This window comes from Miscanthus floridulus, chromosome 2 (assembly GCF_019320115.1).
Source record: "Miscanthus floridulus cultivar M001 chromosome 2, ASM1932011v1, whole genome shotgun sequence".
In the NCBI taxonomy this organism is placed as follows: Eukaryota; Viridiplantae; Streptophyta; class Magnoliopsida; order Poales; family Poaceae; genus Miscanthus; species Miscanthus floridulus.
This window is the reverse complement of record NC_089581.1, coordinates 34,255,096-34,327,184: the sequence shown is the minus strand read 5'-3', so window position 1 is coordinate 34,327,184 and position 72,089 is coordinate 34,255,096. Positions and strand designations below refer to the sequence as shown.

General features: G+C 46.3%; 3 protein-coding genes across 3 annotated transcripts; 1 reads left to right on the top strand and 2 right to left on the bottom strand.

Annotated features, from left to right (window-relative positions):
* The first annotated feature begins 21,460 nt into the window (after window positions 1-21,460).
* Window positions 21,461-28,531, top strand: LOC136521597 (protein FLOURY ENDOSPERM 6, chloroplastic-like). Its single transcript, XM_066515349.1, is given in 10 exon segments — window positions 21,461-22,537; window positions 22,539-22,738; window positions 22,826-22,909; window positions 22,990-23,111; window positions 23,596-23,787; window positions 23,871-24,103; window positions 24,594-24,739; window positions 24,825-24,972; window positions 27,836-27,904; window positions 27,977-28,531. Coding segments are annotated over 10 exon segments (2,046 nt in total). The 5' UTR covers window positions 21,461-21,781; the 3' UTR covers window positions 28,073-28,531.
* Window positions 28,532-28,856: 325 nt separating this feature from the next.
* LOC136521609 (protein NRT1/ PTR FAMILY 2.11-like) lies at window positions 28,857-37,386 on the bottom strand. Its single transcript, XM_066515360.1, is given in 4 exon segments — window positions 28,857-30,132; window positions 30,134-30,633; window positions 36,836-37,053; window positions 37,171-37,386. Coding segments are annotated over 4 exon segments (1,776 nt in total). The 5' UTR covers window positions 37,328-37,386; the 3' UTR covers window positions 28,857-29,231.
* Window positions 37,387-68,108: 30,722 nt separating this feature from the next.
* LOC136538416 (uncharacterized) lies at window positions 68,109-70,758 on the bottom strand. The gene is made up of 3 exons (XM_066530386.1): window positions 70,104-70,758; window positions 69,474-69,526; window positions 68,109-68,659 (listed from the first exon to the last, which is right to left on the bottom strand). The coding sequence occupies exons 1-3, from the start codon at window positions 70,675-70,677 to the stop codon at window positions 68,414-68,416; spliced, it is 873 nt and encodes a 290-aa protein (XP_066386483.1). The 5' UTR covers window positions 70,678-70,758; the 3' UTR covers window positions 68,109-68,413.
* Window positions 70,759-72,089: the final 1,331 nt, after the last annotated feature.

Genomic DNA, 72,089 nt, shown 5'->3' with positions numbered 1-72,089 from the left:
ACACAGAGATAGAGTTCAAGATAGAATTGCTATCGGGTACTGCACCTATTTCCTAAAGACCGTATAGAATGCCACCCAATGAGTTAGCAAAATTGAAGATTCAATTGTATGAAATTTAGAAAAGGGTCTCATTCGCCCTAGTTTGTCACCATGGGGTTGTCCAGCCATATTCATGAAAAAGAAGGACAAGTCTTTGCGGATGTGTGTGGACTATCGACCACTCAATGCTATTACTATCAAGAACAAGTATCATTTGCCTCGCATTGATATCTTGTTTGATCAATTGGCAAAAGCAAAAGTGTTCTCTAAGATTGATTTGAGTTTAGGTTATCACCAAATCAAGATTAGGCCAGAAGACGTACCTAAGATGGCTTTTTTCCACTAGGTATGGTCTTTATGAGTATTTAGTCATGTCCTTTGGATTGACCAATGCTCCTGCCTATTTCATGCATTTGATGAACTCGGTGTTCATGCCTGAACTTGACAAGTTCGTGGTTGTGCATCAATGATATATTGATTTATTCTGAGACGACAGAAGAACATGAAGAGCACTTGAGAGTGGTATTAGCGAGACTAAGAGAGCATAAGTTGTATGCAAAGTTTAGTAAATGTGAGTTTTGGTTGAAGAAGGTACCGTTCCTAGGTCACGTATTATCAGAGGATGGAATTTTGATAGACCCATCCAAAGTGTAAGAAGTGATGGATTGGAAAGCCCCAACCTCAGTTCATGAAGTTCGAAGTTTTCTTGGTCTAGCTGGATACTATAGTCGGTTTATCATAGATTTCTCCAAGATATCCAAGCCTATGACGAGGTTACTTCCGAAGGATGAAAAGTTTATATGGACACCAGAGTGTGAAGCAGTTTTTCACACTCTACGGACTTTATTAACTACTGCTTATGTGTTAGCACAGCCTGATATTGAGAAACCGTTTGATGTATTTTGTGATACCTTAGGTACCAGTTTAGGATGTGTTTTAATGCAGGAAGGCCGAGTCATTGCCTATGCCTCACACCAATTGAGAAAGCATGAAGTCAACTATCCAAAGCATGATTTAGAGCTTGTAGCAGTTGTCCATGCTCTGAAAATTTGGAGGCATTACATGCTTGGTAATGTTTGCCATATCTACACTGATCACAAGAGCCTTAAGTACATTTTCACTCAACCTGAGTTGAACATGAGGTAGCACAGATGGTTAGAATTGATAAAGTATTATAACCTAGAAGTGCATTATCATCCGGGAAAGGCCAATGTGGTTGCCGATGCCTTAAGTCAGAAGTATCATGGTAATTCGTTGTTGGAAGATGGTTTCAACTTATTGCATCCGACAGTCCTACATGATATCACTATTAGTTGTTCTCTAGAGTCAAAGATCATTGAGCTCCAAAAGACTGATGTTGGTATATTCCATATCAAGAGAAAGATGAAAGAAGAAGAAAGTAAGCATTTTCGATTGGATGAGAATGGTGTTCTGTGGTTTAAAGATCGCCTTGTAGTGCCGAAGGATAGGGAGTTGAGAAACCAAATCCTAGAGGAAGCTCATTCTTCCAAGCTATCCATTCACCCGGGTAGCAGCAAGATGTACCAAGATTTGAAGACTAGATTTTGGTGGACAAAAATGAAGAAAGAAATTGCGGTATACGTTGCAAGATATGATAATTGTTGCTGAGTTAAGGCCATTCATATGAAACTATTAGGGTTACTTCAGCCACTGTCCATTCCAAGTTGGAAATGGGAAGGCATTAGTATGGATTTTATTGTCGAACTTCCGAACACCCAAAAGGGGCATGATTCTATATGGGTAATTGTTAACCGTCTTACCAAGTCTGCACATTTTATTACTGTTAATGCCACGTATCGATCTCATCAATATGCAAAGCTATACATTGAGCAAATTGTTAGGTTGCATAGAGTACCTAAGAGTATTGTATTAGATCGAGGACCCTAATTTGTTAATCATTTTTGGGAACACCTGCACAAGTACTTAGGTACCACATTGATTCGTAGCTCTGCTTATCACCCCCAGACCGTAGGTCAAACTGAACGTGTGAATCAGATCTTAGAAGATATGTTGAGAGCACGCGTGATTTCTTCCAAGGGTTCATGGGAGGATTGGTTACCTTTGGTTGAATTCTCCTACAATAATAGTTATCAAGAGAGTATCAAGATGGCTCTGTTTGAAGTCCTATATGGTCACAAGTGTAGGACCCCTCTAAATTGGATTGAACCTGGTGAAAGAAGGTATTATGGAATTGACTTTGTCAAAGAAGCTGAAGAAGGAGTTCAAATCATTCGACAACATATAGAAGCCGCTCAATCAAGGCAAAAGAGTTATGCAGATAAGAGGAGAAGTCCTATTACGTTCCAAGTTGGGGATTATGTGTATATGAAGGTATCCCCAATGAGGAAAGTACAAAGGTTTGGAGTTAAGCGAAAACTTGCTCCTAGGTATATTAGACCATACCAGATCATTACACGAAAAGGACCAGTAGCCTATGAACTCCAGTTACCTCCAGAAATAAAAGCTATATTCAATGTTTTTCATGTCTCCCAACTCAAGCAATGTCTTTGTGTGCCCGAAGAAGCTATTGAACCCACTAGTATCAAGATTCAGTCGGATTTGACCTATGAAGAAAGACCAATTCGAGTGCTTGAAGAAATGGAAAGAGCGACTCGTAGCAAAGCCATCAAGTTCTACAAGGTGATTTGGAATAATCATAGTGAGCAAGACGCTACGTGGCAACATGAGGACTATCTTCGTGAGGTTTATCCCGGTTTCTACGAGGAATGGTAGGTCGTGCAATCTCGGGACGAGATTTCTTTTAGGGGGGAAGGGCTGTAACACCCTAGGTGTTAAGCATGCATTTAGCCTTGACATTGCATGAGCACAAGCATCATTGAGCATTCATGAGCATAAGCATATCATGTATTCTATCTATGTTGTCTTATATTGCATGTATTGTTACTTAATTGCCTTACTTATGCTAGGGTTTCCTTGTAACCAATGTATGAAATGCTTGTGTGACCTTAGGAGTACCTTAAACATGTTTAGAATATCATATGGAACAACTTTGGTATTCATGACTAAGGTTAGTTTGGTCTCTAAGTCCTAGTTATAGTGTAAGTCATCATTTTAAAGTGGTATGTTTGACCTAGGTTGAACTATGTCATAGAGTCTTTGCATGGCAAAGAACCCTTAAGCAAAGTTGAAGTATTTGAGTAGAGCAACAACTTTTATTTTTGGGTCATGAGCTAATTCAATGCATAGCTTGGTCATTTTGAGCTCACAAGAATCAACATTTCACTGTTTTTAGAACTTAGAATTTTGTCTAAGTCATATTTGGTTTTTCAGTTTGATGAGGTTGACTTTGTGATGTTGTATCTTCCTAACCGTTGAGAATTAGACCTGGATCTTTTAAGAGAAATTGGAGTTGGTATGTAGATTTTCAACTTTTGTTAAGATAGTTTTCGCTAATGATCCGTGGATTAGGAGATTGAACATCATCAAATGGCGCTGTGAGGCTTGGGCGCGGGCACTGATGGCCTACTCAGCCTGGCCATCAATGGCCGACCGACGCAGGACCTGGCTGCATCATGGCGGTCGTACAACACCAACATCCCGGCCGGTCAGGCCACGTCGGGCCATGACGTGCACTCACTCACCCCGCGCTCGCTCGTTCACTCCCATGTGCTCTCATTTCCTCTCCTTGCCTCCTCCTTCGCTTGCGCCTCCCCCCGCAACAGCGCATCGCTCGCCGCCAACGCTGTTGCCGGCCACCCAGCTCGCACCGCTCGCTCGCCGCACTCATTGCTCCACCGTGCTCCCACCACCTCACCGAACCTGTCTTGTTGCTGGCCAAGCATGATAAGGCCTCCTTGTAGTGTGACGGCCATCGTCGTCATCTCGCCGCCATGCCACGCCGCACATGGCCGGACCGCCATTTGCCATGATTGTGGGTGCGCTAGAATCGCAGTAGAGTGTCAAAGCTTGGCGAAACCCTAATTTGGGCTGTCTCGGTCAGCTCCGGTGGTCGCCATCGACCTACGTCTGCCATGCCGCCATGAGCGTGCCGTAACCCTTCGCGTTAGGAATCGACCTAGATAGCTAGCCCGGTGTGTGCCCAAGGTCATGGGGATCACTGTGGTGCCGGTGCCATCGTCAGAGAGTTCACCGTCGGCGAACTCCGGCCGTTCAACGCCGGTACTCTGTTTTTGAGCCTATGACACGCAGGCCCAGCTGACTCGGGGACCCAACTGTCAGCGGCTATAGAGTTGAAGGCTAGTTCTTTTATTTCAGAAATGTATGCCAACTTTGAAAAATCATAAGTGGAGTTGTAGGTGTCCAATTTTTGTGAACCAAACTTTGTTGTGTTCCTCATGAACTGTAGTATGTTATAAAAATATGAAATGTACAGTTTGTGGTATGTTTCATGGTGATTAAAATGTATCTAGATAAGTACTTTTAAATGTTTACAATCTTGTAAAATAGATATCTTGAGCTAGAAAAGTCATAAAATTATGATTCCAATTTTGTTGGTCTTGTATTGACATGCTTTAGCTAAGAAAAATAATAAACTTGCTGTAAACTTGATTGAAGTAGGATCTTTCTATTTATATATTAATAAATGGTATTTTCTGAGGAAAATTGTAGGGATAAAAATATGTAACATACTGCTATGCAAATTTTTGTAAAGTAGTATGGCACTAATATGAAGTTAGTAAAAATATATAATCTATTGTTTGATACTTTTCTATAGAGTTAACTATTTTCACTAAAATAGGCCTTGCTAGCTTATCATTTTTGTAGAGGATGTTATACATGGTCAAATGGCATGAAATTTTTACAGTAGTCTATTGGGTGCACTTGGAAGCCACTGTAATTTTCTGAGAATTTATTGTATACATTTGGTATATGTTTGTTATTTTCCCTAATTATCTAATTAAATTAATAAAGGCATTTAAATGAATAGATTGGGCTTGACCATTATGTTTTCTTGAGTGAATTTGATGTTCTGGAACTGTTGGTATAGTTGGCAATGTCAAATTTTGAATGCTTATATGTAGTAAAAATATTGTTGCTCTATTATTTGATTTAGAAGTATTTTTGGACATATTCTGTTGTTGATATGTTGCATAGTCAAAATAATGTTTACTGTAGAAATGTTTAATAACAAAGTTGTAGGGAACTTCTTCATCTATCTTGTGTTAAAATTTTAGGGCAATAGGCCAAAGGGTTTAGTAGTTATAGCTGTTTTAAGTGAGTCTCCCGAAATGCTTGTTCTCTGGAATTTCTGGACAGCACTGTATAGATTGCTTGTTTTGGTTAGGATAGATTGTGAACTAGCTTTTGGTGATTAAATAAGAGTTGTAGGCAATTTTATAAACTTTCTAGAAAGTCCAAGATCATAGTAGTTGGATAAGTAGACCTTCAGTTATGATGTAAACTTGTAACTGCTATGTGTAGCTCTGAAATTGTCTTGTGTAGAATATCGGTAATGAATAGAGAAGAGATATGCACATACTCCGTAAACAAGGAGTTAGCATTGCTATCATTGTGTTACTTATCCGCATTGTCGCAGCATGTACATTCCCCTATCATATCATCCATGATCCTTCTTATGCATTCATGAGACTTACTTATGCATATGCATGCAATAGGTGCAACCGAGGAGATCACGTTGGTGGAGCTCAACGTCGATCCACAGGAGGAGAACTAAGAGGTGCAGCGCCAGGAGGTTCCTGGTGAAGGCGAGCCTGAGGTTGATCATCTCCTAGAGTGCCCTGATCATCAGCCATCAACGTTCGTGAAAGGCAAGCCCCGGAGCATTATAAGTCCCCTACTTTATTAATGTCAACTAATGTTATTCGTATTGATGCATTACAAGACAGGAGTTGTTTGAAAATACTTGCTGCATATTACCTTTCCTTGACCAAAAAAAATCTACCATGAATCCTAATTAAGTCTAGAAACGCTTATCATGCTTAGACTGGTAGAAGTCAGGTGATTTCCTATCACCTACGAGCTATAGGTGATAACTTGATCACGGTTGGCTATATTGTGCTATCGTGGAACATAACCGGGTATTGTTGAATAAATGGAGACTAGGCGGAGTCTTATGTTGTGGTATCGTAGTGATTCCGTCTGTGTCATTTAAGGACCGGCCGTTGGAGGTCATCTTGTTATGTTGAATGCATCGACCCCGACGGGGGAAGTATGTGTGTGTGTTAGGAATAATTCTCCAGCTGGGTATAAATCGATTCGAATCGCCGTCTCTTCCGGATAGTGAGAACTTGACAGGATCACACTTTATCGTAGTAATTGATGCAAGTGTGGTTATGAGATTATTCAAGAACTCAACTGGATATGGTTATTATTATAATGACTTAATGGTACCAACATGTTTGGCATATGATATTTGCTAATCTAGTATGAGATAAGATTAATAATTGGTGATTCACAATTAAAGAGATGTTGGATAACTTATTCTTTTTATGCAAATAATGTCTACCAGCTCTACTTATAAAGCCTTGCATACTCCTTGGTGTGTTAGTATATTAGTTGGACAAGTAAGTCTAGCTGAGTACCTTCTCGTACTCAGGGTTTCATTCCTATTGTTGCAGATAATGTTATGTATCACGGCTACTACAAGAACTGCTTTACTCCTACAGTGGATGAGGACTAGGACCATGGGCAATGGTCATTCTGTTTATCATCTCACCCTTGTGCTTTTGGTTGGAGATGACTATGACACTGGCTTTGTATTAAACTATGTGTGATGTCGATGTTAAACTATTTTGCTTCTGCTACTTTCAAACTTGGTTTGTAATAATTATTCGAACTCTGATGTATGAGAAATATTTGTGAACTGTGATGTAACATGTGACTGGTTATGTTGAATCTCTACAATCTTGGTTTGTATGTTGGTTGTTTGAGATCCTTCGCGATTTTATCGGACTACCGGGTTTATATGGGCTCAAGTATGACGGTTGATCGCTTCAGTAATTGCTATTGTACTTGTGCTCTTATAAATTGGACGGTTCTGTGACAGCGCGCGCGAGCTGGGCCATGGCGCGGGCCGCTGTGGCTGTTGGGCTGCTTTACTCTTTTCCTTTTTATCCTTATTTCTAATTCCTTTTCCTTTTTCTATTTCCTATTTCTACATACACCTTGTGCACCTATGCATGTATACATGTGTTGCCATCATATATACACCCTAGTGGGGTTCAGTAGAGGGCATCCAGGGTTCTAGGGTCCAAGCCAAGGGTTTGCAGCACACACACAACAAGTTATTTAAAAGGTGTTCTTGATTTTATTTCATCACATAAAATCATGAAGAAGCAACTCACAAGTTGTGTTAATATGCAAATGCTCAAACATGCTAGCTTGGGATATACTTGTGCAGCTATAAGGGTGGTTTCCTAGTGTGCACACTCACCATGCATGGGTTTTGTTAGAAAAAATTTTAAGTTGGGATTTTTGGTTATTGGAAAACCTAGGTTGTTACATAGGACTGTGTGTATCAGTACCATGGTATGGTATCAGTGTATCACTTACTACTAGTAGTTTCTAATCTAATTGACTGCATTTGCATTGTCCTGTAGTATTCCAATTATTTCCACCAAACCACCCCACTCTCATCAGCAGTTTGGCGTATGATCGTGGCAGTGCTACTCCAGAGGTTGTTCTGTGCCCGGTCTGCTGTCTGTATTATGAAATGCTTCAGTGACCTTTACTGAGTAGTACTACCCATTTGCCCTGGCTATTTTGGAAACCAGCCCCATGATTGCAGATTTCAGTTGGACCTTGGGGTTCTTGCCAAGGCCAATGATCAGGCGACTCCTAAAGTCCTGAGGCAGCTGAGTCATGGGTCGTTCAGCTGGTGGTCCAGGTTTCTGCATGACTTGTGTCTCAGAAATCATCGGAGCACTGGACAGTTCCGTTTCGACTTTCACTTTTTGGCTTTTGGCAGCAGTGCATCTCGGCTTCCAGCGTCTCACACCACAGTGATCGTTCTGGCCACGGGAATTCAGGACAAACCTGCGTATCATTATCACTGTATGTATCACTCTTCCATGTTACTGTCGGATCCAATCACCCAATGGAAAAGGTCGAGTGCCATTTGGAAGAGCTGGGTACATGGATTCCCCTGTGAGACCAGTAAGAGCCAAGAGAGGTAGCTCGTATTCGCAACTCTTCAATAGGAGCGCGGCGGCGCGCATTGTTGACCCCGATCTCCATGAGAGCCAGTAGCCCTGCCACGAGTGTGTTTCTCGGTTTGAAGCACACCACTTTCACCGGCCGAGTGGCCGTTGGGCATCAACCACGGTGATTTTTTTTAATTTTAACACTTTTTCAAAACTAATTTTAAATCTAACACCGTCGGTTTTTTTAAAACTAATACTTTTGGCCGCACCTATTGTCCTGACGCGGCTAAATGCCTGTGCCACGCCATGCATGGTGGCGCGGCAAAGGGCTGACGTGGTAGCGACCGGAATCGCTGACCGCTGACGGGGCAGGGCCTGTCACGCCACCGATCTTGACGCGACACTGCCGCGCCCTGATCCGTGGCGCGGCAGCACCGGGTACCCCTGCCGCATGCATGCCTGCACGCACCTGCACACACGTCAATGCAACGTCAAGTCAAGTCCAATCCAAACCCAGGCTACCATGCTATCATGCTATACACACGACAGTGCATAGCTGTGCTTCCTACTCGCGCCACTATCATGCTATACTATGCCTCTACTAGTATGCCTGCCCCATGCTACTGGCCTATGTACTATATGTAGACGGCGGAACCTCCCTTCCCTTCTGCGGTCGATCTATCCACCTCAATCCGTGTTTTGTACTACTACTAGTAAATTGAGCTATCAAATGTTTATTTTTATATTCTATTCTAATCAACTTCAAAACTACACCCGGTCAGTGTAGCCAAACGGATAGACTTGTTGGTTGGACATTGATTTCTTTTTTGCCACATATAAGTCTGGATTCGAATATTGGAATACGAATGCAAAACAAATAAAAGTTGGATACATATGGTAGCATCCGGATATCTAATAAAAAAATAAAAGAATATAAATAAATAACTATTTCAATCAAATATAAAACATTCATAAGGAAACTAATACAAAAGTATGGATGCAAAAATATTAGTCAACAGCAAAAAAAAACAATAATGAATCAATATATGTAAAATTTAAGAAAAAAATAATAAAATAAGGAATCGATATACGTAAACTTTATAACAACAAATATAAACTAAATCAAGTCAACATTGAAATAAACTTAGTATCTATATCTCAATATTCGTCCAATTGGAAGACGACGGTTTCCATGCAATAGGCAGTTTCCATGCAAGAGGCAACCGGAAATAGCTTGATATCCGTTTCCATGCAATAGGCAGCAGGTTTCCGGTTGGACGTAGTAGTACATGGCACACGCACATGCGCGCTGGTCACAGATTGAATAAGCGTAGGAGAAAATTCATTCACACCCAGAAGCAACGGGAGTACGAGTAGGCCAGTACCATGGGGTCCTTAAGAGTACAGGGTGGAAACGGATATCGAGCTGTTTACCCGTCTTGTATAAATTTATATTCGACAAATCTTAAATTTGGATATATGTATATTTCGCATATGTTTTTGGTATAGAATATAGATGCTGAAATGGATATGTCCCCATTTATTCCACATAACTTTTCTCTCTCTCTATCCAATTTTAGTTTCATATTAAAGAAACCCAAAATATCCAACGATAATGAATATGATGAAACTATTTAGAAAGTATGATGACATATGATTAATGACTAGTGCTATAAAATTTAATATTGAGATATAGATACTAAGTTTATTTCAATGTTGACTTGATTTAGTTTATATTTGTTGTTATAAAGTTTACGTATATCGATTCCTTATTTTATTATTTTTTTTTCTTAAATTTTACATATATTGATTCATTATTGTTTTTTTGCTGTTGACTAATATTTTTGCATCCATACTTTTGTATTAGTTTCCTTATGAATGTTTTATATTTGATTGAAATAGTTATTTATTTATATTCTTTTAATTTTTTATTAGATATCCGGATGCTACCATATGTATCCAACTTTTATTTGTTTTGCATTCGTATTCCAATATTCGAATCCAGACTTATATGTGGCAAAAAAAGAAATCAATGTCCAACCAACAAGTCTATCGGTTTGGCTACACTATTTCTGTCTGACCGTGTGTAGTTTTGAAGTTGATTAGAATAGAATATAAAAATAAATAATTGATAGCTCAATCTACTAGTAGTAGTACAAAACACGGATTGAGGTGGATAGATCGGGCGCGAAAGGGAAGGGAGGTCCCACCGTTACATACAGTACGTAGGCCAGTAGCATGGGGCAGGTATACTAGTAGAGGCGTAGTATAGCATGATAGTGGCACGAGTAGGAAGCACAGCTATGCACTGTGTATAGCATGATAGCATGGTTGCCTGGGTTTGGATTGGACTTGACTTGACGTTGCATTGCCGTGTGAAGGGTCGAGATGGCGGACTAGAGGGGGGGTGAATAGTCTTTTCTAAAACTTAATCGCGTCGGCTAACCGATACAAATGCGGAATTAAAACTATCGGTCTAGCCAAGACTATACCCCACTATATATGTTCACTAGCACCTTGCAAAGATAACAATTATGCAACAAAGGTGTCGGGCTAGCTAGAGCTCTCCTAACCAATTCTAGGAGCAAGGTCACACAAACCTATGCCACTAGTACTTTAAGCAACAAGGGAGCTCCTACACTTGCTAGTAAGCTAAAGCACAAAGCCAACTAAGCTCACTAGCAAAGCTCAATAACAAGGCAACCAATGCCTAATTAGAGAGCGTAAATACTTAGCTACACAAACTAAGCAATGTGACTAACAAGGTTACTAAAACCAAATTAGCCACGCAAGGGAGCTACTTCTATGCTATCTAATTAGCAAGCTACACAAGCTATCTAATTACAAGAGCAACTACACAAGCTTAATATGTATAAAAGTAATTGCAAGCTTGTGTAATGGGGATGCAAACCAACGGGAAGAACAAGGTTGACACGATGATTTTTCTCCCGAGGTTCACGTGTTTGCCAACACGCTAGTCCCCATTGTGTCGACCGCTCACTTGGTGGTTCGGCGGCTAATTAGCATCACCCGCTAAGCCCGCACGTCGGGCGCCGCAAGAACCTACCCCTTGAGTGAGGGTAGCTCAATGACACGCTTTACTAATGTTGCTCTTCGCGACTCCCGCGGGGCGAGCACAAGTGCCCCTCACAAGCACTTCTCCGGAGCGCCGCACAAGCTTCTTGCGCGCTTCGACGGAGACCACCACCAAGCCGTCTAGGAGGTGGCAACCTCCAAGAGTAACAAGCACCACCGGCTCGCAACTCGATCACCTAGTGCCACTCGATGCAACCTCACGATGCAATCGCACTAGAATCGCTCACTCACATAATCGGATGATCGCTATCAAGTATGTGTGTGATGGAGGGCTCCCAAGCACTCACAAGCATGGACACTAAGTCCCTTGAGGTGCTCAGCATCAGCCATGGCCGAAAGCCACTTCTATTTATAGCCCCAAGGGCTAAACTAGCCGTTACCCCTTCACTGGGCAACGGTCGGGACGACCGGACGCTCCGGTCGTGTTGACCGGACGCTGGACCTCAGCGTCCGGTCGCTCGCAGACGACCACGTGTCCCGATTCCAACGGTCACTTGACCTGACCGGACGCAGCAGCTTCAACGGACGCTGGACCTCAGCGTCCAGTCGTTTCCAGTAAGCTCCCGAGCATGACCGGACGCGTCCGGTCACACTTGATCGGACGCAGCCAGCGTCCGGTCACACTCCAGCTACTGCGTCACCGTACGTCAGCCTGACCGGACGCAGCCAGCCAGCGTCCGGTGCTTTCAGACCCAGCGTCCGGTCAGTTGACCGACGCCAGCGTCACTCCACGTCAGCGCGACCGGACGCAGGCAGGTAGCGTCCGGTGCTTTTGGATCCAGCGTCCGGTCACTTGACCGACGCTGGCATCTCCTCGACCAACTCGTTCTTACTTCTAACTTCTTCACCCTTGCTCCAAAGTGCTAACCACCAAGAGTTTGCATCCGGCGCAATAGAAAGTAGGCATTCCATTTTCCCGAATGCGCCGAATCCCGCCTCGCAAGCTCGGCGGGAGGGAGAGAGGGACCCAAACCCATCTCACCCCTGCAAACACCACCTCCTTTGTAAATGTGCCAACACCACCAAGTGTACACCATCATGTGTATGTGTGTTAGCATTTTCACAATCATTTCCCAAAGGATGTTAGCCACTCAACTTGCCACGCCACTCGATCCTAGCGACAATGCAAAGTTAGATCACTCGAGTGGCACTAGATGACCGATATGCAAACAAGTTTGCCCCTCTTGATAGTACGGCCATCTATCCTAAACCCGGTCATAAACTTCTCTACACACCTATGACCGGTGAAATGAAATGCCCTAGGTTATACCTTTGCCTTGCGCATTCCATTCCATCTCCTTCAATGTCGATGCAACACATGCACCAACACGATCAACAATGATATGATCCACTTCATATCATCACATGATCATATTGGTTCATCGATCTTGACTCTACTTGCTCTTCACCGTTGCCATCGTCCATCGGCGCCAAGTCTTGCTCAAGCTTCACCGCCACGCGGTCCATCACTCCAAAGCCTTCGACTTGCCCTTCACGCTTGCAACCGGTCCATCAAGCCAAGTCTTGTCTTGATCTTCTCCACCTTGATCACATGACTCAATGTCATGTTTCATGTGCAATAAGCTCCTTCATCATCACATGTGTGAGCTTTGCAACATCTCCAAGCCATTTTCACCTTCATGGCATATGTTGCTCACACACATGTACCTGTGGACTAATCACCTGTGTATCTCATATAAACACAATTAGTCCACCTAGGTTGTCACTCAATTACCAAAACCAACAAGGACCTTTCACCGTGTGTGCAGGTGCGTGCATGCATGCATGCGGCAGGGGTACCCGGCGCTGCCGCGTCACGGATCAGGGCGCGGCAGTGCCGCGCCAAGATCGGTGGCGCGACAGGCCCTGCCCCGTCAGCGGTCAGCGATTCCGTTTGCCGTCACGTCAGCCTTCTGCCGCGCCACCATGCATGGCGCGGCACAGGTATTTGGCCGCGCCAGGACAATAGGCGCGGCTAAAAGTGTTAGTTAAAAAAACCCGACGGTGTTAGATTTAAAATTAGTTTCGAAAAAATGTTAAAATTAAAAAAAAAATCACCAGTATGTACAGAGGTTCTCCCTCGTTGGCCCATTGGCTGCCTACAGAAGTCTCCACTCCCCGTTTTTTTTGGGGGGGGGGGGGCTCTACTCCATGTTTGTTTAGTTAAATAGGTTCAGCTTCATGTAATTCAAAAAAAAAGTTAGAGTTACGAGATCACCTAAAGTGATGCTCATAAACTTTAGGGTATTTTTAAATTATAAAAAAGTTTGTAGAGCAGAGTTCGTAGAGCCGTCTCAAAAGCCGTCTTAATGTCATGGACATCTTGGCCGGCACAAGTGGCCAAAAGTATGCTTGTATCTGAGCGAAGTCTCACTCTCGAGTCTTCACCGCCAATAGCTTCGCACAAGTTATTATTATCCTATGACCTGTGCGCTGGCATTTGGATATACATGGCACTAAATTTTTTACAGTGTATTTATATAATTTTTTACTATCGAACCTCTTCAGAAACATTTCTTGATTCTGTTGTAACAACTATCTTTGGGCGTGAATTTCCCGTTTGTACTATGTAACAACCTGTATTGCCTCCACAAGCTCCAAGCAGAACTACAAAAAGACAAGCTATGAACGCTGTGATAATAATAAAGAAAAATAAGTGAATATAATCGGAAGCAAACTTGTTAGCTTTAACCCTTTTATACCACAGGTGTGTTTTTGAGTGTTTTTTGTGTGAAAAGTTTACACCACATGTGTTTGCATTATGGTCATGACTCATGTGTAAGAAGCTGAGGCGAATCAGAGTGAAATTGCAAATGATATTGACGAGGGAAGGGGGATTAAATCGTCCGATAATGATATGACACAGGTATCTGTCCGTGACTTCCGTCCGGATGCGGCTCCCATACCTATGCAGGACCAACGCTCATCTCTCAAAAAAAATCCCCACTTCGCTCATCCGCCCGCCCCCTTCCCCCACTGCGCGACCGCCTCGCATCGACGTTCTCCACCACTCCCACCCGACAGACGGCCTCCATCCTCCATCTTCACCGCATCTGAGTGCCGGCGGCCGCCTTCCTCCCTCTCCATCCTCCATCTCCACTTGTAGGCGGCGTCCGCCGTGTGTGGCCAAGTGGCGAGGAGATGGGGCCATTGTTGTCTAGGCCTAGGCCAGGCGTAGGCGTAGCTGATTGCTGCCACGTCGTGCCACCATCCTCGGCCGCCGGTTGTCCGGAACCGGCCGTTCCTTGCTCTGCTTTGTGTCGTCCGGAAGAACAGGTGAAAAATGCATGTTGCAGGCATATGTTTCAAGCGTTTGAAACGTTTCATATGTATGTTGCAAGTGTTTGATATAAATATTGCATATGTTGCAATGGTTGTACACGGATGTTGCAAACTTCTGTTTCTAATGTTTAATCTATTTTTTTCGAACGCATGTTTGTGTGTTTATCTAGATGTTGCATATATTTCACACATATATGCTGCAAATGTTTTATTTGGATGTTTCGTATGTGCAAAATTTTCAAGTGTTTTCAGGTGTTTAAAATGTGTGTTTCAAGTGATTCATCTGTCTTCAAAAGTATGTTGCAAGTATTACGTCTGAATGTTTTAAAAGTAGATCGAGTGTTTCACATTTTGGCGCATGAGAAACGAAGGGGGCGCGAGCAGTCCCTGAACGTGGTCTGGCAGCACGTTTGTCGTTCGGGCGATGCGGGCCCGTGTGGGCACACGAAATGCAGGCGTAGGCAGGGGTGTGCGAGCGTGAGCACAAGCCTAGAGTGCAGCGTGGACGCTAGCACTTGCGTAAATCATCACCTTGTTTCCCCCCTCTATGCCTTACCGTGTATCATTAAATCAGGCGTGCCAAATCGAAGGTTGTGGCACCTGACCTTGCGGGCAGATCGCCGACAAGCCACAAGTCCACGTCCAGCGACGAGAAACGAAACCAAAAGCATCACGAGATTTGCTCTCTATCACAGGTGTCGTCGTTGCCGTCGCCACGATGGGTGTGCCAAAACCGATCACATCATCATTTCCGAATCGAGGGCCCGGGTGATCCATCCCTGGTACTGTACTCTGGTGGGCTGGTAGCTAGGAAATGATATGACACATGTATCTGTCCATGACTTCTGTCCGGACACGGCTCCCATACCTGTGCAGGACCAACACTCATCTCTCAAAAAAATCCCCACTTCGCTCATCCACCCACCCCCTTCCCCCGCCGCGCGACCACCTCGCATCAACGTTCTCCACCACTCCCACCCGACAGACAGCCTCCATCCTCCATCTTCACCACATCTGAGTGTCGGCGGCCGCCTTCCTCCCTCTCCATCCTCCATCTCCACTTGTAGGCGACGTCCGCCGTGTGTGGCCAAGCGGCGAGGAGATGGGGCCGTTGTTGTCTGAGCCTAGGCCAGGCGCAGGCGTAGTTGGCCGCTGCCACATCGTGCCACCATCCTCGGGCGTCGGTTGTCCAGAACCGGCCGTTCCTTGCTCTGCTTTGTGTCGTCCAGAAGAACGGGTGAAAATGCATGTTGCAGGCATATGTTTCATGTGTTTGAAACGTTTCATAGGTATATTGCAAGTGTTTGATATAAATATTGCATATGTTGCAATGGTTGTACACGGATGTTGCAAACTTCTGTTTCTAATGTTTAATCTATTTTTTGGACGCATGTTTGTGTGTTTATCTAAATGTTGCATATATTTCACACATATATGCTGCAAATGTTTTATTTGGATGTTTCGTATGTGCAATTTTTTCAAGTGTTTTTCAGGTGTTTAAAATGTGTGTTTCAAGTGATTCATCTGTCTTCAAAAGTATGTTGCAAGTATTACGTCTGAATGTTTTAAAAGTAGATCGAGTGCTTCACATGTTGGCGCATGAGAAACGAAGGGGGCGCGAGCAGTCCCTGAACGCGGTCTGGCAGCACGTTTGTCGTCCGGGCGACGCGGGCCCGTGTGGGCACACGAAATGTAGGCGTAGGCAGGGGTGTGCGAGCGTGAGCACAAGCTGTGGGGGATATACCCCCGGGTACCACAAGATGGTACATGGGCCACACCATCCGAGGTGGCCTGGCCCGTAAGATCAAGGCGTACACATCAAGATTACAAGTTGTACTAGATATTGTAATAGTACCAAATTGGATACTTTACTTGTAACCCTCCTCCTCCAGACTATATAAGGAGAGGCAGGGGTCTCCCTTAGGGGGGACAACAGATCTCACCCTAGATCAATACAAATAACAGAGCACGGGACGTAGGGTTTTACGCCACACTAGCGGCCTGAACCTGTATAAATCTTGTGTCTTATGCCTCTGTAACCATCTGGTTCCTGATTACACGCACCGTCTACCGATAATCTACCACCACAGGCACCCCCCTCGGTGGACTGCCGACCATATTTTGTCGACAGTGGCGCGCCAGGTAGGGGTCCCCTTTTAGGGGTTGTGTGTGCTGATCTTCCAACGAATCGGATGGCGATTTTCTTCATCAACATCATCCATGGAACCTGGCTTCCGATGACATCGACGCTCATGCCGGCCCTCATCATTGACCATCAATATCATCCGCGGTGTCACGCCCCAACATGACATCGGGTGCAGGCGAGGCGTCGATTCCCAGTTGCTGCCTCATCTGCTACGAAGCCGATCACACCGGCCTACGTGGCGTGATCTGCTCCAACCGACCTCTGGCCCGCTGGATCCTACTTTGACTTAGACCAGCAAAGGCCAAGACGATCATACCTATCTCCCATGGAGATGATAACAAGGCATCCAATACTAGGCCACGTCCAATCTACAAGACCACACAAGTTCGCTAAGGACGGTAACGATCCTTCGGCTTGCATGCAAGTATGCACATGCATGGGTCACGTATATCAATATGGAACAAGCTAAGTCGTGTTTCCTATTTCAATGAACTATTCTATGAAATATATATTGGATGTGTCTACATCTACATAACTATTTTTGGCAGGAGCTAGAACTCCGACTGGGCGTATCTAGCAACAAGCAGCCGAACGACGGCAAGCTCGCAAGGAGGTCGTGCAAAGCAAGCTTGTCAGCCGTACGGATCAGTTTGCACGGATGCATGATTGTTTGGAAATTAATACGTACATGGTTATGTACCGTTGTATCAACCAACATCAAACAAGCTGCGACAAGATCCAAGCCTTCAAGCAAGCCGGCCGACTTGATTAGCGAGCCACGTCAGGCCATCAAGCGAGCCGCATCGAGCCATACAAGCTAACGTCACGAACAAGCATGCATACGGGAATATTCCTTGCTGTTGACGCACGGCTTTCATCACCATGAGATCAACAATGACTACGAGAACTCAGACCCTCGTCTAGATCCTTCGGTGGACTTCTGACTCTGCCTCGACCACGTCCTGAGCGGCTCCGCCGAGCTCCGACCACCAGACCACGTCGACCACGTCCAGAGCGGCGCCGCCGAGCTCTGACCACCAGACCATGTCCAGAGCGGCACCGCCGAGCTCCGACCACCGGACCACTAGACCACGCCCGAGCGGCTCCGCCGAGCTCCGACCACCAGACCACGTCCAGAGCGGCTCCGCCGAGCTCCAACCACCGGACCACCAGACCACGTCCCGAGCGACTCCGCCGAGCTCCGACCACCAGACCACGTCCAGAGCGGCTCCGCTGAGCTCCGACCACCAGACCACGTCGACCACGTCCAGAGCGGCTCCGCCGAGCTCCGACCACCAGACCACGTCCAGAGCGGCTCCGCCGAGCTCCGACCATCGGACCACCAGACCACGTCCCGAGCGGCTCCGCCGAGCTCCGACCACCAGACCACGTCCCGAGCGGCTCTACCGAGCTCCGACCACCAGACCACCAGACCATGTCGCAATGATGATCGCCACAAAGAAACGGCGCTATGACAACCGCGACCACCGTCACGACAGGTCGGAAAGCTCGAGGACCGGACAACTTCATCACCGCCGACCAGATTTCTATTCAAAGATAAGTACACTTTTAATATTTATATTTAATATAATTTTCATTACGACGTTTCTCCACAACGTCCTGGTCATGATTATTCTTCAAATAGCGTTTGTCCATGTATACCATCTTAAATATAACATACAGCTATACTTAATGCAAATCCTCGACCAGTCATGTTGACGCTCGATGCCTACAGAGACGGCCCTGTCTCTGGCTCCTCCCTACACGTGCATGAGCGTCTACCCTCTTCGTTATGAGTGGTCGGCAGCGGCTCCTTAGCGACGCTTTGTTCTTCCTACACGTGCACGGGCTTCGCGCCCCGCGTTATGGTTCACGAGCTAGCTAGGGCTGGAGACTCAGCTACATACTAACTGGTCGGGCGGTTTATATTAAGTATAAACACAAACTTCACATTAACACTGATGTTTACAAAGCACCAACTGCTTTATCACATCATGCTCATTTGCAAATGACTGCTGAGCGTTGTTTCTTCACCGCTGATTTTTCTCCATAATTTATTATTTTGTACGTCATGTACTACCATTCTACATATTTATATTGCAGGAATTTCGAGCTATGCTCGGGGACTTCGTCGCTCGCTTCTTGACCTACGCTCGGGGACTGCCTCGATCACTCTCCGACCACGGCTCGGAGACTTCGTCGCTCGCTCCTCGACCTATGCTCGGGGACTGCCTCGATCACTCTCCGACCACAGCTCGGGGACTTCGTCGCTCGCTTCTCGACCTGTGCTCGGGGACTGCCTTGATCACTCTTCGACCACAGCTCGGGGACTTCGTCGCTCGCTCCTCGACCTGTGCTCGGGGACTGCCTCGACCACTCTCCGACCACAGCTCGGGAACTTTGCGTCTCAACTACATGCGACTGGCGACTCGCATACAGTTGGGATATTCTTCGACGTTTAGACCTTGCTACAAGGCTCATACCTCGCCTTCCAGCAAGCTCGGGGACTACATCGGTACGATGCACCTGCCGGTGCATCTCGTATCGCCTGTACGACGATTAGATTCTTAACTTAACTGGGAATTCTTTTTAGACCCTGGCACCACGTGCCTACATCACCTACTACCAGGCTTAGGGACTAAGTGGGCACACTTCACCTTGCGGTGAATGTGCTTGTTTTTCGACACTACGCCTCTGATGATCAAAGATGCTATGCTTCAAGACACACTTGCATTTCTTTTCAGAAATACAAGTGGGCACACTTTCCCGGGATGGAAATCTTTTTCTTTCTTCTTAAGAGCACCATACATTCTTCGGACAACCTACTTCTCCGGCAACAACGGTGGTCGGAGATGTCAAGAACTCAAGCCTCACTGTTCGGAGAAGGTTAAAATGGCGTGTCGCATCAGAATACATGGCGCTCGGGGACTAGCTGTGGGGGATATACCCCCGGGTACCACAAGATGGTACATGGGCCGCACCATCCGAGGTGGCCCGACCCGTAAGATCAAGGCATACACATCAAGATTACAAGTTGTACTAGATATTGTAATAGTACCAAATTGGATACTTTACTTGTAACCTTGTCTCTTCGGAGTATATAAGGAGAGACAAGGGTCCCCTAGAGGACAGGTTAATATGTATACATCTCAATACAATACACTAAAGACACAGGACGTAGGGTATTACGTCGACCAGACGGCCCGAACCTGTCTAAATCGATGTCTCTGCGTCTTGTGTCACCATCTGGTTCCTGATTACACGCACCTTCTACCGACAATCTACCACCACGGGCACCCCCTCGGTGGACTGCCGACCATATTTCGTCGACACAAGCCTAGAGTGCAGCGCGGACGCTAGCACTTTCATAAATCATCACCTTATTTCCCCCCTCTATGCCTTACCGTGTATCATTAAATCAGGTGTGCCAAATCGAAGGTTGTGGCGCCTGACCTTGCGGGTCGGATCGCCGACAAGTCACAAGTCCACGTCCGGCGACGAGAAACCAAACCAAAAGCATCATGAGATTTGCTCTCTGTCACAGGTGTCGTCGTCGCCGTCGTCGCGGCGGGTGTGCCAAAACCGATCACATCATTGTTTCCGGATCGAGGGCCCGGGTGATCCATCCCTAGTACTGTACTCTGGTGGGCTGGTAGCCGGGAAATGATACGACATAGGTATCTGTCCGTGACTTCCGTCCGGACGTAGCTCCCATACCTATGCAGGACCAACGCTCATCTCTAAAAAAAATCCCCACTTCGCTCATCTGCCCGCCCCCTTCCCCCACCGCGCGACCGCCTCGCATCGACGTTCTCCACCACTCCCACCCGACAGACGGCCTCCATCCTCCATCTTCACCACATCTGAGTGCCGGCGGCTGCCTTCCTCCCTCTCCATCCTCCATCTCCACTTGTAGGCGGCGTCCACCGTGTGTGGCCAAGCGGCGAGGAGATGGGGCCGTTGTTGTCCGGGCCTAGGCCAGGCGCAGGCGTAGCTGGCCGCTGCCACGTCGTGCCACCATCCTTGGCCACCGGTTGTCCGGAACCGGTCGTTCCTTGCTCTGCTTTGTGTCGTCCGGAAGAACGGGTGGAAAATGCATGTTGCAGGCATATGTTTCAAGTGACGTTTCATAGGTATGTTGCAAGTGTTTGATATAAATATTGCATATGTTGCAATGGTTGTACACGGATGTTGCAAGCTTCTGTTTCTAATGCTTAATCTGTTTTTTCAGACGCATGTTTGTGTGTTTATCTAGATGTTGCATATATTTCACACATATATGCTGCAAATATTTTATTTGGATGTTTCGTATGTGCAATTCTTCAAGTATTTTTTCTGGTGTTTTAAATGCGTGTTTTATGTGATTCATCTGTCTTCAAAAGTATGTTGCAAGTATTATGTCTGAATGTTTTAAAAGTAGATCGAGTGTTTCACATGTTGTAAGGCGCGTGAGAAATGAAGGGGGCGCGAGCAACTGAACGCTGTCTGGCAGCATGTTTGTCGTCCGGGCGATGCGGCCCCGTGTGGGCACACGCCTTATTTCACCCCCTCTATGCCTTACCGTGTATCATTAAGGGCCTGTTTAGTTCCCAAAATTTTTCACCCCAAAGTATCACATCGAATCTTGTGGCGCGTGTATAGAGTATTAAATGTAGACGAAAAAAAACTAATTGCACAGTTGGGTGAGAAATCGCGAGACGAAACTTTCGAACCTAATTAGTCCATAATTAGACACTAATTATCAAATACAAACAAATGTGCTACGGTAGTCAAAGCCAAAAAATTTTCGTCGTCTAAACGCGGCCTAAATCAGGCGTGCCAAATCGAAGGTTGTGGCGCCTGACCTTGCGGGCCGGATCGCCGACAAGCCACAAGTCCACGTCCGGCGACGAGAAACCAAACCAAAAGCATCACGAGATTTGCTCTCTGTCACAGGTGTCGTCGTCGCCGTCGCCGCGGCGGGTGTGCCAAAACCGATCACATCATCGTTTCCGGATCGAGGGCCCGGGTGATCCATCCCTGGTACTGTACTCTGGTGGGCTGGTAGCCAGGAAAACTGATCGAACTCACGCAGGGCGCACCAGGGCAAACCGCTCTCCCCCCACGTGCCCATATGCGATGCGACGCGCGGGTGCGCCGTGCGCGAGACGGCGACAGCCACTCGACCGTTCGGCGTGGGGGGCTCTGGGCCGCGGGAGGCTGCAGCCTGCAGGCTGTAGTGGTGGTAGCCAGCGCAGGCAGGCACGGTCGGTACGGGGCGAGGCGGCACAGCGCGCCTGACGGTTGGGCCTGCTTGGGCGAGTGCGCGTTGGCGTTGCGGCGTCGCCATTCGATTCGCACGAGGCGCAGAGCGCGCGGGGGGATTGGCATTGGCTCGCCACCGGCTGCACGCCCCTCTCCTCCTCATCTTCCTCTCCCTCCCGTCGCGCTCTCGCCTCCCTCCTCTGCCTGCCTCTGCGCTTCACTTCAATTCTCCTCCTCGCCGAGCGGGAGCACCGAGAGAGATGCGACCGCGATGCCCGCACTCGTCCCCTCGCTGCTCCTCCCAATCCCAGCCCTGATCCTACCCGCGCCACCTCGCTGCCACCCCCGCCGCCGCCGCTGCCTCCTGCCCGCCGCGTCGTCCACCTCCTCGTCCCCGCACTCTTCCAGGCAGCCATACTACCGCCGCCGCCGCCACGACGCCCCGAGCCAGACACCGACGCCTGCGCCACGCCCGTCCTCCCAGCCGCAGCCGCCGCCGCGCGACGCAAATGCCGCCGCGCCCCGCGGTCGGGGCCAGGAGGAGCTGGAGGCGGCGATCTACGACTTCATGTGCCGCTCCGCCAAGCCGGGAGCCTTCCCCACCCACGAGGAGCTCGTCGCGGCGGGGCCGCTCCGACCTCGCGGCCGCCGTCGCGTCCAGCGGGGGCTGGCTCTCCCTCGGCTGGTCGTCCTCCACCGCCGCGGAGGGCCCCGCCACCACGGCCGCGCCGCGCTCATCGGGCGAGGGCCACCCTGACTACCCACCCGAGACGGGCGCGTATTACCGTGGTGACCTAGTGCCGGGCTCGGTGGAGGACTCCGAGTGGTGGGTGAATGGGTTTGCTCTGTGCTCCGCTGTGCCCTTCTATGTCCTCGCGCGATGCCTCGCTGAATTTCGCTGTCTGCGTTGCAGGGAGGAGGAGGAGGAGGAGGACGACGACGACGACGAAGAGGAGGCGTCATCATCTGGGCGGGAGAAGGAAACAGAGGAGACCAGGTGGGTGCCTGCTGAGGCTCAAAGCTGATTCAATCCCGTGGTGTTCTGCTGGTTAATCATGTTATTCACGGTTGTTGCAGCGAGGTCAAGTTCAAAGCAGGAATCGAGGGGATGCTCACCAGGCTGCAGAAGGATAGGGAGCGAGCGCGGCCACCTCCACGGAGTAGTACCCACGACACACAGGGCCAAAGAGACGATGATGGTATGTGGGTTTAAATTCTCAGAGAGTATGAGTTCTTCAGGTTCAGGAACATAACTTGTTTCCAATTGTGCAGTTTTAGTAGTACTTCCTTGCCAAACTCTAATATGTCGTGATGATTTGTGGGTTGCCCATTTAAGGCTACACAGCAAACATAACCTTTTTGTCAGCCAAGTGAAAATTGAATAGTGACAGCAATTTATGGTTATTCTGTGATCCATCGTATCACTGATGTTCATGTTGATGTTCACAGTTCGCACCGTTCACGTTATGATTGAAATTTTGACTAATTTCAAAAGCACCACTGAGTTATTTTGTTTTCTTCTTTTTTTCCTTGCGTCAACAGAAGGTTCACAGCAGTTAGTTTCAGCCTGCCCTCAAGTGGGCTATGAACTACAAACAACTGATTTAGCTTAGCTAGTACTGCATTTCATTTTTGTATATTTAACTAAAGTGACACAACTATGTTGCATATGTACAACTTTAGCTGGCAACAGTGGCGCCCCTAGTCATACAGCGGCTGGTGGCAGGCATATTCCAAGGGTACCTGAGAATGGAAGTGTCCATGGATCTCATTCTCAAAATGGAACAATAGAGGGCAACAGCACCTTACAGAGTTCAAGCAATGATGCATGGAAAACATGGACCCTTGGCAAGGGTGGTTTATCTCATTTTGAAGGTTATATGTCTGCTTCTCATCTTTATTCTATAGTGCATCATATTTGTTACATAATTGTTTGTTGACATATTTAATTTCTGCAGCTGCTGAGGTCCTACCTACTGAAAGAAGAAAATTATCCCAACATGATGACATTGCATCTGTGCAAAATGACGTTCAAATGTCATCGAATGGTGTGGCTGTAAGTGATTATCCTAGTGATGGTGTTGGCACTGAAAGAGATGAGATACATTCACGTCTTCAAACTCTGGAATTGGACCTTTCTGCTGCTCTCAAGACATTAAGATCAAGATTTGATAAAGTTTTATCAGAGATGGTGTGTATCTCTTCAAATTATCAAATTCCTGTTTAAATTTTTTTATTGCATTCACTTTTCTTTACCTGTTCTACAGTTGCTGGCCTTTATTTGACTATTTTCTGTACACCAACAAACCTGCCTGACACCCCCCCCCCCAAACCCACAGATAGAGTGACAGTAGAGGATGCTCCCTTGCAGTGTTGAATGTTTTCTGTCTGTAGTTAGCTGCAAATCAGTTGATGTTTCATAGTTTTCGGAAGTGCAATATGGCACAATAAGCAAACAGCCTGTCAGTAATGACCTCGGGAAATTGTTAATGTTTCTAGTGGCATTGTACTTGCCAGCTGTATTCTAAATATCTTGTTTCTTTTTCCACTCAAATGGTGATAAATCAGGTGTCTAAGTTAATCTCTGAGATGTTTCTCATCTTGATCTTATTCTTATTAATGGAATTATATTGGTCTCTCTAAGCAAGCAGGCTTTCTTAATTTGTTGTTTACTTTTTCAGTCAAATAGTAATGGAACAACTGTGCTGGATGACATCTCTGATGATTGGGAATTTGAGGAGACAAAGGTAATGCAGGCTCAGGAGGAGCTAAGATCAATCCGGGCTAAAATAGCTGTGTTAGAAGGGAAGATGGCACTTGAGATATTGTATGCCCTCACATTAATCATCTATGCTTCATATTTTATCTCATTCTCTCCTACTTACCCTATTATAAATCTATCACATCATCAGTGAAAGGAACAAAATAATTGAAGATAAACAAAGGAGGCTTGATGAAGTTGAGAAGGCACTGAGTGAGCTCCGTACTGTTTGTATTATGTGGGCCAACCCTGCTTCAGATGTTTTAGTGGTTGGGTCCTTTGATGGCTGGACGAGTCAAGTAAGTGCCTACTCCAATCTATGTCGTAAAAACTGAAAAGTTACTAAGGAATTACAAGATATGTGCCCATTCATAGATACTCTTTTTTTTTGTTGTTGTCATCCTTAGTATAATATTAAGTTTATTCTAATGAATATAGGTGCTGTTAAAGAGATGATGCTTATAGCTTCTGGTATTTTTTTTCCCGCAAACGTGCCTTGCATGTGTTTCATTAAAAGGAAAGGATGGTGTTTGTTACAAAAGCGCCTTGCTGCCGTTGTGGATGGCGAGAGGCAATCCTAGACAGCGCTAGAACGCACAACCATCTACGTGATATTACATAGAAAATGCGAGAACCATGACATCGAAGGTCTCTCAAGCATTGAACAGAATGAGCAGGGCAGCCAAGTCGCCGTTACCCGCGGCAATCCAACAGTTACCTTCTTCAACCACCATACCGGCCAATGCTTGTGGCAAAGAATGGCAGGCGTCAACAGGACAGATAAGACCAGTTGTTGTAAAAGACTGCTAAATGGAAACTTGTATGGCTGGTGTGTCCACACATCTTAATCACATTATACCATAAAGGCAGTAACAGCGACTTGGATGTGGATAACTGGATACCGGAAACCTCGTTTCAGGTACACTTATGTTGCATAGATGCACTTGTACCCTATGCAACATGGCCTTCTAATCCCAAGGAGCCACCATTAAACCACATCAGTGAATCAGCCTACAAAAAGGAGGAAAAACTTATAGAAGTAAGGGATGGAAAGCCTATTCCATGTGCTTCTGTCCAAGGACAACATGTTGTAGAAGAATAACAATACTTGATATGTTGAGTTTAGTGTTGAAATATAAGTGAATTGCCCGCCTCTCCCCATCAGCTTAAGCTTTTGGGTTGAGTTGGTTGGTGCATGCAACTTAATATGGTATCAGAGCCAGAGGTCTCGAGTTCGAATCCTGGTTAGCGCAATTAAAATAAAATAATTGTTGCTCGCTCCTATTCCACGTCTGAGGCCTAAGGGAGCCTCCACGTGAGGGGGAGTGTTGAAATATAAGTGAATTGCCCGCCTCTCCCCATCAGCTTAAGCTTTTGGGTTGAGTTGGTTGGTGCATGCAACTTAATATTTAGTAATCATGCACTGTGACGTTAAGGAATCCACAAGTTCTCTTATGTGCCAATGAAACTGATAATGTTTCCATGGTTTGGACGGCAGAATATTGCACATGGCTTCACCCTAGGTCTAGGCTTTATCACCTTTATTTATATTCGACCAATGTAGTAACCATTAATCCTTGTCTTGTCACACTGTCAATAGTAACTATAATACCCAATTAGCTGGATGCCCTTTATAAGCGCATTTCTGTCTCACATTGGATGAAAAAATAACCCCCTGCTCCCATCCTGTGGATTTGTAAGTCCAAATGTTGCAAGAAACTGAGAGTTTTCTCCTGGTTCTTACTAATGGACAGACTCAACAGTAGGAACATCCTTAGGAGGAAAAAGCTCAAGCTGGAAGGCAACTACAACTGTGTCCTTTGCAATATGAATGTTGAAGAAACGACCTTTCATCTCTTATTCACTTGTTCTTTCAGCCAACACTGTTGGCAGTTCCTTGGCATTCAGTGGAATCTTACGACGGATTGCCTACAAATGATGATATAAGCCAAACAAGCTTTTCCATATCCTTTCTTCATGGAAGTGTTCATTATCTCTGCATGGCAAATCTGGAAGCAGCGCAATAACCTCATTTTTATGAGAGGACCTCCTTCCTTCTCTTCCTGGAGAAGATCTCTCAAAGACGAAGCTCGACTACAAGCGTATAGGATTTCTGGAAACAAGCGATCTGTTTTTCTCTCCTGGGTTGATTCTTGTGTTTAGTGGTTCTTTGTTTTTCTTCTTGTTCTATCCTCGCTCGGGTTTAGCTGAAGTGTTTTCCGTTTGTTTTGCTCAGTGTTTGTTTTTGTGTTTTAATAAAATCTAACAGTGGGGGCTTCCCCTGCTGTTTTCCTGGTTCAAAAAAAAAAACGGTGGTAGATACAGCCTGCTCCACTAATTATTATGAAACTATTTGCTTTAGACACATAGCGTACTTTCAGCTTTGATTTCCTAAATACAAGTCATTTTAGGATTCATACAGGTCAAACATTTTCAACATTGACCATTACATGATGAGTCAGGTAGATTGACATCATAAGATCGATGTTGGTAGATTCATCTTGAGAAGCACTTCATAATATATTTTTTCAAAAACATGTTTTCATAGAAATTGCTACTCAAAGTTCCACTTCATAGATTGTCAATGTCTAGAACAACTTATATTTACGATTGGAGGGAGGAAGATTCTAACTATGTGGAGTGCATAATTTATATATCTGCTTTGAATCGTGTGTCCACACAATGTTAGCTTCATGATAGCGCATAGCATGATGCCTTGGTTACATTCTAGAACAGGAAATGTATTTTGTTGTTTATTACTGCTGATTAGCAGCTGAATTGCTTGTGTGCAAGAACACTTATATGTAGGACCATAGATCTTTGTATGGTTGTGCTGGATTTTTCAAACTTTTCTTAATGGTCAGTAGGTGGGTATAGTATTGCTGAGTTCAATGAGGTTCACCAATCCATGTTTGCTGTCCTTGTAACTAAGGACCAAAGCAGATTTTGAACCAAAAGGCATACTTTGATTTTGTTTCCAAGCAATAAATACAAAGTCGATTTTTGCAAGTCATGTTTGGTGTAGGAAATCTACTGGCGTTAGTGTAACTCACTGCTTGCATGATGGTATCTATATATTTGAAAGATAGTCCACATATGTGATTATTCCTCATTGCCATCTCATTTCTAAGGACAATAGTCTAATTCTAAACATCATTGCAGAGAAAGATGGAAAGATCAGAAAACGGCATGTTTTCCTTAAATCTGAGACTGTACCCTGGTAGATATGAGGTAATCATCTGCCCTTTTACACCCAATCATCTATATGCTTACATCCCCTAATAGTTTCCAAATGTGCTCCAGATTAAGTTTATCGTTGATGGTGTTTGGAAGAATGATCCGCTGCGACCCACTGTGCACAACAATGGGCATGAAAACAACCTTCTGATTGTCACTTGACTTGAAGTTTTCACCCCGGTAGTATTTTGGTAGATAATTTGCCTAGCTCATTGTCAGTATGGTTGGTGCCAACTGATTAGATCGGTCCCTCCATGTAACTAATTAGCTTTCCCTTCAGTTTTTTCTTTCTTCACCAGGTCACGGGTTCGAAGCAACCTCTCCGCAGATTTTGCGGGGGGAAGGCTTGCCTCGGTTTTTTCCTTCCCCAGACCCCACTCATGTGGGAGCCTCCGGCACTGGGTCTGCCCTACCCTTTTTTATAGGTGTGTACAACATAAACAATGGGGTGTTTGAAATGCGTCACCCTGTTGAGATAGGAGAAGAAAGTAGCTGTATATTCTTTTCTTCCTATCATTCTCCCCGGTGTTGGTCCAGCTTCATGATTCTGGTTAACAATGTTGTAATGTACATATGCTGTGAAGGTGGTCTATTATCGAAATTATTCAAAAGTTGTTTGCAGGAGTTGCATTATCGACGTGCTATGTTTATCTGCATCTAACCCAAATAGGATGCACCTACCAGCTAGGAATCACCGTAAAGGTTTTGTTTGCAGTGGGAAGAGTATTTGTTCCAGCCAAGGTAAAAACATCCTTGGGTCAATTTTATCTTTGTTGCCTCTGCGTACGATGCTATATTGTAGCTGAAGTGCTGAACGATGACCAGGTACGGCATGAAGACCAACCGGAAGTGAACTTTGAAGGCATTCGTTTATCCAGGTCAGCGTCACTGAAGTGTGAAGGCATGTCGTAGGAGGAAATGCTTGCAATCATAAGCTGGTAACTGAAGCTAAAACTTTCATTCAATCTTACATCCATTTGTATTTCAGTTTAACCACTTACAAGTTACAAGAAACCAACTCTTTTGTTTCTTTCTCCTCATTCATCAGCCACTTGATCATCCTATAGATTCAAATGAAAGGACCAGTAACAAAATTATAAAGTAATAACAAAAAAAAGAGGCGTCGATATCAAACAACTACTATGGTAAACACAAATAATTATCATGACCTTATTCTAAGGTCCCCCCCCTTTTTTTCTTCTTCTCTCCCAAGGCCATAACATAATTACCCAAGTTGCCATCAAGGACCACACAGAGCTCAGAGCTCAGAGCTCGTTCATGCCTGCACTCGTGATCGTGAGACGACGGTCACCTCGGCGGATTAGTTGCTGGCCCCCTTGAACCTGTACCACCTGGCGCAGATGACGAAGTAGATGAGGTTAAAGACGCCGATGCCGGCGATGGTCCAGTAGAAGAGGTCGAGGCGGCCCTTGTTGAGGTCCTGCGCCAGCCAGTTCTGCCCGGAACCCGTGGTCCGGTGCACGATGGTCACCAGGAAGCCGCTGAGGTAGTTGCCGAGCGCCAGGTTGCAGAAAGCGAGCGCCCCCGCCACGCTGCGCATGTGCTCCGGGATCTCCTTGTAGTAGAACTCGATCTGGCTGATGAGGTTGAATGCCTCCGACAGTCCCAGGATCATGAGCTGCGGCACCATCCACAGGCTGGACATGGCCGAGATCGCCCCGCCGGTGATGGTGGTGCCGAGCGTCGGGTGGCTCAGCGCGATGGCACGGCGCCGGTCCTCGACGATGGCCGAGATGACCATGGCCACGGTGGAGAGCGCGATGCCGATGCCCTGGCGCTGCAGCAGCGTGAACCCCTCCTCCTTGCCGGTTATCTTCCGGAGCTTGGGCAGCAGGAGGCGGTCGTAGAAGGGGATCCACAGCGTCTGCGCGAGCATGGCGAAGACGGTGAACGACGCGGCGGGGATCTGGAAGCCGCCGCGGCCGAGGTGGCGGTCGGACTGCAGCGCCGAGAGCACCACGTACGTGGACTGCTGCACCACGGCGACGTAGTAGATGATCCCCGTGGACCAGACCGGCACGATGCGGATGAGGCACTTGACCTCCTCCACCTGCTGCACGCTGCAGAGCCTCCAGGGGTCGGCGGGCGCGGCGCCGCCGGGGCGCACCTCGTCCGGGGACGCCACGATGGCCGCCTTGTCGAGGCAGCGGAACTGGTCCGTGTGCGCGAGCTTGGTGACGATGGCGCTGGTGTGCGGCGGGCTCGAAGAGGTCCTGCTTCGGGTCCTTGGGCTGCTTCAGCGACCGCTTCTTGAGCGCGGCCGCCAGCACCTGCACGACGCTGGTGAAGGGGCTGCCCTCGGGCGTCACCCGCACGTAGAGGCGCGTGCCCATGAAGAAGAGCACGCAGGCCAGGAACATGAGCGCCGTCGGGATGCCCAGCCCGATGGGCCAGCTCACGTTGCTCTGCACGTAGATGATGACGGTGGCGGAGATCATCATGGCCGCCGTGAAGGTGAAGTAGTACCAGTTGAAGAAGCTGTTGATGCCGCGCTTGCCGGACTCCGTCGTGGGGTCGAACTGGTCCGCGCCGAAGGGCATGCTGCAGGGGCGGATCCCCGCCGAGCCCAGCACCAGGAATGCGAAGGCGATGAAGAGCACCGCGAACTGGTACGACGTCGCCTTCTCGCAGGTCTCGCCCACGCCGCACTCCGGCGGGTGCAGGCTGTCCGCGCCGGCCGTCAGCGTCAGCAGGAACATGCCCTGGTGGTGGATGCATGGAACCAACGAGTGAGCAGCATGCCAACATTGAAGCACGTCTAAGACAGAATCACGAGTCTTTGGTCATGGGCTCATGGCCCACTTATGCTCCCTAGTACATGTAAAGCCCAGGCCCACGCATGTCCATTATGGATATCTCCTTTCTGCCCCAACGGCCCAACTCTCGAAGCACATGCTGAAACGACAAAACCGGCCTCGTCTTCAGCCGTGGCCACTGCAATGACTCAACCGCCGCCGGCAACAGGACAAAGTGTCACCAGCGGAGCAAACCAGCAGAGGAGGCGAACCTCTAATTGACGCCTGTCATGGTCTGCTGTGTCACGTTACACGAATGGGACGGGCAAGTGAGTCAATCCCAGTGGCTCCATTTCCTGGCGGTGGCTGTCATCGTGCAGCTACAGGTAGTCGGCGGTCACTTCGACTAGACAGAGATACTCCTTTCATATAGGAAAAAAATGACGTTTATGATAGCATTTAGCATACTAAGAAATGATTAATTAGGGTATAGTTTTTTTTGTTTGACCCTATTAAATATGACTGTGGGTGCATTCCATATGAGAAATTTTCTTAGATCATCCGGTTAGCACATCGAGGCGTGAGGCTGGCGAGCCGAGTTTGATTCTTGGTGGTCACAGTTTTTTTTGCTGCATGCTTCATTTTGCATGACGATAGGTGCATTTTTTCCATGGAGCACGTAGGAGGCTGTATGGCACGTTTGTGCCTGCTCGTTTTTTAATTTTTTTTTGGCCCGGCGCTCGTAGCATGGCGTGTTTTTTGCTAGCGCGCTCGGATGGCTGGTGGGTGGCGCTCATTTGGAATAAGAAGACCGATGTTTGGGTTACCTGCTTGCCTACTGTATTTATGTGCCAACTTGCTTTCTCTATTCTCCACGTCACTTCTTCTCTTGTTCATGGTACTGAGCCATCTCCTCTAGCTATATATGGCCGATTCATTTTCTATGTTTGATCTCAACGAGCCTGTATATGACGACGGCAACGGCAACAGTATGCACTTCTTCCTATCTTGTGCATGCACTTTGCTATTGTTTTCTCTCCATCGTTTCTTATATCATTGTTTTTTTAACATGATTTGATTTGAACTTGCCACAATGGGAAGCTAGGCAAGAAAGATACGACAGTTGTTGATGCTCAGTTTGGTGTACACATTCGTGCAGTTCAGCGCCTGTGGAAGCAAGGTAAAATAGCACTTGCAAATAATATTCCGGTTGACCTTGGTAGTCGTAAGAGGGGTAGAGTTGGTCGTAAGGCATCTCCTATTGATTATGTAGTCCGCGTGGACGAGACCACAGCGACAGCATGGCCAGAACCGCGAATGCGCACGGTTCCATGCTTGGCGGTCCTCATGGACGAGATGACAGCGAGCGCATACAAAAGAGCCCGGCGGCAAGGAATCCGGCACCATCTCTGAGTCCGGCGCGAGCTCCTGCAACTCCGGCGTGACGGAGTCCGGCGCCACCTGCGAGTCCAGCACGAAGGACTCCGGAGTCATCTCCATGGCGCCAGAGTCCTGCTCGATGACGTCTTCCATCGCCATCTCCATGGAGTCCGACGCCAACTCCTCCGACGTCGAGTCCATCGGCGCCGCATCCCTGGAACGCGATGAAGCCATGCGCGCGAGGACCGGCGAGCAGAGAGGCGCGGTGAACGGACCGGCGAGCAGGTAGGCGAGCGCGAGCGGCTTTAAGATACGAACGCGTACGAGCATACGAGAGGGAGAGCTGTGCGGCGCATGAGAATCGAGGCGAGCGACCCACGCGCGGCGCGGAGTAACTACATGCGCGCATAGATCGATGAGGGAGGGGCAAAGAAGTCCAGCTTAGCGGCTGCATGGCTAAAATGACGTTTTAATCGTAATCAAGGGAGGAGCATGACGTCATTTTTTTTCCTATATACAGGGAGCATGCCCGGACTCCGGAAAAGGTGACCGGGCGAATCATTTGGGCGCACATGGCGGCCACAACCCACATGAGAAGGCGCGCTGCACTGCGGCAGCTTCATTCTCGTATCATAGCCTTAAGCCATAGCATCGGGGACCTCAGTGGAGTTGGAATTTGGAAATCCGTATATTTCCCTCGAAGCCGAGAGAATCCTCTACAGTCTGGACAGTGGCGGATCCAAAGGGGGGGGGGGGGGGGCTGGGGGGCTCCAGCCCCCCTAATTTCTTGATTTCAATGCTAACTACTGTAGCAAAACTTGATTTCACCGTTAAATCTTCGTGCAAATCAACATCTCTGTTGTTTTAGCCCCCTCTTATCCCGCATCCCACATCCGCCACTGAGTCTGGACGCTGGACCTCCTATTTTTTTTATACGAGATGGGATCCGGACACTATCATTTTGCTGGCCCGCATCACGTGGTTTGACTGCGCCGCGCTGCTCCTAGCCGCCGCCCGGTCCAGACTTCCTGAGAGGAGAGCCCAGACCCACACAAGCATTCCCCGTCACGCGTTCCGACGGGGCACGGCACGTAACGCACCGAGACGGAGCCGCCGCCCGAGCCCCCACCGACACATCCTCCCAGCGCCCGCCCGCCCACCCACCAACCCCACTGCCGTGCACGGCTCCGACGCCACCGCTCCGCTCGCCCGGCACCACGCGTGTGCGTGTCGTGCCGGTGCCGGTGCCGGTGCTGGTGCCACCAACGTGTCCGTAACCGACGCTGGCACTCCGGCATACAAGTGGGTGGGTGGTCAGGGAGGCGACATCGGCGCGGCAACGTACGCACGCGCGTAGTACCTACAGTACGTGGATGCCGGCATTGCAGTGCCTCCGGTCCGGAACAAGCATGATTGATCTGCCCATGTAGGAATACACGTACTGGGGACGAGATCCATTGTTTTCGGCCGCAGGCAACCAGAACCAGGGAGGCGATCCAGAGAGATATTTGCCTGTCCTGGCCGACGTGCCCCCGCACTGTCCGCGCGCACAGCACGGCAGGCCACCACTTCGCAGGCAGAAGCAGGGCAGTTCGGCTGGTCAGTTTTTCAGCCGGAATTCACGGTTCCCGACTGAAAACACTGTTTATTTTTTCGCAGATTTCTTCAGATTCATTTAGATTCCTCCAAACAAATCGGGCCGGCGGCTCCTAGCTAAGCTAGCCTTTTAGCTTCACCAGTCAACAATCTCCGACGGCTCCACCTCATGACTCGTGTCCAGACGCCACCTACAAGTGAGTACTAGCGACTTGTGAGAGGTTGGGGTAGTTAGGGCGCGATTGATTGCTTTGGTGAGGGAGAGTTGGAATGGAGAGCTGGCCTAGGATGGTGAAATGTATGTTTAAATCGTGCACTCAGTCGTGTTTGGTTGTTGGTCTAGTATGAGATGAGATCTTGTTTGATTGCATGCATTGATGAGAGTTTTGAGTGTATGACATATGGGTCCCTGCGTCATGCCTGAATCAAGCCATCCTATATGAAGAGGGAAGTAGAAATTGAGAAGATGAAGTCGTATGGAATGGAGGAGGATAGATGAATGAAGAGATACATGCGAAAGGTATAAGGAGGACAACTAAACACACCATATGAATGAGATCAAACATCAAAACGGTACGAGGACGGTTCAATTCGGCGTACCAATCACGCCCTTAGTTGGCGGTCGCGCCGAGACGTATCCGCCTGCCTGTCCGGATAAGGGGCTGCTGCCGTGCCTGCTGGCGATGGATGGGATGGAATCGTCATTTGGCCGCGCGTGCCGGCCGTGACAAGAGGAAGGAACTTAACTTGTGCCGCCGTGCAGGCGCCCAGGCGGTGAGACCCTTCCAAACGTGCGTATTCGCGCACCGCCGCCACACCAAACTGTGCTGTGCGCCGCACGTCACGTCGCTCCGGCGGTGTGCGGTGCAGTGCAGCTGTATGTTCGATCGGTAGGTGAGTGATGCCGATCGATCGACGAGAGAAACCATTTGCGTTGGGTTGAAGTCCCCGTTCGGATGGTACCGTTCTGGAGAAATTTGGATGGTTCGGAGGAATTATAGAGTAATTTGTGAGAGGAAACACTATTCCGAATAAAAAAAAAAGTGGATCAAACCAGGTTTAAAGGCACGCGATAGGGACAGAAGCGTGGAAATCTGGCAAGCTGGTGAGATGTGCGTACCGGGATAATAATAATGCAAGTCCACTTCACTGCACGCCGAGGCAAGGTGATCCTGATCCACCACCACCACCACCCAAACTTAATTTCGAAACACAACTAGCTTGTTTTTGATACAATGGGCATTTCTGAGGTCTGACTGTCTGAGCATGCTCCTTGCGACCGCATGTTTAGCACGGGCCCAAGTGTGCGGCACGGGTGGATTAGGATGCCAGCAGGCTACTGATTGGGTCTGGGCAAGTGGGCATTCACATGGAGCATTATCTTACTGCTAATGGTAGTACTAATCGAGCCTTTTTTTTTTATCCAGAACGTGGCATTGCCCAGTGCTAATCGAGCTCAATCATCGTTGCTAATGCGTGGCAGATGCATGCGCATGGCTCACTAGTAGCTTGTACCTACTGAATAAACCCGTAATGTCAGCTGATGATGACAGGATAAAAAGCAGATGGATTAGGTCACTACAATACGGCTTAGCGCGGCGCTAATCATGAGTGCTGCCGCTAACTGGAGTATAATTAAGGCACTTTGCCATGCTACTTTGTGGAATTAAAAGGGCAAAGTGCGTGATAATGCAGGGACACGCACACGAGGCTAGCTACCTAGGCCAACAAACACTGGTGGTTTTTGTTAGTTCGTATGTAATGCTGAGATATTTAGCTCTGCCACCGTGTTGAATGTGAGACAAGTCAATAAGCGTACTTAGCTTTTATTTTCACACTTCAAAAATATACACTTTTTTCAAAGATGTACTGTGGCATGGGAAGGAGGCTTCTGCAGGCTGTGTGTTTTGTCACAAAATAAGTGCATATGGAATCCTAACAACCATATATGCATGCAGATATTTGGAAGATAAGACACAGGGTCTTTTCGACATATAAATATGTGCACGATGCTGAGCTGAATCCGTGAAGACTAAAGCCCCTTTGGCATGGCTCATCCAAAACGGCTTCATTGGTGAAGCCAAAACCGATGAAGCCAGAAAAACTGGCTTTTCCGGCTTCTAGCTCATTTTAACTCCGGCTTACAAAAACAGCTTCACGCTACAGTGCCTCGATTTACGTAAAATAGACAACGCCGAAGCCGACGTAAGCCATGCGCCCCCAAATCGGTGGAGAGAACCGGAGGGCGTGTCTCGAACAGCACCAATCCAACTACCAATTTCACCCGTTATTAAGACGCAGGTTTGGTAGCTGCTCCGTACCCACTCTCTAGACGTCAAAGACGATTTCAAAACTGAGGACGACTGAGCTCCAGCTCTACACAAACACCGATAATTAAAAATTCGCCAAAAATTCACTCAAATCGCACTTCAAAAGGGAACCAAAATTACAGTCGAACCCGCATTAGCAATTCGATCCAGAACTAAGGAAATCCACTTAAAACTGATTTATTATATGCTGTCCGACAAAACTGCTTGCAACTCTGTTCGGGACGGTGCAGTATAGTGCAGTATAGCTACTTGGTGGTATCCGAGTCTTGTATATGTAATCAATAAATGGCCTGGAAACACAGCTGAGCGATGACGACGGTGCTGTGCGCACGTCGTGATGTTAACTACCGCACTCCAGATCTCCTACGTACAGCACGTTTGTACTACATGGCGCATTCGTGTTGGAGAGAGGTTGAGGAGATGGAGAGAGGAAGAAATTCTCTCAAGAAGCGATCACGAGCCAGTGAGCGGGTGCGCACGTGGGCGCTCGTCCCATGTGCCGCCCATCATCCTCTCTTCTCCAATCCAACCAGCGGATGGAGTCATGGAGGGAGGAGAGGGGGAAAAAACAAAAGAAGAACAGCTCGGCTGCTCGAGAGTGAGTCCAACTAAACTCGTCGCGAGCTGGGACAGAGCACAGAGGCCACCAACCCCCACCGTCATCGCAAAAGCTGAATCTGATGACCCCGCGGGCAACGTAACGAAGGAACCCGTCAACCACCCAGCCCGCCGAACCGAATTCCACCCACCCCGAATCCGACCCGCCGCCGGGCCTGGCTCGGTCCGGCAGCAAGGACGACGGACGTCGCAAACGAATTAAGGTAAATAACAGGAGGGGTGGAGATTGCGGTTGCGGTGCTTACGATGAGGGATGCGACGGAGGCGATGGCGAGCGCGAGGTAGCGGCCGAGGTAGGCGTCGGAGAGGAAGGCGCCGATGATGGGGGCGAGGCTGGTGGTGCCGTTGAGCCCGTTGAGCAGCGTCGCCGCGTCCACGCTCCGCATGTGGAACACCTGCGTCAGGTACACCAGCAGGTTCGCCGACGTGCCCAGCGTCCCCAGCTTCTCGAACGTCTCGTTCCCTGCGCGCGCGTATATATGCACACGAGGCGCAAGCGCAATTCAGCCTCACTACATCGTCACCACCGTTGCCAGCAACGCACTAGTACACGACACGAGCGAGAGAGGGGTGCACGCACCGATGATGAACGGCATGGCCTTCCAGCCATGGTACTTGACGGCGGGCCGCGGCGGGTGCGGGCTCTCCTCGCCGCCGCCGTTCTCCAGCTTGTCGACGTCCATGCTCTTGAGCTTCCGGGATACCTCCTCGTCGTCCCGCCCGCCGCCCACGCGCATTCTCCCCTCCTCTCCTTCCTTCTTCGTCCCGGCCGGGGGAGACGAGACGAGCGCGCCTCCCTTCCGGTTTATAAAAAGGAATCCCCAATCCCAATCCCAATCCCAATCCCAATCCCACCACCCGCACCCAGGCTGCACAACAGCTGCAGTAGCAGTGGCGTTGCAGTCAGTCACGGGGTCCAGCAGCTGGGGATTTTTCTCTTTCTAATTTTCTCATCCACTCCTCCACCACCATGATATTATGTTTTATTACATCCAGGTCCTCCACACCTCCACGCTGCCTTCGTCTTCGTCTTCAGTTTCGTCCCCCAACTTTTGAAAGCGACTTGCGGCCGGTCAGGTCAGGTTGTGCCGATCCGAATCCATCATAGCTGCTGGCTGCATTGCGCGTATGGACGAGTCTGGTGGTCACCGGTCGCTGTCCTCTCCTCTGTTGAGAAATGAGAACCATGAAAGAGTGGGGAATTGGAAGGCGAAAAAAACGACAGCGAGAGGGAGCAGCGGCATTGACCTTTCCAGCCAGGCAGCCAAACACCCGAACGGACGTGACAAGTTGGGAGAGTGTCGGTGCGAAGAGTGACCAGCTATGAAATATTCGTTGTTTTGTTGTAATACTGGTTCAGGTAACGCGTCCTATGTCCAGTTTGAGTCGTTCGGTGACTTTATTCCTAAGTTCAGATGTTCGAAGTTTGCTGTGTGGTTACAAACGAGTAGGAGTAAGGTGGGGGTGTCAGAGGTCCGGTCGGACTCTGGACCGAAGAGCCGAGAGTGATGGGAGCTCCTACGCACGCTAAGTATTGGAACACATGCTCTGTGTAGCTTTAGAAAGTTTAAAGCTAGCAGAGAGTGAGTCGGAATGATCTGTCTGTTGTTTTTTTGTTCATTGTCTCAATCGTCCTCCTTTAGGAGAGAGTGCATCCCCTTTTACAGATGAAGGAGACGGCCTTACAAGTGAGCGAGGTAGTGCGTGCTACCTAGTCTTGTTGCCCACGCTATCGGGTACAAGACGGTTTGTCGACGCCCACAATATTGTTGACGCCCAGATGCATGTGGTTGGTTCCATCGTGTTCTTCTGGTATGGCAAATATCGGCGTCTACCATTCTGTAGAACAAATATCAACGCCCACAACACTGTTTGTGTTCTAACATGTCTGGAAGGTTATAAAGTACCCTTCTGATATGACCTGACAGCACTGTCTTGCAGGTGTGCAAGGTACGGTCCTTGGTATTGCGGTTGACTTGAGCGCCTTGTCTTACTTGCTCCGCCTAATTCTCTGGGTACCTACCGAGCAGGCGTCCCCGTTCGGTTGTGTCCTAGTTGGCTCCGACCGTGCCGGTTGGAGAAGAGCTGTAAGCAGAGGTTCGGTGTCCTTCCGGTCGGAGAAGCGGGCCGGAGTCGGAAGCGAGTGCCGTTCCCTCTTTAGCCAGGCCTTCCGGTTGGAGAGGCGGGTTGGAGTCGGAGGCGAACGTCGTTCCTTCCTTGGCTAGGTCTTCTGGTCAAAGACCGAATTGCTCTTCCGGCCTATTGTTAGGTATCTGGGCCGACTCAGGAGTTGCGCGTCATTCGCAACGTTGTCTGCTGAGTCGAGCTTTTATTGGAAAATAGGTTCATTAAGGACCCCGAGTGATTGGACCAGAGCGCGCCGTTAGGTGTGCGTTCATCGTGGGTGCTTATTGGGAGTTGTTGCAGACTGTTTGTCCGGGGAAGACACAGAGACGGCGAGAGCTAGCGAGCGAGAGAAGTTGTTAGCGTGGCTGCGTCCACTGAGCAGTGAGCAATGAGCGTAAGAGAGAACCAGGCATTATTGAGCTGAGGTTCCTTGGCACATGGGAACACGCAAAGTGATGCCACCATATCTTTTGGCACCCCTAGCCTCCCTCCTTCACTGTCTCTGTCTCTCTCGAAAAGTTATGGGTCGAACAATACGTCTTGCCTAACTCCTAACTCCAATCGACCCTACAAAGTTCATGCAGACATTCTGCTTTTTCTCTGTAACAAATGGTGTGCAGCTGAATGAAGCAGCCGGTAATTAAGCGGGTTATTGGTTAACTTACACAAACCATGCATCCACGTACGGTTTGTTGGTTCTATAAATCACTCGCTGTTCCTGCTCGAGTTGAACGGAGATCGATTAAATTGCCGATTTTGCGCCATTGTGTGGCATTGTCCACCATCTCGCAATAATCATGGTGCGGCACTGCAGCTGACGCTCGATTGAATCCTTTCTGCATCCACCACCACCACCACCAACCTCTCTCACTTTCTTCGAAATGCTGTCTGTTCTTACTTATGCACAGGCACGAGCTACTGTTTATTTGCTCCTCCATCGCGTGGCCAAAAAGTGTTCTTTAGATTCCTTCGAGCTAGCAGTAGTATTAAGCAAATTGTTCAAACATCATTGTCAGTTTGCATTGATCGGCCACATGGTTGGTCACTGACTATAACAATTCACAAAGGCTCCTTCACATGATCCTCCAGGGGCCTTCATTTTAGGTGACATCGTCGTCGTTCCATGCTGCCCGGCTTTGTTGTTTATTCATCGTCATCGGTGTTTTAGTCGTTACGGATCGACCTAACCTGACAACAACGTGTGATATATTTTCTTATTATTAGTCTTATTACTAGTGTGTTATGATGAAGGAGATTAATAGGACTAGTGGGGACGTATTATAGCTAGTGTGTTGCCCTCCTGGATCTAGGGTGTGAACTGTGAAGATGGCCATGCCAGATGGGAGAAGCAAGCAACGTTGACGGGGTAGATGGAATCCTATCACGTCAGTAGCAGTAGTTACTGTCATGCATTCATGCACGCACAGTGCCTGGAGAACAGTGCACGAAAGAAGAAGCATTGACAGGACGATTTCTGGCGATGCCTCTCCTCTGACCTTTTGAGATATCTCTTGATGGGGACCTACTGTAACTGGATATGGACCAATCGGGCAGCAGTTGGAAGCTTCGTTTCACATAGACATATGAATGCATTCGTACTTTATTCAACGGCAGTGCACGAAGAACAGACAGAACAGTGCAGTGGAAGGATTAAGAAGCTAGTTTGTGACAGGGAGGACGTTTTTGTTTATCTTGTCAATCCCTGGTTGGCATGGACTTTTTGTTGGATAGGGTAGGGACTGGCTGGACCTGGGTAATTAGCCAGTGCAGTTTACCGAAACAGGATAGGACAGAACAGAACTAGATCTCAATTAACTCTAAGAGTCTACTGATGAGGAACCAACTCACATTTTAGTTTCGTCTCGGCAAGTGAGCCGGTGACTGGGTACTTGAATTAGTCGGTCTTATCCATCTTCATGATCTGATAGCACATATCAGAACGGACCAAATAAAGATTCATACTAGGTAGACGCCATTTTAATTTGCGTTTTGCTGTGGAGAATGTGTTCCAGATCCAAGGCATCTGATGGCTCCTCTCTATAAAGTTTAAAACAATCTTCGCCTCGCCTGTGCCGGATGCCGTCGCCTAACATACGCGAATACGAGATGCGCAACGACGATGGGCGCGAGGCTGAGGCTGAAACGCCGGCCCTACGTGCCAGCCCGTCAGCGTCGTCATTTCGGTGCAGACATGTTCCGACCCGTCCTGACTGTACGACGGCTAGCTGGCCGCTACGATCAATCCAAATTCGATGCAGTCCTCTACGTACTGACTTGTGGAAACGGCAACCTGGCCTGTCGAGTACTCCTGCTAGTAGCAAGTAGGAGTAGTGTACTTCAGCGTATTCGCTCGGTCGTATTTGGTTTATAAGCCATGGCTTATCAGCTAACAAATAGTATTTTTCTCTCACACCAAACCAGTCAACAATACTTTCAGCCATGGCTTATAAGTCAAATCAGCCCAAATGAACATGAGCTTGTGATCATGGCTGCCCGGCGTTGGACGATTGGACCCGGGTCCTTGCGGCGGTAGGACCCGACGGGCCTCTTCCCGGGGTTCGGCAGAGCGTGCAGTTCGGCCGGGAGACTTCACGCACGGGGACCAGCCGCTGCCTGGTGGGTTGCTTCAAGACCCTGCAAGCCAGGCCGCACGCATCGTCCCTCCCGTCACAGCGTTCGTTGCTGCCGTCGTTGGCAGATTTTTCTCCACGATGCCGGACGCTGTCCTTTCGGAACCAATCAATAATCATGCCCCCGAGGAAAAAGCGGGAGAAGAGAAGACTTGTGCTGCTGACAGGTTGGTGGCGAGCCAGCGCCAGCCAGGGGACGCCAAGCAGGTCTGGCTGGCTGCTGGGAGTGGATGTGCAGGCCAGCCGTCGCCGTCGCCGTCGCGGCCGTTCGCGAGCACTTCACTGGTTGCTGGCATCCCGGGGAACGGGGGCTGCTTGGTTGTTTGGTGCCTGCCGCAGGGGGGTCGTCGGTCGCGTTGCATGTAGGGAGCAGCACGTCCGTGTCCGTCTTCCGACTCGAATTGGATGGATGCATGGGCCGCGCGCGCCCGTGCGGTAGGAAATATATATATATATATATATATATATATATATATATATATATATATATATATATATATATATATATATATATATATATAACTACTATCTTGTAGCTGGATACAAAATAATTTATTCTATAGCCACTTTGAGTTACGATAATTACTATATTAATTTAGGAGATTATAATTACTATGTTATAATTTACGATAATTTTATATACTAATTTACGATAATGTCAATACATATTTACGATAGTTAGGTTACTATAGCACATGGGGATATTTACCATAACGTTATAGTAAACCACTTAGTAAGGAGTTACTATAATCTCATAAATTAACATAGTAATTATTGTAACTCAAAGTGGCTACAGAATAAGTTATTTTATAGCCAGCTACATGTTAGTGTGTGTGTGTATATATATATATATATATATATATATATATATATATATATATATATATATATATATATATATATATATATATATATATATATTATTTTGCTATAATACACCTGGGTACATTCTGTATATAGAATGCACCTAGGGCAGCGGGCGCACCAACTTGGAGCAACCAGCGCGCCCAAGCGAACATGTAGTGCATGCTTCCCTAAGTTAAATTGTATCTTCCACTTACCACGTAAAGCCGCCTAGCATACAAATCCAACTAGACCGCATACATGCATGCATGGAATTTTTTGTTGGTTCGAATATTTGAAACAAATTTTCTCCTAAACTGTAACCCCGATTAACAAACCGTTTGTTGCATCCGACTCAAAAAAATATTCTGAGCAAAACTAGATCCAATATGGATATTTTTTTTATCCTTTTAAGCGAGTTGCATGTCAATGTACTACCGATTGCAACTCTGTCTACCACCTAGTTGCAACTAGTTATAACTCTGTGTATTATATGCATCTGGTCACCATAATCACGCCAAGTTGCAATTCTGAGTTGCAATCATATCTGAGTAGCAACTGTGTTGCAATTGAGTAGTAACTAGTTGCAATCAGTAGTAATTGGTTTGCAATCGGGTAGTAACTTGTTACAACCAGTAGTGATTGTGTAGTGACGAGTTGCAACCAGTACTAACTAGGGTTGCAACTGGACAGGTGCATCTACCAACTAGGTTGCAAGTGAGTACTTGCTAGCTGCAATTGAGTACTAACTGGTTGCATTTCTATTCAGTAGGAGTTGCAAGCATACCTGATTACAATCAGAGTAATAACTGGGTTGCAACTAAGTAGTGAATAATTGCAACCAGAAGTAACAAGGTTACACTAGATTATAATTAGTTGCAACCAGTGCTAAATACGCTACAGCCAAGTTGTAATTGTGTTGTAGAAGTGCTTACAACTCATAGTAGAACATATTGCAATTACGTATTTGAAAAAAAAAACTTCATCAAATACAACCTTCATGAATCTCGTTTTTGTTAAGCATATTTTTTTAACAACCTACTTCAAACAGATCTAAAATCGGATCTGTGGTTTAGAAGATATCGCATTTTTTTTGTTTAGAATCAACAAAAAATTCCCTCTGGTGGGTGGGTTAAGCTGTTAGGTGACATCACGTAGTTGGTTGTCTCTATTTAGTTTTGCATGCAGGAACGTGGACTTACCTCGCGCTTGCCGCTCGCCGCGCTCCGCGCGTCTCGCGGCTCGTGTCGGGTGCACTCGCTTCATTGAATGCACCCAGATGCATTTTAGCCTCGTCATATATATATATATATAGATATATATATAGAGAGAGAGAGAGAGAGAGAGAGAGAGAGGAGAGAGAGAGAGAGAGAGAGAGAGAGAGAGAGAGAGAGAGAGAGAGAGAGAGAGAGAGAGAGAGAGAGAGAGAGAGAGAGACACGCCGCTGCGCGTCATCGGAATGAATTCTTGGAGGGAGCCGACCCCGGCCGGTCGCCCAAGGTGGCACCGCAGAGCGCAGATCCACCATGTGTCCATGTCGTGTGAATGTGTGATGATAACGTCAGCTCCGGTGTCCGGTTGCGGGTATCCCTAGCCGCTTCGGTGCTCGATCGGCGCCTGTCCCTGCCTGACTCAGAATTTTGTACGAGGGGTTCAGGCAGTAGTGTATCCAGGAACTGACATGTGCGGCAAATACGGTTTTTCTTCACCGTTACTACTACACTGGACACTGGTACGTACGTGTACTGCCGCTTTTGTCTATAGCGCTGTTATTCATGACATCGTGCTTGAGTTCTTGAATGTCAACTTCAGATCATAAAGTATACGTAGCGGGGCACTAAGAAAAAAAAAGTATACTAGCTATTATGTGGTGACGTTGGTCGTAAACGATCGTAAATTTTCAGTCAGAACAGTATTTTTCTTTCACACCAAATCAGTCAACAGTAATAATCCACGATCATATACGATCGTTTCAGCCCAAGTCGAACGGGCTAATCGCTTGCTGCGCAAAAGGAGCTCGACGATTTCATTCACGTTGGGCGCCGCACACGTCGCTTGGGTTGGGTTGCGTCTTGTGTCTCCGTGTGCGTGCGCATATATCTATTGGTAAATCTGGATAAGGATCAGATCAACTACCAAAAACACAGGCTCGGGCTATGCTTCATGTGAAAAACGTTACCATACGGAGCAAGGTCTACCCAATATAGTATCCATGATGAGAAAATTTACGGTGCCAAACCAAACAAGGTTTACTCAGTTTCTATGAGAAATTTTACTGCACCAAAGGTCTACTACGCAATTTCTATGAGGAAATTAGTCTATAGATAAACAGAAATAATAAATAGTAGCTAATTGTACTTTTCATCTTGTCTTTATAACTCCTTCTATTCTAAAATATAAGTCACTTTAGTTTTATCGCAAGTCAAAATACTATAATTTGATCAAGTTTCTAGAAAAAATATATTAAAAACTACAGGTTCTAATAAATCCACTATCAATACATATGTCATGAAGAATTTAATAAAGCTAATTTCATATGTTGGTGTATTTTTTATAAATTAAATTGATCAAAATTAGAAAAAAAGGTACTTAGCACAAACAAAACTGAAACACTCCCTCCATTCCAAAACGTAAGGTGAGCCTAGCTCAGTTGGTTAGGTTTTTTGTGGTGGAACCTGCCCACCCGTGCTCGTATTTTTCTGGATTTATTCCATGATTTAACGGTGTTGTGCTTTCAGTGGTAGGCGACATTCCCGTCGACAGCAAGGCATCTGTGGTCGTCAATCTCAATATATGTACTGGCACAGTCTTTCAGAGGTGCTCATAGGGTAGGGTTCGTATACGTGTGTTTATAGGAATGAGTGTGCGTGCGTGTTGAGTGTCTGCTTCAGTACTTGTGTAATTCGAAAAAAAAGTTCTTTCCTAAGCCAAACTTCTCTAACTTTGACAAACTTCAAAGAAAAATACGTTAACATGCATCTACATACCAAATAAATGGACTATCAAGTTATTTTTCATGGTGAAATATAATGAAATTAACTTGATGTTATAGAAGTTGGTGCAATTTTCTATAAATTTTGTCAAAATTGTAGAAGTTTGACTTGGAATAAGGTTAAAACATCTTGTATTTTGAAAGGGGGAGTATAATGCTACATTTTTTATGAGGCACAAAACACCTGAAGTTCTAGAGGGGCCCCTTGATCCAACCATTCAAATTCAAATTTCCACCCATCTTCTCTTCTGATCTTCTTCCTACTCATATGAATCCAAAGCACCCTCGCTCCTGGCTCCTAGCTCCTATCCCTCGATCCCTCTCCTTCCCCATTTTATTGTCCATCCTCTACTAGCGACAACTACACTGTCTCATCATCCTACCCAACACCAAATTTATTAGCCCTCTCCCTCTAGGCCTAGGGACATGGTAAGCGCTGGTGGTCTGATCCTAAACCTCTCAAACTCTAAGGTGTTGTTTAGTTCACCCCAATTCCAAACTTTGGCACTATGCAAAAAGAAGATTCCCCGTCACATCAAACTTACGGTACATACATGGAGTACTAAATATTGACGAAATCAAAAACTAATTGCACAGTTTGGTTATATTTTGCGAGACGAACGTTTTGAGCCTAATTAGTCAACGATCGGACAATTATTACCAAATAAAAACAAAACGGTACTGTAGCTAAACGTGGCCTAAATCGGGCGGCGCAGAATCTGGCGAACTAAACGTGGCCTAACTCTAGTAGCTAAAAGGGTAACCTTCCTGTTGTGAATATGGTGAAGAGGAATTTGTTGATTTAAAGGGGCCAGCGAAATCCCTAACACAACTCCTAACATGATGAATATAAGCACAACAAAAAATCCTAAGAAAGTATTGTTGAGACCATTCAAATATTTTTAAGCCATATCTTCACGAGATGAACCATATAGAAAATCCTAAATTATAATAAAAAAAAGCTTTCCCTACCAATGAATAAATATTTTAGTAGACCAATTAGTTATAGATATATCTTGGCATATCTCGAAAATAATTAGGAACATAAACCGAGACATTTTAGAGCTACAGAATAGTTATTAAATCGTTAACATCTCGTCATAAAAACATTTTCCTTAAGCAATTGTTAGCCTCTTAGATGCCTTAGTACATAAATATCAGAATTCCTAGTGGAAATCAGGAATGATGGATGAAGCAGGAGAAGAGGACATTCATAGTGTGCATATATAGGATCGTATCCCGGGTAAAAAGACGTGCATTTGTATGCATATAGCTAATTGTTATAGCTATCTAATTTTTAGCTTCAGTTTATTGAAACAGAGGGCAAATATATAGGTTATGTTTTAGCCAAGCCACTAACTAGTTCTTAGTCAACTAATTCTAACTAATAACTAGTCTTACCTAATCTAAACATGTCCTAAATCTCGGTACAGCACTAGTAGTGTTGTATTGTAGCTACTACGGTCGAACTGTACAGCACCGACAGGTGAAGTTGATTTGACAGCTCTTTAATTAGCGGTCGTTGATAACCAGGGTCGTTGATTTGACAGCTCTTTAATTAGCGGTCGTAGATTAGATAATGGCCTTTTTTTTTCGACGACGCGTGCACGCGACTCTACCTATCGTACATGCCCGTGCCGCCTAGCTAGTGCCATGATCGTCGCACGAATCACAACGTCACTGTTATAGCAGTACGCTTATAACTACTCTGAATTGACATTTTCTTCAGGACGAGACAGGCTTCAACGGAGTAGGATATTTTCGAGCAGTAAACGACGAGATCATTATTAGAGATCAACGTTGTTAGAATAATAGGTAATTTCCATGTCATTTTAATTCCATAATTTAACAGCATGACGATGACATATAAAGAAATATTAATCATTGAAATCGTGATATCAATTATATCCATGGTGAAAATACATGCTAGATCATGTATCATGTGAAACATATGAAGATCAAAAACATGTGAACTTGATTCATGAATCATAACAGAGAGAAACTGGCATGATATACATCTCATATTTGCAACAAGCATAAGGCTACATATGAAGCAACATGACTGTAAAAAGAAAACACATACGCAGAGCATATATTTGGCAGAAACAGACATAAGACATCTTATAAAACGGCAAGACTGGACATATGAAACAAACTGATGGCAACATATGGAACAACACATATGAATTGCTGAAACATGTAGAAAGTAAAACAGAGAGAAGATGAAACAATCATACCCTCCCGTCCGCAATTCCGAAGTTCCAGCATTCGACATGCTGTAGGAGAAGAAAATGTTTCCTCGAGGAAGGAGACGCCCGCGATCGGGAAGAAGACGACGTACGGAGACGGAGACTCTTGGGCAGTCGCGTAGACGCTCCCCAAAAATCTAATTGCCGATCCCCCGAGCAAGGTCCCGAACGACATGGGCTTCGGAGGCACCTGCCCTCTCGCTTCTCCGTACGCGCAGAGTTACGAGATGAGGAAAGCCATCAAGCAACTGAATTGTGTTTCCGGAATGTGTTCTCTCTTTAACTGGAGTTGGAAGACTCGCAGGGGAAGCCGAGAGGCCTCGGAGGCTGCGCCGGGAAGACAGAAAGACCCCCCGGGAGATCAGGAGTCAGGCCGACTTGGAGTTGAAAACTCCCATGGTTAGTGGGTGCTAAAAAGTTAACACGCCACGCCCGCCTCGCCTCGCCTCGCCTCGCCACGCCCCGCCCCGCCCCGAGCCCGGCCCGGCTGGCGGCGGCGGCGCACGCACGCGCGTGTGGCACGCCTTTGCCCGTTTCTCAACTTCTCAATTTAGACGGATCAATTCCAATCATTTAAGTTGAGTCAACGTCCTTTTAACTTCCAATCCGGTACAAATAATAATACCCACAATTACAAGCCATAGAGTTATTGATTTATTAGATATATAAATGGGCCTAGCCCATAATAAATCCAATAATCCCCACCAAACTCTAGGGTTTGTAACTGTATAGTTCCAGAATCATATTTCTTTGATATACTAGTGTTTCGATGAAGACTGTTAAGTTAAACATCCACCTAGAACAAGAGTTTCACTTAGTCACAACTGAACAATGGACTATGCCTTGAATTGACAGTTTTGTGTGAGGTGAGATTCACTCAAGTCCTTTGCTGGTACTAGGTTGCAACAAGCATCCCCGCTGTTTGAAGCATATAAGTCACACTTCTATGCCTTTCATGAGTGTTTAGGGATAACCTAGGTCCCATAGACTGTGACCAGCAGTCTGACTCATATAGGTGTACTTCTCAAAAGATGTTCTGTAGGACAACATCTTATCTTTATAAGACTCTCAAAATACATTAAGGTAAATACTATCCTGCCTTACAGAAGGAAAGATATGCATCAGAGATAGGTTCGTAGGGAACTTTCCTCTCAATCTACTCATAGCTTGTTTCACCACTCTACTTCACGGGATCTCCGATCACATAGAGCAGGTTTCCACTATAGTAGATTTTTACGTGGGTCTCATACCCATCTCTCTCGATGCACTTTCTATCACATTTCATGATAGTCTCTTAGTGAATTGATCAGCCAGATTATTCGACGTGTGGACATAGTCCAACGTTATAACTCCGGAGGTTTTCAACTTTCTGACAGTCTTTAATCTTCTTTTAACATGCCTTGTGGACTTTATGTTATTCCTGGAACTGTTGACCTTTGTAATCACAGTCTGGTTGTCACAGTTCATTGAGATAGCCGGTATCGGTTTTTCAACTACCGGTAAATCCAACAGGAAATCACGAAGCCACACAGCCTCAGCTCCAGCAGTGTCCAATGCAGTGAGTTCTGCTTCCATTGTAGACTTCGTTAAGATAGTCTGCTTGCAAGACTTCCAGGAAACAGCGCCACCTCTAAGCAGAAACACATATCCGCTCGTAGCATAAAGCTCATCAGCATCAGAAATCCAGTTGGCATCACAATAGCCTTCCAGCACTTTTGAATGTCTAGTATAATGAATACCATAAGTCATAGTACCTTTTAGATAACGCAACACTCTCTCAAGAGCACGCCAGTGATCATCTCCCGGGTTTGACACAAACCGGCTCAGCTTGCTCACAGCATAAGAGATATCAGGCCTTGTTGCACTCACAAGATACATGAGTGATCCAATGATCTGGGAGTATGTCAGTTGATCCCTTGCTATTCTTCGATTTTTCCTTAATAGCACGCTAGGATCATAAGGCGTGGGAGCAGGACCACAGTCACTAAAACCAAAGCGACTTAATACCTTTTCCACATAGTGGGATTGTAACAGAGTTACCCCACCATCACCTTCTCTAATAAGCTTGATATTTAAATTAACATTAGCTTCTTCCAAATCTTTCATTTCAAAATTGTTCGACAGAAGTTTCTTTACTTCCTTAATCACATTGAGATTTGATCTAAAGATCAGGATGTCATCAACATATAGGCACAGCATAACAGCTTCACCCCCACCATATCGATAATACACACACGTGTCAGCTTTATTCACAGAGAAACCGTTAGATGTTAAAGTATTATCAAACCTTTCATGCCATTGCTTAGGTGCTTGTTTTAGGCCATATAATGATTTTAACAACATGCACACCTTGTTCTCTTGACCATCCACAATGAAACCTTCTGGCTGATCCATATAGATCTCCTCTTCTAACTCTCCATTCAGGAAAGTTGTCTTAACATCCATCTGATGAATGATAAGACCATAAGAGGCAGCCACGGCAATTAAGGTGCGAATTATAGTCAATCGAGCAACTGGTGAATAGGTGTCAAAGAAATCTTCACCCTCTTTTTGGGTATATCCTTTAGTTACAAGCCTTGCCTTGTACCTCTCAATTGTACCATCAGCCCTAAGCTTTTTCTTGAAAATCCATTTGCAACCTATAGGTTGACAACCATAAGGACGGTCAACGACCTCCCAAGTTCCATTAGACATAATAGAATCCATCTCACTCCTTACTGCTTCCTTCCACAAGTCAGCATCAAGAGAAGAATATGCCTCTCTAATGGTGGTTGGTATGTCTTCCACAAGGTACACTAAATAGTCATCACCAAAGGATTTTGTAACCCTCTATCTCTTGCTCTTTCGAGTGACTATAGTGTCATCCTCCTCAGGGATGTGCACATGAGAATCTTCAGCATGATCTATTGGAATAGATAGTTCGTGTTCATGGGGAATTGTAGTCCCATGACTTGTTTCACTAGGTGTATTCTTTATTGGAAATTCATTCTCAAAGAATGTAGCGTCTCTAGATTCCATGATTGTATCAACATACATATCATGAACTTCAGATTTTATAATTAAGAACCTATAACCAACGCTGTGAAATGCATAACCAAGGAAAATACAATCAACAGTTTTAGGCCCAAGTTTACGCTTTTTGTTGATTGGCACATTTACTTTAGCCAAGCAACCCCAAGTGCGCAAATATGAGAGATTTAATCTTCTCTTTTCCCATTCCTCAAATGGTGTGATCTCTTTATTCTTTGTTGGAACTCTGTTTAGGACATGACATGCTGTCAAAATCGCCTCACCCCACCATTCCTTGGATAATCCCGCTGTACTCAACATGGCATTCACTAACTCTGTTAGAGTGCGGTTTTTTCTTTCAGCAATCCCATTGGATTGTGGTGAGAATGGCGGTGTCCTCTCATGAACAATACCATGTTCCACACAAAACTCATCGAAGACATTAGAGAAATATTCTCCACCTCGATCGGACCTTAACCGCTTTATTTTCCTCTCAAGTTAGTTCTCAACTTCAGCTTTATAGGTCTTAAAATAATTAAACGCTTCATCTTTTGTTTTTAAGAGATACACATAGCAAAACCTGGTGGAGTCATCTATAAACGTGAGGAAGTATCTTTTACTGCCTTTAGTCAAAATTCTATTCATTTCGCACAAATCAGAATGGACAAGTTCTAGAGGTGCTAAATTCCTCGCCTCAGCAGTCTTGTGAGGCTTGCGGGGTTGTTTTGATTCAACACATACATGGCACTTAGACTTTTTGACCAAATTGAATTTAGGAATTAAATTTAGATTTGCTAACCGCATAAGACAGCCAAAACTTGCATGACAGAAACGTGAATGCCATAAATCCGACTCATTAGAAATATTAACATAATTTACCATTTTATTACACACATCATGCAGTGATAAGCGAAACAAGCCTCCGCAATCATATCCTTTACCAACAAAAGAACCATGTTTTGACACAACACATTTATTCGACTCTAGAACAATTTTGTAGCCATCTCGACATAGCATAGACGCACTAACAAGATTCTTCTTGATGGAGGGCACATGCTGCATGCTCTTCAATGGCACCGTCTTTCCTGAAGTAAACTTCAGAATGACCGTACCAACACCAAGAACATGAGCACGCGACCCATTTCCCATCAACAAGGCGCTAGACCTCTCGACCTGGTAGGAAGAAAACAGAGAAACATCAGCACACACATGAATGTTTGCACCACTATCTATCCACCACTCAGGTGAATTACATACTGAAAGAACAAATGGTAAAGAATTACCATACCCAGTTGCTCCTTCTCCAGTATCAGTAGTGACAATATTTGCTGATTTCTTTTCCTGCTTGAACTTGCGCTCAGGACACTCACTTGCCCAGTGCTGTTCACTGCCATAAACAAAGCAGCCTCCATCTCTCTTGTTGTTGTTCTTTTTAAACTGTGATGTTTGAACAGGCTTAGTTGTGTTCTCTTGCTTGTTCTGGTTTTTCTTCTTTTTATACTTGCGGAATCCAGAGTTTCTCTTCTGTACCATATTAGCAGTAGAGGTCTCAACACTCTTTCCATTGTCTTTTGCTCTCGCTCTCTCCTCAACATCAAGAGTACCAATGAGCTCTTCAACATTGAACTCCTATCTCTTATGTTTGAGTGAGGTAGCAAAGTCCTTCCAAGAAGGTGGTAACTTGGTGATTATACCGCCAGCCACAAACTTGTCAGGTAAGACACATGGAAAAAGCTCAAGTTCCTTAGCTAGTGCCTGAATCTCATGAGCCTGTTCCACTACAGATCGGTTCTCAACCATCTTGTAGTCATACAGTTGCTCCATGAGGTACAACTTGCTACCAGCATCGGTAACTCCAAACTTTCCCACAAGTGCATCCCACAGCTCTTTCCCTATAGGAAGGATGATATAGCTTTTCTGGAATTTTGGATCAAGTGCGCTAATCACTGCACCTCGAAAGAGGTTGTCATCAGCCTTAAACTTAGCCTCATCCTCAGGAGGCAAGTTAGCAGGTTTGCCCTCAGAGACATGATAACATGACATTGCAGTGAGCCACAATTCCATCTTAGCTTTCCAGATCAAGAAGTTTTTACCATCAAAAGGATCAGGCTTTAACACAGCAGCAAAACCTCTGACAGAAAAATGCCTAAAATTAGGTTTTTGGATTGTTAGAATAATAGACAATTTCCATGTCATTTTAATTCCATAATTTAACAGCATGATGATGACATATAAAGAAATATTAATCATTGAAATCGTGATATCGATTATGTCGGGTACCTTAGAATGGGGTACCCCAAGCAAAACATCAAATGGGTTGCTAAAGTCCCATCTAAAAAGAAAAAGCTAGAAGGTAAGTCGTGGGCCCCTCACCCGCCACGACCAAGCCCACCGGGTCCTCCCCCTCCTCGCCTCGAGCCTCGAGCAGGAGGTCTCAGCATCCTGACGCCAACTCCGCTTCGCGCGAGGCTCCCCAGGGAAGGCCTCGGCAGGGAACGCCGTCTCCGCCTCGCCCGAGGCTCTTCACGGAAGGCCTCGGCAGGAAGCGCGTTCTCCGTATCGCGCGAGGCCTCGGCAAGGAGCCTGATCTCTGTCTCGCGCGAGGCCTCATTCTCCATGTCGCTCGAGGCCGGCTCGTCCGCGGTCCGTCGCCCCCCGCCTCGGCCGACCCTCCCGACAGCGCGTCACGTCTCATTAATACTTTCAACCACTCCCGCAATCTCAGCCGGACAGCGGCTCAACGTCATAGAATGGCCGACGCGACCCGAAGTCGCATCAGCGCCATACCGGCTGGGACAGGGCACGGCGGGGATTACCGGCCACTGTGTCCCAGCACTGTGTCCACGATCAGCGCCTGGGACAGGGTATGACGGGGGTTACCGGCCACTGTGTCCCAGCACTGTGTCCACGATCAGCGCCTGGGACATGGTATGACGGGGGTTACCGGCCACTGTGTCCTAACGCTGCAACCACGACCCGCCGCCCGCTCAAGGCCTCGGCACTGTACACCGGGGTCTCGGCAATCTCGGGGTTCATGCCTGCCGAGACCCCCCCACCGCAGTACAAGCCTCGGCACCGACCAGGCCTCAGCCTCGCGCACAATCTGTCCACCGTGGTTTGCACATTCGCCGCCACGTCCACTCCGAGACATTCCCGGGGCTCCCACGACGCACAGCATCTGATGGGACAACCACGCCGCCCCAGTATTCTAAGGACGGATCACTCCTACGACCACGCCGCCACCGGAACAGGCCACAGGGTTCGGACATGCCACTCCTATTGGCACGACGTCGCATAGTGATACATGTACTGTCCTCGTCCTCCCTTCAACTATAAAAGGAGAGGACTTGGGCCACTCAGAGAGAGGAGGGGGAACACCGGATAACACACACACACGCACACATTCTAGCCGCTTGAGAGCAACGTCTCAGACGGCCCACACGACACCCCTCCGAGACCTGGGACTAGTTCCCTCTCTCCCTTAGCTTGTAACCCCCTACTACGAGCACTTCGGTGCAAGGAATACAAGTTCTATCTCTCAGACTGGACGTAGGGCGCCGATTGCCTGAACCAGTACAAACCTTGTGTCTCTTTGCATCACCATCCGGAATCGGGAGCACGCAGAACAAATTCACTAGTCGGTTGAGGACCCCCCGGTCCAAAACACCGACAGATTATATCCATGGTGAAAATACATACTAGATCATGTATCATGTGAAACATATGAAGATCAAAAACATGTGAACTTGATTCATGAATCATAACAGAGAGAAACTGGCATGATATACATCTCATATTTGCAACAAGCATAAGGCTACATATGAAGCAACATGACTGTAAAAAGAAAACACATACGCAGAGCATATATTTGGCAGAAACAGACATAAGACATCTTATAAAACGACAAGACTGGACATATGAAACAAACTGATGGCAACATATGGAACAACACATATGAATTGCTGAAACATGTAGAAAGTAAAACAGAGAGAAGATGAAACGATCATACCCTCCCGTCCGCAATTCCGAAGTTCCAGCATTCGACATGCTGTAGGAGAAGAAAATGTTTCCTCGAGGAAGGAGACGCCGGCGATCGGGAAGAAGACGACGTACGGAGACGAAGACTCTTGGGCAGTCGCGTAGACGCTCCCCAAAAACCTAATTGCCGATCCCCCGAGCAAGGTCCCGAACGACAAGGGCTTCCTTTATAGACTTATCCCTTATAGATAAGTGAAGCGCCCCTCAAGATGTATTGACAACGAGCACTTCAAGTTATTCTGAGGAGATGAATAGTTCGCAATATTCCAAGTATCCGATCCTTTGTTCTCCATTCTGCTTATCTTAGGTGGATCGAAGTTATTTACCCTGGTAGAAGCAACGTCTCCCGACGTACTATTGGCTTCAGGTTAGATTTATCGAATACCTTTTGAGCTGGCTCCCATCGCCAAGAAATCTAGTTCGTAAGTCTAGTTTCCGCATTCGATTGAAATAGAGATTTCCAATGGGTGATCTCGATCACCATTCTATGTAATATCCGATGGATATATTTTATTTATACTTGCCTATCAACTTATTTAGGGTTGACCGAAGGGAATAACCTAAAGAAGAAGATAATCTAGTATCCGACCAAAGGGAGGAATTCCCCTGATAGAGGAAAGGCCTTCCGCTACTATATGGGAATGGGGCCCCTGCCTAAGCGCCTTCCCGAGATCGGACTCGAGGGAAGGTAAGATATCCGTCCGGGAGGTGAAGTTAGTAAATATAAATAATAGTATAGATCTCGCTTCTCCGTGCGCGCAGAGTTACGAGATGAGGAAAGCCATCAAGCAACTGAATTGTGTTTCCAGAATGTGTTCTCTCTTTAACTGGAGTTGGAAGACTCGCAGGGGAAGCCGAGAGGCCTCGGAGGCATGCGCCGGGAAGACAGAAAGACCCCCCCCCCTCGGGAGATCCTGCCTGGCTGCCTGCCTCGCCACGCCACGCCACGCCCCGAGCCCGGCCCGGCCGGCGGCGGCGGCGCGCGTGGCACGCCTTTGTCCGTTTCTCAATTTAGACGGATCAATTCCAATCATTTAAGTTGAGTCAATGTCCTTTTAACTTCCAATCCGGTACAAATAATAATACCCACAATTATAAGCCATAGAGTTATCGATTTATTAGATATATAAATGGGCCTAGCCCATAATAAATCCAACAAACGTCACCACGTTTCCTTGCTCCTCCTTTCCAAAGCGCCACCTCTCATGTCGTAGAGTTTGCTTGGTAGAGTTTCCTCTCCTTGGTTTTAGCTCCAGAATTGCTTGATTATCTGATGGAGTAATTTTAGTGGGGAAATAGAGTAGGGAGAAGGTGAATAGGTGAGAATTTATTCTAAAGCGATTTTAATAGAGATTGAATAGAAGTAGTAAAAAACAGTTTTTTAGTATTCAGTTTCTAGTACATAAATGAAGGAGTGTTTTTATCTACACTCCACAAAAATGTAGACAGAATTTCACGATGTCTGAGAACACACGATTTTGACTTGTGAGGGAGAATGTCCGGCAACCACCATCAGTTCCCCATTTCTATCGCGCGCCTTCTAGAAACCGCGCAAGTGATCATCCGTTCGCATGGGCTCACGATACATTGGGCCTTCACTTGACATTTGATCTATGTATACAGTGGCCCACGACCAACTCCATCCTTTTAATTTGCTTTATTTATTTATTTATCCCTTTTATTACGAGTGAGAAATGCCCTTGAGCTTCCGTGACACCTCGTCGTCCTGCGTGCCGCCAATGCGCATTCCTCCCCTCCTCTCCTTCATTCTTCCTGGGGGCGGCGAGACGAGCGCGCCTCCCTCCCCTCCTCTTCGTTCCATTATGCCTTTACGTATGGAATCAGGACATTTCTCTCAGACAACAAGCGTAGACTACCGCATGTAAACAATGCGCTACCATGAGAAATAATGGTAAGTGCTCTACCTTTTCATGCAAGGAAACAATATTTAAGTTCAGGCAGCAATTAATTCATTCACACAGACAATTATGAACCGATAGAAGATTATCCTGCTTGGTTTGCGCTTTGCGGCTCCCATTTGACCTATAGAATGACACAAGTAGTTCCCTGCAGCAGCAATATGGAGGAGAGCTTCACGGAGCAAATAGCACCCTCAGAAGTCAGACCCGTAAGAATAATCCATGGAAGCTTGCACGTTCTTGGCTTGCTTGTGTTTGGTGGATCTGAATCGCAGTTCTAATTTGCTAATCGCCTTCATCTCATCTTCTCTCCTCCCGTGTTATGGCGCGGCTCTAGCTCCAGGCATCCGAGATTGGAGCAGTTCGGCTCTGGAGGACGCACGACCGAGGGGAGTGGGGGCTCGCCGGGGTCTGGTGGTGGTGGTAGTCAGAGCCGCCCGTGCCGGAGGACGCACGGACGGATGCGGATGGCCGGGGAAGCACCAGGCGAGGACTGACGCACTAGGAGCTCGCCGGGGAAGGAGATGGCCGACGGACGCGGAGGCGCTGCACGCCGGCGCACGGACGCAGTGGAGTTGCGCGCTCGACCAGAAAAACGGCCGCTCCCGTCGTTCTTTCGGAGCCAGGTCAAAGGGCGTACGGCTCCACGAAGCCAGGCTAGGACCTATGTACAGCCAACCAATCAAGCTCCAATAAGATAGACTGCTTTGGTAACAGACTGCTAGGAGCGGAATAGGAAAACTCTGATATGTTTACAGCAATACTCCCTCCCTGCTCAAAAATCACGTCGTCTTAGGGGCAGAGTGGTTTTCACTAATAAAATCGTTTTGAGCGTATGGAGAGAGTTTTGGATGGGATTACCCCCACTGTTTCGTATCCTGGTCCGTCACGGCGTCGCCCAGTCCCGAGGACACATTTAATTGCGCCTCCTCGCTTGCCGTCGTCCCTTGCTTTGCTCACACCACGCATGAGAGAGAGAGAGAGTCCGTCGCTTGTCTCTATGGAGAGAGAGAGAGAGAGCTCGCTTGCGCTGCGCATGGAGGCCATCGCGCCGCACGACGTCGCGGCGGAGGACGTCATGGCAGTCCGTCGATCTGTGCCGCAGGACGTCGTGCCGCCGGAGTCCGTCGAGCTGCGCCGCAGGACGTTGCTGGCCGCGGCGGAGGAGTCGGAAGATGACGCGGTCGGAGACGCAGGAGCCTCCAAGGAGGACGAGGAGGTGGGCTCTCAGAGCCGGAGGATGAATCATCCATGGACATGGCTCCTCGGCAAGGGAACAGTAGCAATGCGGGGTACGCACATGAAAAAGAAAGGAGATGCAAAGATAGAGTACTATTTGTTCGATCAAGATTAAATGTCTCATGCATACATCCGTATTTGCCTAAATACTAAAGAAGTCTAATTGTGCAACTACTAATCCGAGGTCTAGTTGTTCCTCCATGAACCAAGCTTCTCCAAAGCGTCAGCTACCAACGAGAGAATAATATTGAAATTTTGAAAGTCCTGTTCATGAAATTAAATTCAGTTATAATGATATACTACTACTCATGAAATTAGACTGAGTTGAAACTAGAAAAGAAAATGTACTTGTAGAGAGTGTACCTGCTGAATGCTCAGAATAAGGCCATCAACGCTTCTTGTATCTTTCTTAATTTCAATAGCTTGGATAGCACGAGATATTCCTAGATCTACGATATCAAAATTTGGTGAAATTGATGGCTGAAAAACGACCCTAATGTGGAAACCATCTTCTTTACCAGCTTCAAGGAACTGTGGATCATGATGTTCTACTCTAATATGAGAAGGTGCATTATCTTGCAGAATGTAGATAGGCTTGTCGACATCTTCTAGTGGCCATCTAGCTCGAATAGCAGGAAGAACACTAGAAATCATGAATTCTCTAATTACATCTCTTGTAATTGTTGCTATTGGCTTCGCTTCAATTGTCCCAGCTGGCCGGTTAACACTACTCCTCTTAGCATGCTCAAAAGTAACTAGAGGAGAGCATCATATCTTTCCGTTAAAAATACACACTCTCCCCTCATCGAATCTTGGTCGAGCAGTCACACATAAAAACATTATTTTAGGAATCTTGCTCTTGGAAGAACCTAAGGTCAATATTCTAGTAAGAACATAATAACACCATTCCTCATCTTCCGGTGGCAAGTTTAAATCCAAAGCAACAAATGCTTCATTGTCACCTAGTAGAGTGGCATAAGAACATGTACACTTAGACTTTAAATAATGGATGCATGCATAAAAAAAACAGAGACGAAGATACAAAGAAACCGGACAAGTACTTACCATTGGAATCCAATCAAAAAAAGAACTCGTCCATGTGTTGGGACAGTTGCACGACAAATGAACAAGAGGAGCTAGCTTAGTGTTATGTTGCATACTAGTACTGCTTGCGCTGTGGCGTTTAAATAGGCAAGTGACCCAAACGCGCCAAGGGAAAAAATCGCGCCAACAGTCTCATACAGCAGCCAATGTGAGCGCCAAGGAAAGTAATCCGTGCGGCAAGGGAAAAAAACGCGCCCATAGTGTCATGCAGCGAGCCTCAACGAATTAGGCAAACGCCAACAAAAAAAAAAATCGCATGCAAAATTGACACATTACACAAAAAATATGATGACGCAAGGGATTGAACACTGCCCTCGTCCATGTGTTGGGATAGTTGTACGACAAATGAACAAGAGGAGCCGGCTTAGTGTTGTGTTGCATACTAGTACTGCTTGCACTGTGGCGTTTAAATAGGCAAGTGATCCAAACGAACTGGCGTAAAAATCACGCGCCAGCGAACGGAGAGATTCGTGCCAAGGGAAAAAATCATGCCAAAAAATTGCGCCAACAGTCCCATGCAGCAGCCAACGCGAGCGCCAAAGAAAGTAATCCGCGCGGCAAGGGAAAAAAACGCACCCACAATGCCATGCAGCGAGCCTCAACGAATCAGGCAAGCACCAACGAAAAAAATCGCGCGCAAAATTGACACATTACACAAAAAAATATGACGACACGAGGGATCGAACACTACCCTCGTGGCTCGAGCCTCAACGAGCTAACAAACAAAGCCGCAAATGTTTGTTGTATCGGGATACCTGCTACCCTATTTAATAAGAGCAGACAGGGAAAAGTATACCCTAATTAATTACTCCTTGGTATGCTAAATCTTGTTCAAAACGACTTGATTTTTTAGTATGGAGGGAGTACATACTTTATTCACATTTGTTTACAGTAATACATATACAACAACAACAAAACCTTTAAGTCCCAAATAAGTTGGGGTAGGCTAGAGTTGAAACCCAGCAGAAGCAATCAATGTTCAGACACGTGAATAGTTGTCTTCCAAGCACTCCTATCTAAGGCTAAGTCTTTGGGTATATTCCATCCTTTCAAGTCTCCTTTTATTGCCTCTACCCAAGTCAACTTCGGTCTTCCTCTGCCTCTCTTCACGTTACTATCCTGGCTTAGGATTTCACTACGCACCGGTGCCTCTGGAGGTCTCCGTTGGACATGTCCAAACCATCTCAACCGGTGTTGGATAAACTTTTCTTTAATTGGTGCTACCCCTAATCTATCACGCATATCATTGTTCCGAACTCGATCCCTTCTTGTATGACCGCAAATCCAACGCAACATACGCATTTCCGCGACACTTATCTGTTGAACATGTCGTCTTTTCGTAGACCAACATTCTGCACCATACAATATAGCAGGTCTAATCGTCGTCCTATAAAACTTGCCTTTTAGCTTCTGTGGTACCCTTTTGTCACATAGGACACCAGATGCTTGTCGTCACTTCATCCACTCTGCTTTGATTCTATGGCTAACATCTTCCTCAATATCCCCGTCTCTCTGTAGCATTGATCCTAAATATCGAAAGGTATCCTTCCTAGGCACTACTTGACCTTCCAAACTAATATCTTCCTCCTCCCGAATAGTAGTGCCGAAGTCACATCTCATATACTCAGTTTTAGTTCTACTGAGTCTAAAACCTTTGAACTCCAAAGTCTTCCACCATAATTCTAGTTTCCGATTCACTCCTGTTCGGCTTTCATCAACTAGCACTACATCGTCCGCGAAAAGCATACACCAAGGGATGTCCCCTTGTATGTCCCTTGTGACCTCATCCATCACTAAGACAAACAAATAAGGGCTCAAAGCTGACCCTTGATGTAGTCCTATCCTAATCAGGAAGTCATCCGTGTCTCCATCACTTGTTCAAACTCTAGGCATGACATTGTTGTACATGTCCTTAATGAGCCCGACGTACTTCATTGGGACTTTATGTTTGTCCAAAGCTCACCATATAACATTCCTTGATATTTTATCATAAGCCTTCTCCAAGTCAATAAAAACCATGTGTAGGTCATTCTTCTTCTCTCTATACCGCTTCATAATTTGTCTTATTAAGAAAATGGCTTCCATGGTTGACCTTTCGGGCATGAAACTAAATTGGTTCATAGAGACCCGCGTTATTGCTCTCAAGCGATGCCCGATAACTCTCTCCCATAGCTTCATAGTATGACTCATCAACTTAATTCTCTGGTAATTAGTACAACTTTGAATATCCCCTTTATTCTTGTAGATCGGTACCAATATACTTCTCCTCCACTCATCAGACATCTTGTTCGATCGAAAAATATGGTTGAACAGCTTGGTTAGCCATACTATAGCTATATCCCCCAGGCATCTCCACACCTCGATTGGGATACCATCCGGTCTTATCGCCTTACCTCCTTTCATCCTTTTCAACGCCTCTCTGACCTTAGATTCTTGGATTCTCCGCACAAAGCGTCTATTGGTGTCATCAAAAGAGTCATCCAACTAAAAGGTTCTGTCCGTATTCTCACCATTGAACAATTTGTCAAAATACTCTTGCCATCGATGTCGGATCTCATCCTCCTTCACCAAAAGATGCTCTCTTTCATTCTTAATGCACTTAACTTGGTTGAAGTCCCTTGTCTTCTCTCACGAACCCTAGCCATCCTATAAATGTCCTTCTCTCCTTCCTTCGTACTCAAACGTTGGTAAAGATCCTCATACGCTCTACCCTTTGCCACACTTACAGCTCGCTTTGTAGTCTTCTTTGCCACCTTGTACTTCTCTATGTTGTCTACATTCCTGTCATGGTACAAGCATCTATAGCATTCTTTCTTCTCCTTAATAGCCCTTTGGACTTTCTCGTTCCACCACCAAGTATCTTTAGCCTCGCATCCACTTCCTTTGGTTACTCCACACACCTCTGAGGCCACCTTCTGAATGTTGGTTGCCATCTTCTCCCACATGTTGTTTATGTTCTCTTCTTTCTTCCAAGAGCCCTCTTTGATAACACTTTCCCTGAATACCTCTGACGTCTTCCCTTTCTGTTTCCATCACTTTGTTCTTTCAATCTTAGCTTGTTTATCCCTACGGGCACGCACCTGAAAACGAAAGTCTGCCATCAAAAGCTTATGTTGAGAAACAACACGCTCCCCTAGTATCACCTTGCAACCCAAGCATGCTCGTTTGTCCTTTCTTCTTATGAGGACAAAGTCAATCTAGCTAGAGTGTTGTCCGCTACTGAAGGTCACTAGATGAGATTCTCTCTTTCTAAAGAAAGTGTTGGCTATCATCAGGTCAAAAGCTACCGCGAAGTCCAGAACTTCCTCCCCCTCCTGATTCCTACTACCATACCCAAAACCTCCATGAACCGCCTCAAAACCTGCGCTTGTAGTACCTACATGCCCATTAAGATCTCCTCCTATAAAAAGCTTCTCACTACTGGGAACAGCTCCAATCAGACCATCTAAGTCTTTCCAGAACTGTCTCTTAGCACTCTCGTCGAGGCCTACTTGGGGGCATACACACTAATTACGTTCAAGACCATATCACCAATGACAAGCTTGACTAAGATAATCCTATCTCCTTGCCTTCTCACTCTCACCACACTATTCTTAAGGCTCTTATCAATCAAAACTCCTACTCCATTTCTATTCGCAACTGTCCTTGTATACCAAAGCTTGAAACCTGTATTGTCCACCTTCTTCGCCTTCTGACCTTTTCATTTAGTCTCTTGAACGCATAATATATTTACACGCCTCCTAGTCGCGGTATCAACTAATTCTCTTAACTTACCTGTAAGCGACCCTACATTCCAACTGCCTAAACGGATCCTAGTTGGTTCGACTAGCTTTCTTACCCTTCGCACCCGTCGAATTAGATGTGAAGACCCTTGCTCATTTTTCACTACACCCGGGCGCCGATGTAGCGCGCCACTAAGGATGCGATGACTCGATCCTTGATCAATTGACACCGTGCCCAGATTGCGACACGGCGTGTCACAGGGGTGACGACCCGGCCCTTGCTCATTTAACACTATACCTGGGTTCCGATATGGCGCGTTGCTAAGAGGGTTACGCCCCAACGATTTTCTTTCGGGTTTCATCTCCATTAGAATGGCAAGATTTAACGTTGGCTCGCCACGCCTATCACAACCCTCCTCCTTTATCAGGGCTTGGGACCTGCTATGTTGAGATAACATAGGCGGAGTTGCTTACAGTAATACATATGAAAAAGAAATTAATATTTTTTTTGTAATGTCAGTTTCAAATTCAGAATTAGTTTTAAGAGAACAATTAGTTTTAAAAATAAGGTTTATGGAATCGATGTTATTACCTCAAGAATATTCTTCCAACTATGGTTTGTTGGCTTTTGATTAAAAATTTTCTATGGACTTTGTTGATCTCGATGCCTTTTGTATCTTTCCTCGAAGACATGTTAGTTGAAACAAAAAGAAGAGTTTCAAATTTGTAGTTATTATGGCAATATCACTCGATTACGAACACAAGTATGTATCGGTACTTCTTGTGTAATGACATACTCCCTGTATCCCTAAATAGAAGTCATTCTCGCTTCCCGAGAAGTCAATATTTTTTAACTTTGATCGAGTATATACAAAAAAATATTAATATTTGTAATACATAATTAGTACCATTAGAAGATCGTTGAATATATTTTCATAATAAATTTATTTGGAGATATAAATGTTGCACATATTTTCTATAAAACCTAATTAAAGTTGAGAAAGTTTGACCTACACGTACCCCATAACGATTTTTTTTTGACGGAGGGAGTAACATGGTATGAATCACAACATCATGACCGCGGAGAAAAATTATTTAAATGTATATGGCGTAATTTTTTCTTTAAATCTAGACAAATCCAAGGGTGCATACTTTTTGTTTTTCTATCAATCTTGTAATCTCTATTAAATCTAGATTACTATAAAATCACATGATGCATATTCTTTCTTTTTTTCCTGATTAATCTCGTAATTTCTATTCCCCCTATTATTGTATAAATACTAGGAAAGGAGGCGCCCTTCACCGCGCCCGTTGGTTTGTGCGCCAATGAGCTGAGCCGTTGACGCCATGCCCTATTGTTGTGCCAATGAGCTGAAGTCATCTTTTAAATTTTTTGTTTGCACTTGAGCGGGCACTTTATTTATTGTTATAGTATAAATAAATAATTTCTTGTCCAGTACACCGTAGGAGTCATAGTCCACGTGGTGCTCTGAAACTGGATGACTCCATAAAAGTTTGCTACCTGGCCAGTAACACTTGTATCACGAGTTCATGGCTCCATAGGACCTAACTGCTACTCATCATACTCAGAATAACAACTTGATGAAAGAAGAAATTAAAAAGGAACACATAAGGTTGACTCTATGAAAGTTTACTACACAATAACACTTCATCATGACTCACTCCATAAGACTTAACTGCTAGTGATTATGTGACTTCTTCATCTTTCGGAACATTGATACGTACTACCTGTGGTCGCCTCAAGAGGTCATAAGCTTTAAGGGCCTCATGCGGGCTTGTGATCCCAGTTTCCTGTCCTATTTTTCTCTCTTCACGGTTCCTCAGGAATTGGCCCCCTTCACTATCCCAGCGCCACAAGTAGTACGATATTTTCCCCCAATGCTGAAAAAGTTTCGCTTGCTGTGGGACTGCGCTGATAAACGTCTCGGTCTCCCACAGATCGCCGCTAAATGTTTCCCGGACCACTCGGATTCTTAAGGCTCCAGGATACATGATCATCTTTCGAACCAAGGCTTTCTTGAGCTCAGTCAGGGAGCTAGCTGATGCCATGTCTATAGCGGCCAAGCGTCCGCGTCGCTTCCAAATCCGACTTCTTTCCTAGGGGTACTGTGTGCAGCTTCTCAACGCCATCTTCAATGAGGTTGGGATATGTCTCGTCCCATTCTTTACCTCGCTCATCGAGCCCAGAATTTAGGACTACGCAGGCCTCGGTTAGATTGTAAGTTTTTTCACTCTCTTTCCATTACATTAAATCTTTGGACATATGTATGGAGTATTAAATGTAGATAAAAAATAACTAATTATACGTTTGATTGTAAATTACGAGACGAATCTTTTGAGCCTAGTTAGGCCATAATTGGACAATAATTGTCAAATACAAACGAAAGTACTACAGTACTAAATATTGATTCCTAACCCCAATCTAAACACGGCCGCAATTTGGAAACATGTCCTCGTAGCCCTTGAAGCAGTGCCAGGTGCCTACGTTGTTCATGAAGGCTAGGAGAGAAAGGTCATTGTCGGTTAAGGCAATCGTCGCTCGATCCTCGTCGGTTTCGCCCCGGAAAGGACACCTTAATCCACCTCCCCGGCCCGGAGCCGTCACCCCCAAAGGCACTTGGCTGAAGGTGCTTAGGGCCCAGGTATCGATGGCCCTGGACCTCCAGCCTTGGCATAGCGTCAGCGGCTATCTCGTGGATTATGCCAAATACTTCGGCGTGCGAACACTCAGTAAGGTCAAACTCGTCAGTGGTTATGTCGACTGTGATGTAACCACACTGGACGAGCTGGACAAGAGCTATAATGTGCGCCGCGATGATCCATACCATGAGGGGGCTCGCAGTCGCCATGCGCCGGCGCTTGAAGGACCACCGCGACCGCGTCTTGTCATCCTGCTTGACGAAGGGGAGCTTGGTGCCGGCGGCAGCATGCTTTTTGCCATCGTCTCGCAAATTAGTCACGACTTCTGTAATTAGTTTTATGATTAGTATCTTAACACCCGATGTGACACCCAATATAACATTCAATGTGACACCTCCTAAATTTTAGTCCCTACATCAAACACTCCCTAAGTCAGCCTAGCTATGTGTGTTGCCACATGGCGTTATTGATTCCTGTGGTTACGCCAGGTTGATGAGGGCTTGCTGAATGGCTTGATTGGAGATTGAGTAAAATATACCTTCAAGTTTTCAAGATAGCACATAAACGAGGTCCCCGAGCATTAATGCATTATACCATATATATACATACAAAAGGCTCCGTCGGGTGTAGACTTGAATTTTCAACATATAAGGTATTCCCGCCGTTTTGAAATATAAGAGATCTATAAGTTTATCTTAAGTCAAACTTATGTTATGTTTGATCAAATTTATAGAGAGCAGCACTAACATCTACCACATCAGAAAAGGTATAATATAAATATTTCATAATGTATCCAATTAAGCTAATTTAAAGCCCTACGTATTTTCTTGTTAAATTTAGTAAAAAATTTTATAGTTTAACTTAGGATAAAACTGGATCTCTTGTAATTCATGACAGAGGGAGTAGTAAAATGCACTCAAGAAAATCATCTACGATGGAAATCAAATATTTTGCACTATGTTTCTGAGTTCTGAACTGTAATATAAAGTATATTTGTCTCAACAGGCAACTCCAAGTACATAGGGTCGTCGCCAGAGCAGGCAAACCATGCAATAGTTTAGGCCCTGTTTGGTTTCCATAAGTCAGGTGACTTATTAAGTCAGGTGACTGAAAACCAGTGACTTATAAGTCATGCATGTTTGGTTGTAGATGACTTATAAGCTCATGCCTGTTAAGTGAAAGGTGTGGGCCCCACGCGGAAAAGGGTGGCTTATAAGTTTTAAGCAGGGGTGAACCAGCTTATTTCTTATAAGCAGGGGTGACTTATAAGTTGGTGGTGTTTGACAAAATCAGTCACTTATTTTACTTTTTAACTTATAAGTAGGTGACCTATTTGGAATCAAACAGGCTCTTAATTGTGGAAAGAAAGGAATGCGAGGTGTTTCCGCGGAGCCGCAACCCAATTAGCGATGCTGCTGGCAACAATCAAAGTATGAGGCAAAGCTTTGGGTGCAAGAAGGAGCGAAGAACATGGGTTGTTTACTTCAGCGAGTAATAGGCTAGCCAGTGTTCGCAAGGGAGGGCGAAAGCTTTCTTCAAAAATTTCATTTGTCCAACCCTTTGTACTCAAACTGATGTTCTCTCTTAATACAAAAACGCGCAAATCTTTTAGGTCTTGTTTAAATACGCATGTATTCATCTCAATCCACATGCGTTGAAGTGGATTGGAGTGGAATTGAACTAAGTTCCATTCCATTCCACTCCAACATACGTGGATTGAAGTTGATACACATGCATCGAAACAAAGCCTTATGTGATTGAGAAAAAAAAAACAGGGGGATCAAGAATTAACATGCATATCCATCACTAGATGGACTAATGACATCAAAATTGCTTTATTTACAGTTCTAAAAATAATTCTAACATACAGATATTACAAGGTTCACAATATCTTCCTAGCCTTTAGATATGAGTATGAGTACATGAGAAAAAATCCAGCTACTGCTCCAACTACTATTCCACCAGTCGTCGCCCAAAAGACCCACTGCTCGAAAACAAACTTATTGTCAACGATGGGCCAAGCAGATAGTGCCGATACATGGCACAAGCAGGACAAAAAATGGGTCAGGAGTGCAAGGGTAAACCGCATTTGTTTCGAGATATGATTTAAGATTCATGCCAAATATTCCTACAAACAAAGCACCCGGCGTTAGTCTAATAGTGGTGCGTTTTTCCAACCATCGCAAAAATTCTCACTCAATTTATATTGGAAGTACTACTACACGAAAAATCAGAAATGGATGTACAAGTGCAGGAGCACTGACATCGACGACAGAAATTCGGCCGCATCACAGATGGATAAGATTCTTTCACAAAAGATTGACAATGAATTCACGGAAGCTATCAAAGTACTCAGGAACAGCCAAGGAGCTGACCCTGTCCAGGCAGAGAGAGCAGAGGACAAGGGCGATTGTTCTTGTCCCCCGGCAACTGACTGGAAAACCGGATGAAATTGTTCTGGTCAGATAGTGACCGAGACAACTCAAGGTTAATGATTTGTAGCCAAACATATCCAACTACTAGTCAACAACGATTTACAGCCCAGCAAGCCTCCAAACGATTCATAGCCGTGCAAACCTCCAAGGCTCCAACTGACAAAGGCAAATTTCGCCTTAGGAAAATGTAAGGCCAATGAGGATGAAGTTTCGCATTCTCTGGGCCACTGGGTCGACTAAGGCGGTGGTAAACTAGAACTAGGTATACCAGACTTGCATCCCTTCAGCCATGGTTATGGAATAGGTTACACACTTGTTAAACTTGGCAAATTGATAGCACACAGTTGCGCCACAGCTCCAGCATGGCTTCATCGCCACACCTGTAACTTCTTAGCAAACTTCAGGGTAAAAAAAATGATGAGGATGGAACTGCAACTAGGGCAGGCCTGGTGCAGCAGTAAGAGCTGTCTCACTGAGTCACCAGGTCGCAGGTTCGAAGCAGCCTCTCCGTATATTTTGTGTGGGTGGGGGGGGGGGGACGTACAATTCCTTGGAGGGAAAATTACATGTTTCAAGTCAATTTGTTTCAACGTACACGCCAGAGGAAACGTGGCACAAACTCCCCCCTATATATCAGACTAAATTATACAAACAAGCAGGACAGTGGCTCAAAGGATGCAAAATGCAACGATTTGGGAGCAAACGGTACAATTTACAATGGTTGCCACCAAATGCGTCCATCTCCAGCTTTCTCAAGCTCTAACGTGGTGAAGTGTTACTGCATGCTGTTACAGATAACAGCGTATGTGTGCTTATGCATTTCAAAAACCGTCAGACCGGATATTTCATCAACCACTAAATAGCCCCACTTAGTTTCCTGAGCTTCAGAGGGAGAAAATTGGTCGAATCAGCATTCCTCTTCGTGCCGAAATTGACAGGAGCAACACCAATAGGTGTGATCGATGAAGTTGTGGTGTTTCTCCGAAACCTCCCCATGTTCCAATATGAGAAAGGTTCATCATGTTGGCTGCTAGAGCTAGGATCATGCCTTGCAAGATTTGGTTGTACTGGTATTGCACCATGCTGTCTATCATGCAGATCCTGCAAGAAACGGTAGACCAATGTGTAGTGAAGGAACGCTGCCATGTTAACGGTTAGTTCATGGAAGCCAGGTTTCTCTATCAGCTAGTCATTCTCAGCAGTACAATGTGGGTGTTTTGATACCAAAAGACCCTTCTACCCAAACAGGCCAGTTATACAAATATACCAGATATATTGTTACGATAAACTCTATCTGGATTTTTATGTAACTAATCATGAAGCGACCAAGGTGTTTTGTTTGAGAAACCACCTCATCTAGATTGGAATGAGGCGTTCATCACAATATCACATGGATTTTGGTGGAAGCTCATGTGATTGTGAGGGATGAGATGGTCATAGATAACCATTCCATTCCCCATACCAAACAAAAATGTAAGGAGTGAGAAGATGATGAATTGCCCCATTCCTCAAACCAAATACCCCATATGTGATTCAGCAAAGGGGAGTTGGTAACCAGATCGTGCAACAACAATAAAGTCTCTACAATCACTGGCAGTTAGCGCTTCTTATCCATACCTAGGAAAACCAATGCTCAGAAAGTACACTAAGATGTTTCATTTCATTTGCTTTAAGTTATGGACCATCAACAGTAGTTGTTTTACTATGGAAAATTATGTTTCAACCAGGATCTTTCTCACATTTTTGTTAAACTGATTACGCAGGTTCTAGAGTATTCAGGTTCCAAGTGACATTGGGGTTATTTATTTTGTTGTTATGGGATGTGAGTACCCCTAACAACCTGAAAAGAATGAAGCCACATCGCCCATAAAAATAAATGTTGCCAAGTAACGGGAAATGAAGTTGAAACTCTTACATTAAGTGTTCTTATGGGAACCATGTCCAAAGCATGGCTAGGATATGCAGCACCTACACAATAGAAATTTTGTTACCACAAGATTCATTAGATTCAGTGAGAAATTAAGACTTTGTGTGGTGGTCTGAGCCTCTAAGGTCTCTGATGCTCAACTGGATAACAAAAGTGAAAAATGGTGTGCCAAATAATTTTGTTGCAGGTTACCATACATTGTTGTCATGTACAGGTAGCTTCTATTTCTCTATATAAGCATGAGGAACTATCTAGAGAAAAGTGCAAGAATTCCCAAGGATGATTGGAAAGTAAAGAAATGGATGCATGTAGTTCACATAGTATTGCCAGTAGTCACTAACTCGCTACATTAACTATGAATATAAAAACGAAATAGTAGCATTGTCACAAGAAAACTTGCTCCCATAGCACTGTTAAGCATCCACTTACTTAGACAAAGGAAATTCCTGAAAGGTGTTATGCACTTGATAAATTCAGAGGCTGGTGGTGAGGAAAGCAGAGATAAGGATTTGAAGTAGAGTGTTAAAAGGACTACAAATGAAGGAGGTGGCTGAAAGTTTGCCAAAACAATATGCAAAATTACTAACAGAAGGAACAGAGCCGAAATCAATTAGATACCTGCAGCTCTGGCCGACAGCCAGGCGTAGCGGGGGTCGCCGCCGACCATCTGTCGCGACAGCCCAGGAAACCCGCCACTGCCGCTGTGGCTTCTGAGCCCGATCAACGGCCTCACAGGCATAACCTCCTCGAAATCCGCGACCGGCGGCAGCGGCGCTGGGAGACGGAAGAACGGCGACAGCATCGTTTGGCCGCCGCCGACGGCAATACGACCAGCAGCGGCCCCAACGGAAGAGGCGGCGGCGGCGGCGTCCCAAGCACCGGCCGGGGCGCCCAGCCACGGGCGCGGGCTCCAGCGGAAGGGGCCGAACCCGGTGTTGCGCGGCGGGAGCGGCGGCGGAGTGCGGGACTCGTCGGTGGAGATGGCGTCCTGATGTGCAGGCGGCGGCGCGCGGATGTGCAGGGGCGGGGGCCGCGGCGGCGGCGGCGGCGGCGGGGGACTGGGGGTGAGGTGGAGGCGGCGGATCCAGACGGAGGCGAGCGGGTCGGACGCGGGCGGGAGGCGCTGGTGGTGAGGGCGCAGCGCGGAGCTGCGGCTTCCTACGGAGCTGCGGGGCGCGGGGTGCTCCGACATGGCGTCGTCGGCGGGGAAAGTGGAGGACGGGGAGCCGGCGAGGGAGAAGCAGGGTGGAATTGCTCACTGCTTTCTCGTGGCTGCAATGTGTGAACGAAGAAAAGATATACATATATAAATAACTATATAATATATAATAATAACTATACTACAACAACAACAACAAAAGTAGTAGTAGTAGTAGTAATAATAATAATAATAATAATAATAATAATAATAATAATAATAATAATAATAATAATAATAATAATCTCGCACAACTAAAAAGACTAAAGAATGGATACTTTTTGGTGCGATATTTCACCGTGGATCCACCGTCCTGCCTCCGGCTATCCCACCCCCCCACGCTCCTCTCGCTCTGCTTCTCATTGCGAGATCCCGCTCGCTCCCCCTCCCCCGCGCATGTGCTTCTCATCGCGAGATCCCGCTCACTCCCCCATGCAGTTGTGCCATCATCCTCGCCGTGCGCGCCTGCTCCGTCGTCGCATCCAACCTACGACGACCGCGATCGGATCCATCGACCATTCCTTCCCGTGACGACCACGCTCTCTAGCAGCCGCTCCTCATCTCTGGTGGTAGCTTCTCTCCGCGACGAGCACCCTCCCCTCCGGCGGCGGCTCCTCCCTTCGCAATGAACGCGACCTGCGGCAGCCACTCCTCTCTCCGGCGGTGGCCCTGGCACGGGCAAGCTCCCGCGTGGCAACCACATCACGGGTGGCCTCCCGACGCAGCGGTGGCTCAGATCCACGGGGCGGGGCGCAGATCATCGAGGTGACGAGGCCCTAGCTCCCTCTCTTCCTCTTCTCTCACTCTTCCTCGCAGGCCGGAGTGTAGGGTGGAGACGCAGTGGTGGCATCAGTTTTTACCAGGGAGGGGCTTGGGATGTGCATGGAGGGAGTCAACAGCGAGGCGCTTGGCGGCCTCCATGGAGGAGGATGTGCTGGTCGCCTGGCCACGTACAAGGAACGGATGCGTCAGTGCACTGCTCTCTCTGTTTCCGACTGCCTCTTGTCAGTTGGCATATGCATGTAAGGTGTTTGATGAAATTCCCTGCTGAGTGGAAAGCTCTCGGATATTTGGCAAGGCATCCATCCATCAATGAAGGTAAGGCATTGTCATTGGCACATATTCCTCTCAACTTCAGCAGAAGATATGAATATGATGCCTACGGGAAGATATTCCTCTCAACTGACAGCAAACATCACACATGCAGCTCTTCTTTAATTCGTGGTCTTCATGGCAGATCTTATTATTAACCTTTCAGTTGAGTAGATGCAGTAAGGTATAACGATCACAACACTACCAAGAAGCATGATACTTTCCTTGTTTTGCATCCATATTAGATGCAGGTCGTGCGTAGCTTGTTATTAAGCATTAAGCAGTGCAGATAATTCTCACAAGACTACTAGCCT

Excerpts from the sequence above, each read along its gene's own strand:
- LOC136538416 (XM_066530386.1), bottom strand. The coding sequence starts at position 70,677 with ATGTCGGAGCACCCCGCGCCCCGCAGCTCCGTAGGAAGCCGCAGCTCC. Across the intron at positions 69,527-70,103 it reads GCTGTCGGCCAGAGCTGCAG|GTGCTGCATATCCTAGCCAT; the intron begins GTATCTAATTGA and ends TCTATTGTGTAG. Across the intron at positions 68,660-69,473 it reads TTCCCATAAGAACACTTAAT|GATCTGCATGATAGACAGCA; the intron begins GTAAGAGTTTCA and ends CGTTTCTTGCAG.